General features: G+C 30.9%; 3 protein-coding genes and 6 pseudogenes across 5 annotated transcripts; 4 read left to right on the forward strand and 5 right to left on the reverse strand.

The window, feature by feature from the left end:
• Positions 1 to 1,601: 1,601 nt before the first annotated feature.
• On the reverse strand, positions 1,602 to 4,352 carry LOC149885148 (uncharacterized). The gene has a single exon (XM_090096230.1). It carries the CDS (start codon positions 3,225 to 3,227, stop codon positions 1,881 to 1,883), a length of 1,347 nt encoding a protein of 448 aa, XP_089952356.1. The 5' UTR covers positions 3,228 to 4,352; the 3' UTR covers positions 1,602 to 1,880.
• Positions 4,263 to 6,989, forward strand: LOC149885149 (uncharacterized). The gene is made up of 2 exons (XM_090096231.1): positions 4,263 to 4,920; positions 5,222 to 6,989. Exons 1-2 carry the CDS (start codon positions 4,314 to 4,316, stop codon positions 6,616 to 6,618), a joined length of 2,004 nt encoding a protein of 667 aa, XP_089952357.1. The 5' UTR covers positions 4,263 to 4,313; the 3' UTR covers positions 6,619 to 6,989.
• Positions 6,990 to 9,977: 2,988 nt separating this feature from the next.
• LOC145188538 (uncharacterized) lies at positions 9,978 to 15,674 on the forward strand (annotated as a pseudogene). The gene is made up of 6 exons (XR_016454987.1): positions 9,978 to 10,080; positions 13,544 to 13,782; positions 13,915 to 14,145; positions 14,311 to 14,543; positions 15,191 to 15,350; positions 15,466 to 15,674. The product of XR_016454987.1 is annotated as an uncharacterized LOC145188538 (transcript).
• Positions 10,525 to 12,779, forward strand: LOC149885150 (uncharacterized; annotated as a pseudogene).
• Positions 15,675 to 17,072: 1,398 nt separating the features above from the next.
• LOC149885151 (uncharacterized) lies at positions 17,073 to 17,780 on the forward strand. Its single transcript, XM_090094638.1, has one exon. It carries the CDS (start codon positions 17,073 to 17,075, stop codon positions 17,778 to 17,780), a length of 708 nt encoding a protein of 235 aa, XP_089950764.1.
• A 25,106-nt stretch (positions 17,781 to 42,886) lies between these two features.
• On the reverse strand, positions 42,887 to 43,506 carry LOC149885152 (uncharacterized; annotated as a pseudogene).
• Positions 43,507 to 45,649: 2,143 nt separating this feature from the next.
• On the reverse strand, positions 45,650 to 47,093 carry LOC149885153 (zinc finger BED domain-containing protein 4-like; annotated as a pseudogene).
• A 182-nt stretch (positions 47,094 to 47,275) lies between these two features.
• LOC145201004 (zinc finger BED domain-containing protein 6-like) lies at positions 47,276 to 48,181 on the reverse strand (annotated as a pseudogene). The gene is made up of 2 exons (XR_016455063.1): positions 47,777 to 48,181; positions 47,276 to 47,599 (listed from the first exon to the last, which is right to left on the reverse strand). The product of XR_016455063.1 is annotated as a zinc finger BED domain-containing protein 6-like (transcript).
• Positions 48,182 to 49,463: 1,282 nt separating this feature from the next.
• On the reverse strand, positions 49,464 to 50,709 carry LOC149885154 (uncharacterized; annotated as a pseudogene).
• Positions 50,710 to 65,269: the final 14,560 nt, after the last annotated feature.

Genomic DNA, 65,269 nt, shown 5'->3' on the forward strand with positions numbered 1-65,269 from the left:
TGACTATAAAACAAGCTACTCAAACTTTAAGTTAAACATCTGTTGCATCTGTTTTGAAAACCTTTGGAACTGAGGAACATAAAGGAACAGCTAGATTTTGGGAAAAAATGGACATGTTTTTTGATTGTGTTAACAGCAGATCTCTTGAGGAACATAATATTAATATAAAACTTTTCTTTCAAAAATATACAGACCAAAATGATTTACGATTTTATTTCGTTTTAAATGATTTTTTTAATTATTTTAAAGATAGGAAATGATCTATTGATCAAAGAGTAGACAATAGTTCTAGTTACCAATACTCTTATGAGTCTAAAGCTAAAATGTTCATTTCAAATCAGACTCATGAAGGTTTAATAATGACATGAAACTCAATTGTGGAAGTTAAAGGGTTTCTCTTAGCAGAGGGTATGTCTTAGCTTCTTAGTAATAGATTTTGTCAAGATCCATTAGAGAAATAATTCAGTGCTCAAAGACAAATAGGGCGACATTCAGATAAGCCTGATGCTAAACAGTTTGGATACAATGCTAATGCAATACGTATCCAAAGAAGTGTTTCGCTTAAGAATGGAAATACTAGAGGCCCTTATGTTAAAAAAAGGTCTTGGATAAATGTATCTGAAGATATTATACCAAGAAGAAGGAGAAAAAAAACATGATTTACAAACTACTTCTTTTATAACAATTATATATATTCAAAACTTTTATAAAACTACAATATATATATATATATATATATATATATATATATATATATATATATATATATATATATATATATATATATACATATACATATATATATATATATATATATATATATATATATATATATATATATATATATATATATATATATACACTACCGTGCAAAAGTCTCCGCTCATGTGTAATATTTGCAAGGAACAGTAAATGCAATACATTTTAGGATGATTTTAAATATATAAAAAGAAAAAAATGTTAATATAAAAAGTTGATGAGGCCAAATCATAATTTTGCATACTTTTTCCTTTTCTTTTTGTTTCAAATAATTTTGTTTACCTTTGTTTTGTTGAGTTCTGCTGCTAAAAACATGGCAGAAATTTTTCTATATGAATAACCTTTTTCACGTAAAATACATATAAAGTTCTTCAGTATTCTTTATTAAATTTAAAACTGCACAAAAGTTTTAACCAAAATATTTTTTGTAAGCTTAGGTTTGACAGTAGCATGATACTTTCCGGCATGGTAAGGATGTTTTCAGTTATTTTAATTGGTTGCTTTTAATAGACTTATGTTTATATTTATACTTGAAAATGGCATTAGTGTGCGCATTTAATGTCTTGAATTTAATAAAGAATTTGAGAAATGGTGAAAGTAAAGAAAGAATATTGTGAAGAACTTCGTGGCAAAATATGTATTTTACGTGAAGAAGGTTATTCATATAGAAAAATTGCTTCCAGGTTAAAAATATCCGAATCAGGTGTGAGATATGCTCTACAACGATTCACGATTAGTAGATTTGGGGTCCTAATATCAATGAAATACCCTATGGAAACCCTTTTAAAGGGTGATAGTGGATGTCATATGGAACACAAAACGAGTGATTTGAAAATCCTGGATTAAAATCCAACAGACTTATTTAGCTTTGAATGTTTTACTACGAAATACCCATACATTTTGGCTATGAGTAGCCCAAAAAGTTTGTTGAAAAAAAATTTTTTTTGCATTTTTTTTTTACAAAACACAACATATTAGCCTGTAAAATTCAAACCAATATTCTTTAACTAATTTATTTTCTAAGTGAGTTTGTTTTCAAGTTCTGTTACAACCTTGGATTTACATTAATGGATTACAGAGAAAAGGCATGTTCTGAAGAAAATTTTCTTTTCTGAAAAAAATTAAATTCTCTTGCTGTTGTAGTCAATGACACATTTTAAAAGGTGACTGGCATAATCTGGGTGCAATGGATCTCTCTTAAATCTCTCCCAGTGAGATTTGAAGTTGGAATGTAGAGCTTCTGTTGCCTGCTCACTGAAGAGGCCGAGTCCAATTTGTTTCATCTTGATGAACTGTGGCACGTGGTAAAACACTGCATGCACTTTGGGAGTCACAGAAATAGGAAGGTTGGTGTAGCTAAGTTTGAACTGTTCAATCTTGGATTCATAGTCAGGGTCCAGGCTTTTTCCAAAGCACGAAGTGACCACTGTCTTGAATAGTGTGAGTGTTTGAATGAAGCCAAGAGCTGGACTGAAACCTTCTTTTTCTGAAAGCTGTTGAAGCTTATCCAGACCTCTTAGAAGCTTCATGCAATCGTTCCCATTGAAATGCCCCCCATGGTAAGGCTGGATAGGGATATGAAGTGATGGAGGCCATTCCTTGGCCCTTGGCCACATGTTGCAAAGATTTTTAAAGATGTGGTTCACAACTCCAAGTAATAAGTGGAGCTCCATTGGTGGAATAGCCTCAAGGACAAACTTGTCATCTTGAAATTCAATCAAAGGCACATGAATGACATTTTTGAATTTCTTCGACTTTCTTGAATCTCCTCCTGCCTGGATGTATTCAGAATGCTGTCTTCTGATCTGGCCAAAAGTCCGAAGTTGTCCACAATTTTCAAGACCTGGAGATGCAGCATCACACCAACAACAAGGGTGCTTGCTACTGTGAGACTGAATGCCACAAAGAATGTTGGCCAGCTTTAGGTCGCAAGAGACAACCAAAGAACCTGTTTGGCATTTTTCTTTGACTTGAATGAGGTCGAAAATGGCCTTCACATTCTGGTAACTCTCAGGAGTGTTTTGTGACAGTGCTATCAGCATCTGCTGCTTAATACTCGTTTTTTTGGTTGATGCTGGTGCCATCAGCTTGATTGTCTTCTGTACTGGGCTGTGTGGAGGAGTCTGATCTTCTTCCAACACAATGTGAGTGAAGCTCACTTTCAGAAATGATCCACCACCATCAATCCCGAGTTTTAAAATGGAAGATTCTGATAGTTTTCGTGATGCTCTGAAAACATCACTGAGATTGCTGAGGCTCTGGCAGTGCACAACTTGACATGTTTGACCATTCTCTGCCAATCTGATGTTGCTGACCATGAACTGATCATTAAGTTTCTGGCCGGCTTGAGCAAACTTCAAAGGAAAACTTGGCTCCACCAATCTAATTGGGCTGATTTGATTTAGTGCTGAACCTAGTTTTCGCATGCCATTGTTTGAAAGTCCTGTATTTTGCTGAATTTGAACCATATTTTCTGTTGTGAGTGGTTCTTTGAATAGCTGCTGAGCCGATGACGGACCTTTAAAAACAATAAAATAACATCCATTAGGAAAAAAAAAATTTATTCTTGCAATGAGAATGATTTAAAGTAAAATTAAGTTGATGAAATAAAATAGAAGCAGGGTAATTAATTAAGAGATAAATTTTCAATAAAAGCAGTTGCAATTAGCATTTTAATTAATATAAAAGCATTCTGGTTTCTTTTTCTCATAATTAATTATTACAGGTCATAAATTAAATGTTTGTGAATCAACATTTTGAGTGCCTTTAATTTAGCATAATGATACTATGATAATTAACTAGACAATAGAAGTAATTACCTCTCCTCAATGGCAAAAGTTTTCCACAAGGCTGACTGAGTCTACACGGTTTGTAGATTTGGGGTCCTAATATCAATGAAGTACCCTATAAAAATCCTTTTAAGGGGTGATAGTGCATGCCTATGGGAGCCCAAAGGAAAGGGTTTTGAAATCCCTCATTAACATCCAAAGCATAATTTTGGTCAAGAAGTTTATAAGCTTTTGCATACCATAATGCGATCTATTTAAGTGCTTAAAATGCTACAAGACATGCTTTGTTTAAACAATATATATAATATAAAATGTAATGCATAAAAACAAAACTTTTTTATTTTAAAAGCTTTTATCCAAATATGCATCTTATTGCTGTTCCGATGTATCATGAGAAATTCTCAAGTTCGAACTTTGCCCCTCGGTTAAAAAATTACCGGCCAATAAATTTTTCGGGAAATGGCAGTAATTATTCAAAGAAGAAAGCAAAATGTAAACACAGTGAGCGCTTTTTAACACGTTGACCGCCGTGTCAGCCACCGGTGCCCGGCACCAAGGTATTCCAATGATTTACCATTGGCGCCACGTTGACCACCGGTGGCTGGCACATCAAAAAAACAATAAATCACCTCGAAAAAATTTCAAAACAAATGAAACAATTATATTTTGACACGTTATATTGAATAAAACCTAAAAACGTGAAAACAATTTTTGGACATTTTACGAAAAAAAAATTGGCGGTCAATGTGTTAAATAAATTTAAAGATGCCTACATTTGCAAAAACTCATGAAGATTGCAGAAAATCTGTTTGTGTTATATGCATGAAAAAGGGTGATCAAGAGTTGACTGAAAACTATAAGTTGAAAATTCTTCAACTGATTCAAACAGACATAGATTTCAGTGATGAAAGAGTGCCTTTGGCTACTTGTGTTTCATGCAGATCTCAAATTGGAAAACATTGTGCTGGAAAAATCAATCATGTGCCTAAACTTTTTGACTTCAAGTCAATTTCTATCAAACCTACAACCAGACTTTCGTCAGTTTGTGAGTGCCTTTTATGCCAAATTGCCAAGATCAAAGGAAAGGAGAAGCATCCGTTTGACAAAGTCAAAGAATCCGAAGAAAAAATTCCAAAGCAAACTTCTCAGAGTTCTGAAAAGCGCTGCACAAAGTGCTTGTCAATTATTGGCCGAGGACTTCCTCACAACTGCACCATTGGAACTCGCCATGAAAACCTGAGAAGAATGGCCACAGATGATCCCGTAGGTGCAGAGCAAGTGGCTGCAGCAGTCTTAGCAACCAAAAGCGCATCTCCAAATGGCACTATTAGACTCAGTCAGCCTTGTGGAAAACTTTTGCCATTGAGGAGAGGTAATTACTTCTATTGTCTAGTTAATTATCATAGTATCATTATGCTAAATTAAAGGCACTCAAAATGTTGATTCACAAACATTTAATTTATGACCTGTAATAATTAATTATGAGAAAAAGAAACCAGAATGCTTTTATATTAATTAAAATGCTAATTGCAACTGCTTTTATTGAAAATTTATCTCTTAATTAATTACCCTGCTTCTATTTTATTTCATCAACTTAATTTTACTTTAAATCATTCTCATTGCAAGAATAAATATTTTTTTTCCTAATGGATGTTATTTTATTGTTTTTAAAGGTCCGTCATCGGCTCAGCAGCTATTCAAAGAACCACTCACAACAGAAAATATGGTTCAAATTCAGCAAAATACAGGACTTTCAAACAATGGCATGCGAAAACTAGGTTCAGCACTAAATCAAATCAGCCCAATTAGATTGGTGGAGCCAAGTTTTCCTTTGAAGTTTGCTCAAGCCGGCCAGAAACTTAATGATCAGTTCATGGTCAGCAACATCAGATTGGCAGAGAATGGTCAAACATGTCAAGTTGTGCACTGCCAGAGCCTCAGCAATCTCAGTGATGTTTTCAGAGCATCACGAAAACTATCAGAATCTTCCATTTTAAAACTCGGGATTGATGGTGGTGGATCATTTCTGAAAGTGAGCTTCACTCACATTGTGTTGGAAGAAGATCAGACTCCTCCACACAGCCCAGTACAGAAGACAATCAAGCTGATGGCACCAGCATCAACCAAAAAAACGAGTATTAAGCAGCAGATGCTGATAGCACTGTCACAAAACACTCCTGAGAGTTACCAGAATGTGAAGGCCATTTTCGACCTCATTCAAGTCAAAGAAAAATGCCAAACAGGTTCTTTGGTTGTCTCTTGCGACCTAAAGCTGGCCAACATTCTTTGTGGCATTCAGTCTCACAGTAGCAAGCACCCTTGTTGTTGGTGTGATGCTGCATCTCCAGGTCTTGAAAATTGTGGACAACTTCGGACTTTTGGCCAGATCAGAAGACAGCATTCTGAATACATCCAGGCAGGAGGAGATTCAAGAAAGTCGAAGAAATTCAAAAATGTCATTCATGTGCCTTTGATTGAATTTCAAGATGACAAGTTTGTCCTTGAGGCTATTCCACCAATGGAGCTCCACTTATTACTTGGAGTTGTGAACCACATCTTTAAAAATCTTTGCAACATGTGGCCAAGGGCCAAGGAATGGCCTCCATCACTTCATATCCCTATCCAGCCTTACCATGGGGGGCATTTCAATGGGAACGATTGCATGAAGCTTCTAAGAGGTCTGGATAAGCTTCAACAGCTTTCAGAAAAAGAAGGTTTCAGTCCAGCTCTTGGCTTCATTCAAACACTCACACTATTCAAGACAGTGGTCACTTCGTGCTTTGGAAAAAGCCTGGACCCTGACTATGAATCCAAGATTGAACAGTTCAAACTTAGCTACACCAACCTTCCTATTTCTGTGACTCCCAAAGTGCATGCAGTGTTTTACCACGTGCCACAGTTCATCAAGATGAAACAAATTGGACTCGGCCTCTTCAGTGAGCAGGCAACAGAAGCTCTACATTCCAACTTCAAATCTCACTGGGAGAGATTTAAGAGAGATCCATTGCACCCAGATTATGCCAGTCACCTTTTAAAATGTGTCATTGACTACAACAGCAAGAGAATTTAATTTTTTTCAGAAAAGAAAATTTTCTTCAGAACATGCCTTTTCTCTGTAATCCATTAATGTAAATCCAAGGTTGTAACAGAACTTGAAAACAAACTCACTTAGAAAATAAATTAGTTAAAGAATATTGGTTTGAATTTTACAGGCTAATATGTTGTGTTTTGTAAAAAAAAAATGCAAAAAAAATTTTTTTTCAACAAACTTTTTGGGCTACTCATAGCCAAAATGTATGGGTATTTCGTAGTAAAACATTCAAAGCTAAATAAGTCTGTTGGATTTTAATCCAGGATTTTCAAATCACTCGTTTTGTGTTCCATATGACATCCACTATCACCCTTTAAAAGGGTTTCCATAGGGTATTTCATTGATATTAGGACCCCAAATCTACAAACCGTGGATTGCATGATATTGGTTCCAACAGTGACAGATCACGTTCTAGAAGACCAAGAGTTACATCACGGCAAGAAGATACGTTTATTGTTGTGTCCAGCAAAAGAAATAGAAAAATTCCAGCCACAATTTTAACAGCAGAACTCAACAAAACAAGGGTAAAGCCAGTATCAACTGATACTGTAAAAAGAAGACTAAGATCAGTCAACTTAATTGGACGCATTGCTGCACGTAAACCTTTGTTGAGGGCAGTAAATAAGAAGAAAAGATTGGAATGGGCAAAAATGCATAAAAATTGGGGATTAGAAGATTGGAAGAAAGTTCTATGGACAGACGAGAGTAGGTTCGAACTTTTTGGCACCCGACGTCGCGTGCATGTTAGGCGTTTACCTAATGAAAGAGTGCTTCCTCAATGTATACAAAGTACTGTAAAACATGGAGGTGGTAATATTATGCTTTGGGGATGTTTTGGCAATGGGTTAACTGGAGATTTAGTTAAAATCACATCTACCATGGATAAACATATGTACCATAATATTTTGGTTAAGCACGCGATTCCATCTGGTATTCGTATAATTGGGAAAGGATTCATCATGCAGCAGGACAACGATCCAAAACATGGATCTGGATTATGCAAAAATTATTTGAAACTAAAAGAAAGGGGAAAAGTTTGCAAAATTATGACTTGGCCTCCTCAATCACCAGATCTATCACCCATCGAAAAGTTGTGGGATGAACTGGATCGGAAGATCAGAGAAGCAGGTGAAATATCTTTTATTAATCAGCAAATGCTATGGGAACGTTTGCAAAAAGCTTGGAATGAGATAACAGCGGAAACCATGAATAAATTATTAGCCCGAATGCCAAGATTATGTGCTGCTGTTATACGCTCCAAGGGGTCTCATATTGATGAAAATAAAATTTAACATTTACAACTTTGTATATTAACATTTTCTTGATTTTATATATTTAAAATCATCCTAAAATGTATTGTATTTACTGTCTAATTCATTGTTTAATAAACAATTAAAAATAAACGCAATTTTCTTGCAAACTTTTGTTACTTTATTGAAATATTACAAATGAGCGGAGACTTGCACGGTAGTGTATATATATATATATATATATATATATATATATATATATATATATATATATATATATATATATATATATATATATTTTAAATGACGACATCTTGTATGAGAGTTGAATAAATTTAATATATGAACTTCAATAAATACGAATTCTCTCAATACTAATTTTTTATTTTATCTAAGAAATTTTCGCTAGATTATTGATACTAGCATCTTCAGCTTTAATTACAAATATTATTAAATTAAATTACAAACAAACATTAACGGTAATGTCACTTTTTAATGGCTTCTTTAAACTTCGCTTTAGTTGGGCTTCTTTAATATTTGGTAGGTATAAAAAGTATGGCGTCCAGAATTGCGTTTTTACATATTGACCGTCATCTAAATTCATACCTCCATTTTTAGGTCCGCATTTGTTGAACTGAATTTCGATTGCCTCTCGAAATTCAAACCACGATCCAAAAATCTTGGAAGGAATATTTAAAGGATTTATTCATAGAGCTTTATGAATTTGCTCTGAAAAATTTTTAAATAAAGAAATCGATTTCCTAATAAATGTGTTTGCTGAAAATGGATACGAAAAGAAGAAATTACAAGACCTTGCAAATATTGTTATAAAAAAACGACACTCAAATAATGAAATAGTTTTATCTAACAACAAAGCAACTATGCCAACTATATCACTACCGTGGATCCCAGTATTATCACCAAAACTTCGAAAAATCTTTAGGAAAGCAGGTTACAGGGCAGTCTTTAAATCCAGTGCAAATCTTAAATCTTTACTAACTTCGCGCAACAAAACAAAACTACCATCAAATAGCCATCCCGGAGTATACCTAATAGAATGCGAGTGTAAACAAAAATACATCGGTGAAACAAAAATGAAAATAGCAACAAGAACAAAACAACACCAAAAAAATGTTTTTGAAGAAAAATTAGAACAATATGCAATTGGCCATCATAAAATTAAATGTTCAGGTAATATAAAATGGGATCAAGTAAAGACGCTAAAAGTAGAACCCAAAAAATTTGAAAGAAAAGTTCGAGAGGCAATCGAAATTCAGTTCAACAAATGCGGACCTAAAAATGGAGGTATGAATTTAGATGACGGTCAATATGTAAAAACGCAATTCTGGACGCCATACTTTTTATACCTACCAAATATTAAAGAAGCCCAACTAAAGCGAAGTTTAAAGAAGCCATTAAAAAGTGACATTACCGTTAATGTTTGTTTGTAATTTAATTTAATAATATTTGTAATTAAAGCTGAAGATGCTAGTATCAATAATCTAGCGAAAATTTCTTAGATAAAATAAAAAATTAGTATTGAGAGAATTCGTATTTATTGAAGTTCATATACTAAATATATATATATATATATATATATATATATATATATATATATATATATATATATATATATATATATCCCAAGTAGCAAACAATATTGGCGCAATATTGGCGCGATATTGGGTATCTTGGCCAAGATTGGCCAAGATATACAATATTGCGCCAATATTGGCATATCAATATTAGCCAATATTAGCATACCAATATTACGCCAATATTGTTTTACTAATATTGGAATGCCAATATTGGCGCGATATTGGCATGCCAATATTGGCCAATATTGCTATGCGAATATAGGTGCAATATTGTTTGCCAATATTGGCCCATTATTGTTTCGTTAATATTACTCCAATAATGGCCAATATTGGCAGTTTACATATTGGTACGCATGCGTAACATCTGATATTCATAATGTCCTTTGGTTTTGTCCTTTAATGTCCACAGTACTCTTAATTAAACATTTACAGATTGAATCACGAGAAGAAGTGGTAAAAGTAAAGAAATCCTTTTAGTTGAAAATTTATGGATTGTATCACGAGAAGAGGTGGTTGTAATCAATTTAAAACAGATTGCATCACGAGAAGAAGTGGATAAATATTGCTATAATATAAGTATCAAAATTGAAATAGTAAGTTTACTTTTATATGAAAATTTTTTGAGTTGGTTACATCTGTAAGATATAGTTTTTGCATTTTATTTATTGTGTTAAAGATATTCAATTAAGTAATAAATACGTCATATAATTTAGTAAATTATTTACACATTACTAAGTTCTTAAATTAATAAATTTTAAATAAGGTATTATTAAATTTAGATTTAGGTTAATCTACTCTTCATTTCTAATCTAATTTCTTTATTTTCTAACTATTATAAGGTTTTCAATTTATGTATAACCAATAACAATTTTGTAATACTGCCTATATTTGTTTTTCTGGTATAATATATTGAATATATATATATATATATATATATATATATATATATATATATATATATATATATATATATATATATATATATATATAATTATTTTACTTTTTTTTTTATGCTATAGTGTCATGCAATTTTATAGGTAATGAAAAAATCAATAAGTTCAACTCGATCTGCTAAATCACATTATATCAAAAGAGTAGTTAAGCAACATTTAAGAGAAATTCACTCAGCAAGTAATGCTGATAATAGGAATGAATTACTTAACTGTGACTTTGACAGGACAAAAAACTTTAGTGATCAATCTATTAATCATAATATGTTATCTCAAAACTCTTATAACAATTATTTGGTTGAAGATACATTAAAACCCTTAAATGTTGAGTTTGGTGACATATCACCTTTTGATGAAAACCAATCCTCAAATTTGACTAACAATGCCGATGATGACTGTAATGTAACTGATGATGAGCAAGGCTATTATCCTTCTTGTTCCAGTGACGATGAAGAGGCTGAGGATGAGGTTAATTTGAAAGAACTGCTTGTTTGTTGGTCAGTCAAACACAAAGTAACACATAGTGTTCTATCAGACTTACTAAAGATCTTGTCAAAACAACATCCAGATTTGCCCAAAGATAGTAGAACCTTATTGAAAACAAAAAGCAGTTCTGACATTATTATCATGCAAGACATGTATGAGCAAAAAGCAGAGTTTGTTTGTTTTGGTTTGAAACATCAGTTAACTAATTTACCAGTGTTTAACAGCATTAAAAGCTGCAAAGTCAATTTATTGTTTAGCATTGATGGGTTGCCTTTGTATAAGAGCTCAGGAAAACAGTTTTGGCCAATGCTTTGCAGTGTTACACTTGGCGACAATATTTATAAACCGTTTGTAGTTAGCATATTTTGTGGCACAGCAAACCAAAAAGTTCAGCTGTTTTTCTGGCTAGTTTTGTTGCTGAATTCAATGTTTTGAAGGAACAAGGCTTATTTATAGGTGAAAATCACTTTACCATACATGTTAAAGGCTTTGTGTGTGATGCACCGGCACGTGCTTTTGTTAAATGTATAAAAGGACATAATGGGTTTTATGGTTGTGAGCGATGCATTCAAAAGGGAACTAGGTTAGATAATAGAACTGTATTTCCTGATATAAATGCATTGAAGAGAACAGATGCTTCATTTGCTTTATTCCAACAAGTTCAGCATCACAAACCAGATGCAGTATCCCCACTGTTAGAGCTTAATATTGGTCACATTTCTCAATTTCCACTTGAATATATGCATCTAGTTTGTCTTGGTGCCACACGAAAATTACTTCTGCATTGGATTCGTGGAAAACGTGCAGTAAAAATAAGCACGCAAATTGCAGATATAATTTCAAATGGCTTGAAAAATTTTGCAGCTAATGTTACTGTTGAATTTGCACGTAAGCCAAGATCACTAAAGGACATTGATCGATGGAAAGCCACAGAGTTTCGGTTATTTTTGTGCTACCTTGGGCCTTTAGTATTACGAAGCCATCTTACCAATAATCTGTACCAGCATTTTATGTTATTGCATGTTGCAATTAGTATTTTAGCTAATCCAAATATGCGTTGGACGCATGTTGATTATGCAGAAAAGTTGTTAAACATATTTGTCATGCAAATGCCAGAATTATATGGCAACAGTTCCAGAAGCTACACAATGCATAGCCTTTGTCACATTTGTGATGATGTAAGACAGTATGGCTCACTTGATGAGTACAGTGCATTTCCTTTTGAAAATGCTTTAGCCATTATGAAACGATTATTAAGAAGTGGTCACATGCCACTGCAGCAGTTGTGTCGACGTTTGTCAGAAAGAGTTGATAGCAACACATATGTTAGTCGCAATATGAACCTGATAGTAAGTTTGAAAAGGATACACAGCAACGGTCCTACGTTAGGATACTATGGAAAGCAATATCTAAAGGTTGAATATGCTGGTTTCTCATATTTTTCTGCAAATTCCAACAACTGTGCTTTACTTGATAATGGAAAAGTTGTCCTTATTGAAAATGTTATTGATGCTGACGATGTTATGATAATTACACGTGTTTTTGGACTAAAAGAAAATTTCTACACCTATCCTTGTGAATCTTCTTTGCTCAATGTTTTTAGAGTTAGTCAACTATCTGATCAATTTTTTGCTTTTCCTATAACTTCTATACTGAAAAAATGCCTATTATTACCTAGAGAAAACTATTTTGTTAGTTTTGCTTTACTTCATTGGGGCCACTAAACATACTTCAAATGTTAGGACGCTATTCTAATGTTATATATTTTATTATTTTATAGAAAGAGATAATAATTTATTCACTAAAGTAGATTTTGCTTTCAGGTTGAGTTTAAGTTTACAGTAGTTTTTTTTATCTTAAAAAGCAAATTTACACAATTCACTGTACATTTACTGCAATATGCAAGTCAACAAACTCTTTTTTTTATATATAAAAATGAATATGAAATTAAATAGTACCAATTAAATTTTATTTTTTTTAGTGTTGCATCTCAGCATAGTTAAGGAGAGATCCTAACGAATAGCGTTTCTTAAGCTTTCTCTAAAATTTACGTTTTTAAACTATTAATGTTATGTATTTTTTAAAAGTAGATTATAGGCTTTTCATTAAATTTATTATTTTTTGTAAATCTTTTTTCAATCCAAGAATCAAACAAAATAAAATCACTTAAATATATAACACGGAAGGGCAGCATAAAACAGTTCAAACAAGTGTTTTAAGTATTTTCAATCTGAATATGTCTCTTTTATTCAAGAGTATATAGTCTCCTTGTTTCCAGCATTAAAATATTTGATAAATCACCTCATAATTTACCTTTCCATATACCGTGAAAACATTTAAAACTCTTGCCCCATTGTAATTAGCTAAAAACTTGAAACTCGTAGAAATTAAAATCACCAAAATTTTAAAAACAAAATAAAACAACGAGTTTCATGATTAAAAAAAATGAACCAATAAGAATGCACTTAAAAAAGATAGAACCTAAACAGTTTTGTTTTTTTCTTTATTTAATTACGCTGACCACACAAGTGTGGAACCACTAAACTTAAAAAATTACTTATTTAATTCAATTAGTTTTTTATTTTTTTAATTTTTTTTTATTTACATACACATATTGTAGGGTTAAGTTAAGGATGGCAACCAAGTTTAAAAAATTTGCTGTTGCTGAATTTCTTGATGAAAAAAAAAAAGGTATGTGTGCCATGGATGTTATCTGTTCATCATGGCTGATCAGTGAAAGTTTGGTGTGTTGGCCAAATCACTTACGATCATCTCGCCTTTCAGCTGCAATTCGGGAAGCCACACTTACTCCTGAAAGTAACTGGAAACATCTGAAAATAAGAATTCTTTATTATTCTGGTAATCGTTGTTATTTACTATGTCATTTTTGCTTGTTTTAGTGTTTAGTCTTGCTTTGTCTTTTAGGTTTCATTTGTGCAAGATGCTAATGATGTGAACAGCTATATTCATCTTTACTTTATATATTTTTAGACAGTTATAAAACTGCTTTAGAACAGATGGAAACATTAGAGTTTACATCAAGTGCTGAAATGGCCGTTGAAAGTGACGATAAATTTCCCATGCCTCCAGCTAAAAAGTTAGCAGGTTGTAATGCTGTTCAATATATTGAACCATCTATATCGAACCATTATCAACCAATATCTCCCTCTCCTGACCAGAGCTTGGCTACTGTTGTGGCTGCTTTAGGCACCCGATTTGCTGGTAAAGAATTACATAGATGGGTTATTTATTTGAATGTTTAATTGAATGTACTGTTTATACCTTTTTTTCCTTTTTTTTGTGTGTTCTTAGATCTAATCTATTTTCTTTTTATTTAAGTCATAGTCAGTCATTTTTATTTATGTCATTTTACATATTTTATTGCAGCATTTGAGAAGAAAAGCTTAGATCTGCTTGTCGGCATTCAATATGATTTGAAAAAAATAAACACTCGTCTAATCAATTTAGAAAAAGGTTTAGTGTTGCCTCCTACAGTTTGCAATCAGAGCATAGCAGGACCATCCCCATCAATGCAATGGAATTATTTGCCGGTTAGAGAGGAAAAAGATCTTCTAGACCTGGATGAAAAATTAAGGAATAAAGACACCTATGAATCTTTGGTACGTATCAAAGAATTAATATCCGTTAATAGTTTTTAGAAACAGTTCCATGTGCATTTAAAATTAGTATACTTTACATTTATATATATGATACATTTATTTAATTTAGATATGGAATTAAATGCTTTATATAAAGTATACTTACTAAATTGTGTTGTGATTTTTAACTTTTATGCACAGTTAGCTCATTTAGTAGAGCAATGAGTCTACTAATCTTAGCGTCATATGAAGCCCCACTTTAGCAAATTTAAGGTCCGCTTTTGTGTGTGGCAAAGACAACCTATGCTGGTGAATGAAAAATCTATTAATATTGTATAACTGTGGGTAAGGGTATGAGAAGCTTATAAACCTGAAAGGAATTTTGTATGGTTTTTTTCCTAGTGTTATTATCACTTAATAAAACATTTGTAAAAATTTGCCATCTTGATCTGCAAAACAGGTTGACCTCATGGGTCTATTAGTAACAAATTGCTTTTCTTCTTCTATATCATATTTAAATATCACATTATATAAACAAAACATTGTCACATTGGGAAACCTGTATGAAACACACACACTTATGTAACCATGCATCTTTTTCAAAATCAATTACATTTATTTTTTATTTTTTCTTAAATAATATTTGTTTTTTTTTTTTATTATTTAAGATGAACTTCCTTGCATCGGTTGGAGGAGACGATTATAAGCAACTCACTACGGCTATCTTAAAACAGCTAATGGCCAAAGAAGTATGTTTGCTATATTCATTGTATGGCAGAAAATAAAAGAAATCTTTTTCGGCACTTACGTCATGCAAGGTGGTTATAGGTAATTTATATAATTATTTATCCTCTTATTCGTTTAATTTACAAATTTAATAATGTGTCAAATTACATTTTATTTATGATTTATTTAACATTATTAAATTTAAATTTGTTTACAGCTGCCATAAAAAAAAAGTTTGAAAATGCTAATGACAAAAACATTAAAGAAAGAATTGGTAGCTTTCTGGCCACGGCCATTGATAGAGACGGTGGAAGAAAGAATAGAACCACAACTGAGCCACGTCCACTATTGAACGATAAAAATGATTTTCGACAAGATATTGAAATTCAATGTCCACTATTTGATAGTGAGACTATAATGCAGTAGTGTGTATATATATATATATATATATATATATATATATATATATATATATATATATATATATATAAGAAAAGTGTATTTAAATAGCATTGAGTGTTTGGTTTTGTTATATTTTGGTTTTCTTTCTCTTTTTCATTTGTATCAGTTGGTTATAACCATTAATAAATTTATTATTAGATTTTAAAAAATCTTGTTTTTTAGAAGGGTTCCTCTATTGTCGCCTCCTAGACTATAACTCAAGTTACAATCTAATAGCCTTCGTTATTCCTTCGGGTTAAACAATTAATTGCTTAACACAAAAGAATAACGCAAATTGGTACTATAGTACAATATTTTAATAAAATACAATATTGTATTTTATTAAAATATACATATAATAATAAAAATCTATAACAGACAATGCAATAGTTTACATTATTGGCATAATATTGTAAACTATATTACGCCAATATTGGTCAGTATTAAATCCCGAATATTGGCGCAATATTGTGTCAATATTGTAAACTATATCGCGCCAATATTGCAATGTCAACATTTTGCCAATATTGATTTAACAATATTGGCGCAGTATTGTATCGCCAATATCGGCCAATATTGATTTAACAATATTGGCGCAGTATTGTATCGCTAATATTGGCCAATATTGGCAAAATGTTGACATTACAATATTGGCGCGATATAGTTTGCAAGATTGCGCCAATATTGTAAACAATATCACGCCAATATTGCGCCAATATTGTTTGCTACTTGGGATATATATATATATATATATATATATATATATATATATATATATATATATATATATATATATATATATATATATATATGGCGCTACTCGACTTTCGCACCCCCCTTTTTTATGATTGATTCTGATAGAGAATTTTATGCTGATTAAGAATCGTATAAAAACATAGGTCTCAAAATCAACGGAAAGTGCTCTAATCTGAAGTTGAAAGTACAGAAATATACGAAAAATCCCTAATATTCACCATCTTGAAAAGTTACTTTTTTTGTTTTAAAAGTTATCATTTTAAAGTACCAGCTACCTGGTTTTTATACTTTATAACAAAGATTTCCAATTATGGAACGTTTTGAGAATTCATTCAAGTTTAAATTGTCACGCAAATTTGCTTTAACTGGGATTATTACTTTGTTGTCTAAAATATCTTTTGAAATATTTATCAAAGAAGTTGTAAAATTCTTTTATTGATTATATACTGAAATAAGTTTGATAGTATAAAATTGTTTATATTAAAAATATTTATATTTAAAACTGTTGACTTTTTCTTCTCATACTTTTAGTTAAACCCCCCGTAAAAATTTATTTTCATCGTGCCTGTCGTATAAAAAGGAATGTTTCATAAATAGATTTCTTGTAAATTCATTTACATAAATATCATGGCCCTTCGAAGACCAACAGTAAACGATTTTGACTCTCTTTCCTTAACAGAAATAGGAGCAAAATTCAAATACAATTTAGAAGCTACAATTCGTTGGTGCAGAACTTATGGTTTACTCGCTGAAAGGATGAATTGTAGTGTATGTAACGTGCCCTGCACACAACAAGTACATAATAGATCAATCGATCAAGTCATTTGGAGATGTCCAGTTAAGCGCTGCAAAAGAACCTTCAGTATAAGAAAAGGCAGCTTCTTTGAGAAATCCCATCTACACTTGTGGCAAGTATTAGGCTTAACATACGTTTGGAGTAGAAGTGCGGGTAAGAGTCGGGGATTATCAATAAGCGATATAAGGCAAGAACTAAATATTGGAAGCGATGACACCATTGTTGATTGGAATCAATTTTGCAGAGATATTTGCGTCTCATATTTCCTCAATAACCCTGATCCAATTGGCGGTCCAGGGTGTATTGTTGAAGTAGATGAATCTGTTTTCTGTCGAAGAAAATATCAAGTTGGTAGAATAATCCCGCAGCAGTGGATATTTGGTGGATATGAACCTGCAACAAAGAAAGGCTTTTTAGTTCCTGTCCAAAATCGCGATGCTGCAACATTGATTCCAATCATACATCAATGGATACTTCCTGGTTCTATTGTCTGGAGTGACATGTGGAGAGCATATAATGATATGCAAGCTCCTGCATAATTACATGGGACCGTTAACCATACCCTCAATTTTGTAGATCCGCAGACAGGCGTGACGACAAATCACGTGGAAGCTATGTGGTGTTGAGCCAAATCTAAGTTTAAATCAATGATGGGGCCAACTAACCGCGAAATGGTTGCTGATTATTTATCCGAATTTATGTGGATGCAGAGGTTTCCCGAACATCGATTTTTTCACTTTTGAGATCAGGTTGTTACAGCATATCCTGTTTGACGGCTACCATTTATAGCTTTTGTGTGCATCGAACGTAACATACATTTATAGTTCATGCCGAGGATCTTGTATTTCCAAAACGGCTATTTTCAAAGCCACACAAATTAATTAAAAACATTTTTGCAAAGAATATTTAGGAATCCCATTTTTACTATTTGATAAAAGTTTTTTTCAATTACCTTTTTAAATAATATTTAGCTGGTTAGTATCCGGCGCTCCCCGGGATAAAAATGAAAATCTCCAAAATATACTTAAAAAGATATTATAGAAAAGTCACAATTACAACTTTTGCTACAGATAACTTTGTGAGACTTTGCTTCCTAGGGGTATCCAGTGTAGCAAATTAGGGGAATCCTAGTAAATAAAGTATCCCCTAGGGTCAAAGTTTTGAGACGAAAAGCAGCCTATGGTCTTTTCCAGGTAAAATGAGGGTTCTGTACAAAATTTGCTGTGATTCGGATCAAAACTAGATTTGTATAAAGTACACACAAACTTGTGCTTTATATATTAGGAAACAATTTTTTCTGAAAAAATAGTTTAAAGTTCTGTTATAAAATTAAAATTCACAAGAAGGAATTATATGTTTCACAAGAGTAACATGTTTTATACGTCGCCTGTCTGTCTGATTACACTCGAAAGAGCATTCGCGTCAAAAGACACTTTTTTATAGTAAAAACCAGGTTAGCAATGTTTTGCTTTAGAAAACAAAATAAACCGTTAAATTAGTTTATTCAAGATGGCGAATATTAGGGATTTTTCGTATATTTTTGTACTTTCAACTTCAGATTAGAGCACTTTCCGTTGATTTTGAGACCTATGTTTTTATACGATTCTTAATCAGCATAAAATTCTCTATCAGAATCAATCATAAAAAAAGGGGGGTGCGAAAGTCGAGTAGCGCCAAGTTATTATTTATATATCAATCATTGTTAACTGTTTATTGTAAGAGAAATAACTTTTATTTTGGCCAGAGTCATCTCGCGATACAGAAGCAGAATGTTAAATATTTGACAAAAACTGAGTCGATATTATATATAGTGGACAATGTGAGAATTTAAATGCATAAAATCAAAAGCCCGAATAAAGCTGGAATAAAGCCCGAATCACGGTTTAAATTTTCGTAAAAGGTCGTGTGAACTGACAAAACGTGCGAATAACTGGGGGCCATTGTAGAATACATTTGAGTTATGTTGCATATTAAATAAACATTTTCAACTAATTGTTTTAAATAAGAAAACACAGATTTCTCATTTTATTTCAAGTAAATACCAAATTTAATATTTCTTACTTAACATTAAATAAGTTAAATTAGTGAAGGAAATGTTTTATGAGCGAAACTAGATAAGATAAATTTGGAACAAAATAGATAAAATGCGTTATTAAAAAAAGTTATTTCAAATTAAAAACAATTGCTGAATAATACATTCATTGAGAAACAACACGAGTCTAGAAGGAATGTACAAGGGAGACAAAATAAAAAGTGAGTATAGTAGACAATATGTTCACAATAATGATTAGATTAAGTACAAATGCAAACATGAAAAAACATAAAAGTTCTATTTACTTTGACAGCTTTATAAGTTTCTGCATTGGTTCTTTTGATGATCTGGTATTATACAAAATACTATTGTTATAAACAAAATATAACATAAAATTACCCCAGATTTCTTTTTCATTCTGAGACCATAAAAATCAGAAATAGACATAAATATATCACGTAAAGACTTTCGACATACTTTATCAGTTAGTGGATGGAACATGGCATAACAAAACATGGTCGATTGACAGGCTTTGTCAAATGGTATGTTAAGACCTCCACGATTAATTTCTTTAACGTCGTCGCCACATTTTTTCATAATAAAGTTTTAATCCTTCGCTTGTTTCTGTTTTTGTAATATATCAAGAAATGTAAACTATGGATTTTTTAATATTTATATCCAGCTTTTCTTCCAGATCAGGTAATTTATGAAATACACTTGATGAATCATCATCTAATAAAAACTTGCACTTTTCACAGTTATGATCTACTTCGTTTTCTGCAACTTCATCTATATTTAAACCGACTCGCAAAATTAATTTGGTTTTAAATATTCTGACATTTTTTATAATTTGCTGAGTGTTTATAAAATAAGTCCCTCCTGACTCTAGTCGAAGCTTCACAAACATTTTCTCTACAGGGTTTGTTTTAAGTTTACCAAGTACCACCTATTGAGATCCAGAGTTAAGAAGGTACTTGAAAAGAGCAATTATACCTAAACATGTATGCCAAAGTGCTGTCCCAGTATCACGTGTGAGCTGACACTGACGTTGAGTTTGAATACCAGTCATTTTCTGCGCTGTATATGCAATTTTGTTCAAAAAGGTTATTCTTTCATCATTTTCTGTAGATATAACAGCTCTATCATCATCACCATAATGTAAATCTGCATATGGTCCTATAACATTAACAATCTTCCAAAACCTTATTATAATTTCAATATATCGGGCGCTACTGCACCTTCGCATCCCCCTCCCCCCTATTTTTTTAAAATTGATTATGATAGAGAATTTCATGCTGATTCAGAAAAATATAAAATCATAGACTTGAAAATCAACAGAAAGTGCTCTTATTCGAAGTCAAAGTTTTAAAAAATACCATTTAAAACGCTAATTTTTGCCATTTTAAAAACCATATCAGGCTAGCTAAAGTGAATGGATGGTTTTCATCGTGTAAGTACTTATTTAAATATTGCGTAATTTTCTTTTATTCCTCTTGAGCCTGCTCAGGCGTAGCTAATGACCAAAAAAAACTTATGCTAGAAGAACACTACAAAATAGACTTTTTTTTTATTTATTTACATATATATAGGTTAAACATTTTTAGAATAAATTCACTTTGCATTTTTGCATTCAAATTTTACGTACGATAACTTGCTACAATTTGAGTCCAAAAGTGAAAGAATCGATGTTCATTAAATCGTTGTACCCACATAAACTCTGATAAGTAATCCGGAATCATTTCACGATTAGTATGCCCCATCATAGCTTTTCATTTCGATTTGGCTCGACACCAGATTGCTTCCATATAATTCGTAGTAACTCCTGTGTGAGGATCAACAAAATGAAGTCTATGGTTGACGGTGTCATGTTGATATGCTAAGGGTGCTAAGTTATTGTAAGCAGCCCACATGTCACTCCACACAATTAAACCAGGACGAATCAATTGTTGTATTATAGGAAGCAATGTAGCGGCGTCACGATTTGCAACAGGAACTAAAAAACCTTTCTTTGTTTCTGGCTCATATCCTCCAAATATCCATTGTTGTGGAACTAATCGACCAACTTCGTATTTCCTCTTAGAAAATAAAGATTCATCTATTTACACAACACATATTGGTCCACCAATTTATTCTGAATTATTTATAAAATATTAAACACAAATGTCTCGACAAAATTGATTCCAGTCAACAACCGAATGATCGCTGCCTATTCTCAGTTCGTGTTTGACATCTTCTAAAGACATGCCTCGGCTTGAGCCAGCACTTCTACACCATATGTAAGTTACTGATATAACCTGCCACAATTCCAAGTGTGAGTTTTCGAAAAAACTCCCTTTTCTGATACTTGACGTTCTGCGGCAACGTTTAATGGGACATCTCCAAACTACTTTATCCACTGCTATCTGCTGACTCTGCACCATAGTATTGTGGAGTCCAAGTTGTTCATGAATCGTGCTCCAATCTGTCTAAGAGAAATAGAGTCGAATTCATCCATTGTTGATTTTAGAAGAGCCATATTGTAGAGAAGAAAATAGTATGAAATGTCGGTAAACGTTCTTTCGGCCAGGGAAATTATAAAGAAAGAACAACAATTAAAGGAACTTGCTGCATTATTGCATTGCTGCATGCTTTCATTACGGATTTACTCCTAAATTAATGTGAACAAAAATTTTGTCTTTTATTAGTACGAGTCAATGATTTAAACTCATCAAACTTAAGTAAATTAATTGATTGATAAAAGTATTTATTTATTGGTTCCAAGCTTTTTTACTTGATAACTTTACTTAACACATTATAAGCGGGTAGCGAAATAGACAAAACAGGTGTGCGTAGCGGGCAAAAGTTCGCATAAAACTACGCGTTTGAAATCTAATATGCGGTTCATAAAATAGATGAACTGATTAATACAAAAACATTTTTTAATAAAAATTAGTAAAACTGCAACAATTTTTTATAACAATATGATATAATATATTGTTTAAAAATATTTACAATTTATATAAACTAACTAATTTCTAAAAATTGTTTTTAAAACTAATTAACTTGTTTAAAACAAATATTTTTGTACTGTGTGGTACTTAAAAAAACATTCTCCTTTATGAAGAGGCACTTTGCAAAACTCGCACATAAAGCACGTTAAATTTTTTTTTTATGTGTAGCACAGACCCGGCATTGTTTTTGAGGGTGCTTTTTTAGGCCACCAATTGTAACTATTTTCACAATTTTATGTTTTTTGGCATCCAATAGTCTGTGTGGTAAATCACTTCTTGTGGGTGTAGATGCAGACGTACTTGGTACTGGATCATCCGAATTATCAATATTGCATAAATGGTATGGTTTTCTAAAGCTGGAAATATTCCATTTAATCCAAGAGTGCATAACTCCTTTATTTCTGATACAAATTTTTCTAAAATTGGTCTATATCCATAAATTGCAATATCATGAGTATAGCCCATGTCTAACAAATGAACATTACCAAACATGAGTTGAATACTGGTGAAAGATTTTTGATAGTGTAATAAAAAACATCAATGTTATGTACAGAACCTTGACTTCTAAGTGGATTTGTTACACCTAAGCTATCATAAAATAATTGGAGCATAATTAAAGTTTCAGAGGCAAGATTAAAAAGGAGATGCTCCCTAAAACGACTTCCGTCAGAAAAGTCACTTAACACCCCAGGTCTGCATTTATCATGCAAGAAAGCTTCTACATAACTGTTATTCTGAAATAAAGTAAATGTTTTTTTTACAGAAACATATTGAAATTGATTATATACAAAATCGGTTCTCCCGCAATGAGATTCTAATTGTGGCATTTAGTAAATATCTTCAGGTTGAACCATTAAAGGATGTCCTGCAAAATACGCCGAAATATGCGAAATTTGCCGGATATTATTTGTTTTATTAGTATAGTTATTTTAATTTCAATATTTCATTTAAATATATGGATAAAACTGATTTTGATTCATTTTTTTAAATTCGAGTATAAAATAAAAATTAAAAACTATCAATATAAGTACCAGCAACTTCATTCTTAAAAGATATGGCAGATTTTTTTGAGTACATGTTTCATATGCATATTTTCAAAGTTGTATTCTTCTTATACCAAATCTTATTTCTTGAAGACAAAATACTCTTTGCTTCAACTAATATTCTACTGTTTCGGGAATAATGCACTTTCGACCTAGTTTACGTTTTGGTGATCTATCCTTTCTCCTTAACCTGTCTCTGAAAGTTCTTTTTATGAGGAATGTTTTGATCTCGCGATTCTGCCGCTACTGTATTTCCTGATTTAACAGAATATAGTGCCTTTTTCAAATCCTCTCTTTTCAATTTTGCCCTAATTCATTTAGTTATTTTTTTAGGTTTAGTCATTCTAAAAAGAACAAAAATAATATTTGACAAGTTTTCTAACAATAATTTTTAAAATTAATCGAAAAATTGACATCGCATTTGTCAAGTGACAACGAAAGCATTTATAAACATCTTTAAGTTTAAAACAATAAAATAATGAGGTTGTGAAAGGATAACAATAAAAAACGTACATTTAAAAGGAATTCCTTAAACAGTCATTTTTGCATTAACTGATACAATAAGCGCAACTACTAAATATTTTTAAAGAATTTTAAAATTTACGTTTCTTCCCAGTAAATATTATAAAGTCGGACCGGCGGAGGACTGCTGTCAGCACTTATGCCGTGCCAACGTCGGCCGCCCGCTGTGTCGTGCTGTCTTACACATCGTATTTATATCGGTCCGTTTCTTAACAAGCTGAAGGCGGTCCAACAGCTGACCGAAGGCGGCAAATAGCCAACTTTTTAACAACGGTCCGTTGGCGGCAAACCAATGTAGGTACAATAGCGGTTCAATATAGGACCTTTAGTGGTTTTTAATACCATTTTTAGGGATAGATATACTTGTTTACTTTTTTAATTTTTTTTTACGTACTAATCTATTGCAAAGTTAACTGATAATTTCTTTTTTCATGTAATTGAATCCTAAGAGTGAGAATTTTTGTTTTAAGATTGTAGCAGGTCGACACAATCTTGGCAAAACACTGCCGATACTTTTGTTCCAATGCTTTGATATATAGACACAAAGAAATTCATAGATCAATGTAAATTTGTGAACAAATGAGAGTACAAAAGATACTAAGAAATGCTAAAAGATATTATTATTAAGATATTGCAAATTACATATTAAAGTCATAATGAAGTTGTTATCAATATATATAATACTAGTATACAAGAAATTGCCGGATTAGTGTTTAATTTGTATTTGCTAATCGATTTTAATTCCTCTAATATAAGCAGTTTATTTTGAAATCTGCAGTGCTTTAGCTTTAAGTCAAGTTTATCATCATTATGATCAGATGCAATCTTTAGTAGGCAAGTCATTTCGTGGTAAAAATCACTTTTTGCTGTGTATGACTGAGAAATTCCGCCACCACCTCTGGATATAACTGTTTTGCAAAAGCTGCATATTGCAGAGTTAGTGTCATTTAAATCAATCGCAAAATAGTCCCATACCTCGCTTTTCTTACGTTTTGGCATAATAATGATACCATATTTTGAAATAAAAACAGCATTTGTAATAATAAAAGATAATAATACAAACAATAATAACTATAATAAAACAAGCAAATAAGATTATTATAATAGTTCTTATATACACATTTCTTTTAATTCTTTTAATTATCTTGTTTAATTTATAGCTTACTAGTATAAACAAGATTTGACATGGATGAAACTTTTTTTTAAAAAAGTAGTAAATAAAGTAGTGCATAGGTACGTAGGAGATTTTTACACAACTTATAGCTAAAGTAATAAATGAAGCTATTTAAAAAACTAGTTTTTTGCGATAAACTCTACATTAAAAGACTTATTTTAGTTTTAAAGATGGCTCTTAAAAATAGAAAATTAGTTATGTGTAAAGAAAAAAATCAATGCAACATATACATCAGATAAATTCAATTTATAAAGTTTAGAATGTTTTCAAAAAAACGGACAGGAGACAAAAAAAAGTTTTTAAAAGGTTTCAATTACGCAATTTGAAATCGCTCCTAATACGTCTTTTTATAGTATATAACGCAAATCTGAGAACACGCATCGAAAAGTCGTTAATATTGCGTCTTGAAAATAAGTGTTATCCCATGTAAAAAAACGTATTTTAAATGTTTTTCAGAACTTACATAAGATGTCTAAAATACATTATTTTTTAGTGTAGAACGCAAATTTTAATATAGGGGAACATGGGGCAAGATGACGAACGTTTTGAAAAGCACTTATATCTTAGTCAATAAGTGTTCCAATATGTAAAACTTTATCAAGAAGTGATTAAAAATAATCATGCGCTACTGATGTATCAAAAAAACCTTATAAATATTGAAAAAATTTCTATAAGGTTTTTTTTCTTCCCCCGTATGCGGGGCAGGATGACGATTTTAAAATAAGTTAATTCCATGACACCATTACTGCCTTAAATATCACGGTATCATAAATTCTAGTTTATAAAATAAGTAATATAAATAGTGGTGTAATTCTTAAAAAAAATTAAGTTATATATTTATATAGGGCTATGCAAAAAAACCTGTTAATCAGTTCATATTAAATTCCAACACAACAAAATAAAGCAAATGTCAAACAAAATATTTTAATGTGCAATAAAACAATTTAATAATTGCTAAGCTACACAAGTGTAACATACAATACAAGTAAATTTGTGTTCAACATATTGCCCACAAGTTAAATGAAACCAGTGTTCACAGGATTTACACATACCCCAGTCATCATCAAGCAATGGATCATTAGGATCATCATAGATAATTTCACAATACCAACATGAAATTTCTTCAGTTTTGTTAACTATTTTTGAAATTTGAATTTTGGATTTTTTTTTCGCTCTATTTTTGGATTTGTCATTCTTCTTTCTATTATTAGTTACAGCTGCTGTTTTTTTAAGCTGGTCCTTCTTTTCTCTAACAGCTTTCTTTAATTTTTGCTTCATCAATTTTTCTTGTTTCTCGAGTGCAGCTAATTGAACTGCAGCTTTAAAAGGGGAACTTGTTGCCACTTCTGCTCGCTTGAATTTTCTTATACGATTGAATTTTCTTTTACGGTTCTTTTACAAACTATGGTTACGGTTTTTCCTCTTTCAGCAGAAACAACTTTGCCCACTCTTTTAATGCCTTTGACAGAAAATACTTTTGGGATTTTTGTTGGTACAGTGGGTAACCCACTTTCATTAGCATTGAAGATTCTTGAAGGTAAAAATTTATGCGTTCTCAAGAGATCTCGAAGTAAATCAAAAAATATTGCAACCTGTGGGGAGTTAAAACCTTGAATTCTACCCAAAGACGTCATTTCAGGAGTTCGTAATGAAATATTGTTGTGGCGTTTCAAAAATCCACTTTAACCAGTCAAGACCAGCAACTTTTAACTCCTTGTTAAAATTATGTTGAACATTATTAAGTTCTGCAAATTCAAATGCAAATTTTCTGAGCTGTACTGAGGTCATACCAAAAAATCTTTTGCTTAACTCAATTAAATATTCTGCCAGTAATTTTTCCATTTCCATTGAAAATATAGGACGAAACCTTCAATTGCTGATTGGAAATTGATCAAAAGATTTTTTAATTTAACGCCTCAGTTTTGCTTCTGGAGCTCCAAAATTTAAAGCAGCTTGGTTCCTGCTGCAAGCATTGGAATTGAAAGCTTGAATAGCTTGAGTCATGTTCTGCATTGTCCAATTTCCATTGGCACCTCTACTCGTAGTTCTGATATAGTTGCGAACCATTTTAATAACTGCAAATAACACAATAGTTTACAATGGAACTGCCAATTTAAATAAATGACATGCAAATGCATGTACCATATTAGAAATATATATATATATATATATATATATATATATATATATATATATATATATATATATATATATATATATATATATATATATATATATATAAGTATATTTCTAATATGGTAAATGTATTTGCATGTCATATATATATATATATATATACACACACACACACACACACACACACACACACATATATACATATGTGTGTGTGTGTCACCCCATGCTCCCCTACGTATTTTAAAGATGTTTTTTAAACCGCTAAATTTAGCGGTTTAGCAATGTTTATAAACACAGCATCTTTTTAACAAATTTAAACCATAAAAAAACGACAAATAAATTTTCAGTTTGAATTTAAAATTTCTGATAAAACAATATATACAGTAAATTATATATATTTTATAATAACTTATATATATTACATAATGAATATAAAATGAAATTAATTAATTCTTTTTTGGCGAAAGCTTTAACTCAGCGGGTGCATTTTTCAACTTGTTCCCTAAAATTTTTCGTATAGATTTTTGATCAGCATTTGACCATTCGGCCATAATTGCGCCTATAATTTTATTAATATTATTAAATGCATTAGATGTATGTATGCATTATATAAAACCGTTACTTCAGATAATTATAACTGATCTTACCGTAAATTGCATTACTGTACTCTAATTTGACGAAGGAAATCTTTGTTTTTGAAGTACCTTTACGTTCTTTTCCCTTCAAATTCATTTTTGATCGTAGCTCAACACTGAATAATCTGAAAAATAAAACGATATGGAAAAATTATATATATATATAACCAGATAATTAACTATTAAAAAATATATGTTTAAATCATATTCACAACTAAAATCGAAATGTTTTTAAATTGTTACCAGAACAATGTATAATTATTTAAAAAGTGTGTTAGTGATAAATATACTTTGGTATTAAGTTGCGTGTAAGTTGTTAAAAATTATTGCCACCAATACCTTTTAGCTTTTCCAACTGCAAGTAAATTTTTAAAAAAATACTTAAATACAAACTTCATGACCCAGAGAAAACCTAAATAAATTTCCATCTTCTAGAAAAATCTGCAAAATGATTTAAAAGCATATATATAAAAGTAGCATATTACCAAATGCTCCTCATTTTTGTGTGTGCAAACTTAAATCAGTGCGCCATTGATGTAAAATTCAAAAGTATATTTGTAGATGATAAAATCATGTAAAATACCAAAATCTTCTTTTCATCTATGTCCTTTAGTGATTCTTTTTCTTTTTGCAATGTTTCAACATCCATTATCATATTTATTTCATTTGGAGTCCTATTATTGTTATTAACTTTTAAAAATGTATTTATTCCATCTCGAATCTCAATTAATAATGAAAGGCTTTATTTTTGATATTCTAAAATAAATCTTAACGCCAAATATAATTGAAAACAATATATTTAGATATAAAATACACTCAATAAAATATAAAACATAAGACACTCTTCTAAGTGAATACTCTCTCCTGATTTAGCATCCGATCGTAGACATCGCTTAGATTAGGTATTTTCCAGATTTTCAAATTTCTGTGATTTAATACTTTTATTTATAATTCCTTGATTTGGAATATTGAACCTTTAATACATTTATATAATCAATTATTCATTTTTTAAGTTCATTATCTTATTTATTTATACTATTTCTCATTCAATTTCAATAAAAATAGAATTTCTGTGTACCTGATTTAGGAGAAAACATTCTAAACAAATCTAGTGAGGGTTTTGATTGACAAGAAGAGTTTGATTGAAGAAGTTGACTTAGTGGATCTACCTGACATGATGATGAGCTTGACTAATAAATGCCTACAAAAAACAAAATGCCTATAAAATAAGATTTTTAATTTAATATACCATTTAAAATTAAAAATTTCAACCAACATTCATTGTTTTTCAACATAAATCTCTTACAATCGTCATATATTTCTTAAAAATTTAAACAATTTCTTACTTTAAACATAAACTCTTCCTCTAATTACGGAAGGAGGATCCAGCAAATTTAAGTCAATAATTTTATTTGATACATTATCAACAAAATTATCATAGTTCAAACTTATATGCAGTATTTAAAGTATAGCAATTTGTTAAATATAGCAACAATATTTCCACTTGGTCGCTCAACATTTATAGTGATCTTTTCACTTTCACTTTCTGATGAAAATGCATAATCTTTACACAATTGCTCATTATCTTATTAGATACAAAAAAACGATGAAATTTTTAAATTTCAAAGTATTTCATATATACCTTTCATTTGCAAAATGTGTTTGAATAAAAAAAGTATTACCGCTTTCAATTATAAATTTGATCATAGTAAATTCTTTCTACATTTTTATCTCCAATTTGCCTTCGATTGCTTTCCTCTCATATTTTATTCCATCTGGCCAATAAATTATACTTTTTTCACGGTTTACCCAACTTCTGGAGATAACATCTTCAAAGATCCGTGGACCTATCTCTTTCCAGATAACACGTGCCCACAACATTATAATACTTAATCTGTATACATATATGTATATATACATATATGTATATATATATATATATATATATATATATTACAATTTTGAAAAAAAGGGTGCATTGAAATTAAAAGCTATATATTTAAATTAAATTTAAAAATTTTAAATTTTTAAAAAAAGAAGATAAATCAAACTATGTAACAGATTTTTAATTAGCATTTGTAATATATTTGATTAGCATTTGTATTTTTAATTAACATTTGAAATATTTCATTTGAAAGTCACATTAAGATGAATTCAATTAAAAAAATCAAATTCAAAATTATTAAAATTCAAAACTTTTAGATGTGTTAAAAATAATCATTAAAAACATTAAAACATATTAAACATTAAATCAAAATTTCAATAATGAAACTAGATATGAATTAAAGGGAAAAAAGCAAAGCCAAGTTTAAATGGTAAGAGAACTAGTTTATGTAAAAGCTGTGATCTATGCAACACTTTAGTTGTCATGTTAAAGCTGTTAAAATTAGAAAAACATCCAATGTTTAAATCTTTCGAGTCTAGCGGTATTTCAAGCTATGATTCCAATTGATTAAATTTGAAAGTTGAACAAACATTATATCTAGGGACAGGCAAAAAACACGGTAAAAAAGTGCGAAAAGAACATGGCTTACTTTGATAAAAATCGCAAAAAACACGGAAAAAACACGGCATCAAAATGCCACATTTTTATTCATAGTGAAATAACTTTAAGAAGCAAAAACTGTGTTTTAACTAAGATTTTATGACCGTTTGTTCAACTTTGTTTCTGAAGTCTCTAAATTGAAATTATTCACTTAGCTCTTAGCTTACTGAATTTAAAACATTACACGACAAATAAACACAGTGGGGGAGTTTCCCTTGGAGATTTCTCATTGTCTTCGTCATGTAAATGGCATTGTCTGTGACAAATGCACTGACTTTATTGAAGTTAACGTTGAACTTGTTCAAGGTTTTAATAATTGCCTGACTGACTGTCGTTGCATTAACGTTATCTAAGTAGCCCAGGTTAACTTTTACCGCCTTCATCTGCGTTTCATCAGAACTTGTTACTGGTATAAACAGTATATGTAGAACGAAACAATCTTGGGAATCGCTGGCCTCATTAGTGGCTACAACAACTTAAGATACTGCTTCAACACGGGCTTTGAAGGTTCTTCACATTCGTCTGTAAATATTTCTTTACCTTAGGATGATCAATTTAGTTTAGTGGTATGTTAGCTGCAGTAAATGCCTCCACTAATTCAAACTGAGCAGGATTTCGTGCATTACGTGACTCAGATACCGCCTTAATTGCACCTCCTATTGTAGCTTGCTTCTTCGCACGAGTGTCATTTGTTTCATTAAGGCTTTTACGTTGTTGAGTGTGCATAGGTGTTAGCAAGTGTCTATCAATCGTACCTTTTCTCGTATGATCTAGTGTAACGTTAGAGCTTGTGCAAAAGAGACGGCCATTAGGATACTGTTTTGCGCGTTCGGCAAAAGAAACATTTACGGCGTTCTTCAACATAATTAAATGTAAGATGTTTATTGATTGACACGCAACTCGTTTACGAAAAAATGGTAATTGTTAACCGTAAATGACAGATGAGTTGACGTCAAGCAATTACCACTAACAACAAGTAAGTAAGAGAATAGAGCGAGTTAAACTTTGCAAACATAATTTTTTTAACAACATACAGTTTAGATCAGGTCTTGGTATTAACATTTTCTTTTTCTTGCTCTTTTTTTTGTTGCGATCTTTTTTTTCAAGCACCTCATTTTCAATTTCATTCGGAGTAGTGAACTCAAAGTTTTCGCATAACTCTCTTTCATCTTTTGTTAAATTTTTAAAATGTATTAACACACCAAAGAGAAGATGCCAATCAAGAAACTTTTTAATTTAACTATACAAACACATACTATTTATTTTTATCTCTAACTTACTCCTTTAACTTAACAAACTTGTGCCACGATGGGTCGGGTGGAGTCAGTTCTTTATATGCTCTGAGGACATTACCTCCTGACGGCCAATATATATAATCTTCATCTACCGAGACTGACGGTATAGCACCTTCCTCTTCCAAAATTTCTTCCACCCAAACTGTTCTGCACCATGCCATTTTTATTTAGTTTTTCAAGGTCTTTTCTAAAAAATATATTTTTATGAAATAAACAAATGAAAAGAGCAAGACTATTCCTTTGAAAGTGATAAAACATAATGATATTTCTAATTTGTATGTTATGATAAAAAATATAATAACATAGAATTTAGAAATATCATTATTTGACATTTACAGTCAAGTGAAACAACTACTAGATACTTATATAAATTTATTTAAAGAGTTTTAATGTTTTGTTGTTTAAATCAAAACAACAGGAAAAATTCTCAAATATATTCATTTCTATAACTGTTAATGTGGTAGTATTCATTTTTATAACATAAAGTTATATATTAAAAAGGACCAAAAAGGAGTCATAGCCAATGATATCAGTAAAATTATTTCTGTGTAAAATCGTTTTAAGGACAAATTGCATACTTGTTTATGTAGGTCTGATAGATCCCTCCAAAGGCCGGTAAGGTGCTCCGTAATTTGTATTAATCGATTAACGATTAATTTTTAAAAATGAATTGTTATGATTTACAAAAAGCATAATGCTATTCAAAGGTTTTTATCCTTCTATCGTCAGATATGATGTTAAAAATGTAAATTATTGATAATATTATTTGAGCACGTTTGAAACTTAGTTACATACTAACCAACACCACTAAAACTTCTTCTTGTTTCTATAGGATGCGGGAAGACTTAGCATTGCATTTTAAATTTTGTCTAAAGAGCATAGCCTTTTTTTCACTGTTATATTGCAACTCTGGGGGAGGTATAAGATGTTCTACGAAAGTTTCTAAAGGTTCATCGAGTTAAACAATTCGAGGAGAAATGCAGTTTTAAAACTTCCATCCTGTGATTTTTCATTTTAGATGAAATGCTATTTAATATTTTACATCATTCAGGACAAGTGGTTTCAATAGTTTGGTAAGATTTCCATTAGTTTCTGAAAAATCTTCAACTAAAGCCAAAACCATTGGTCTTTTTACACCTGAGGTATCAAGACTTTGTGTAGTTGAATGTATAGATAGTGGATCAAAAACATTAACAATACATTTAAGAAAACCCTGTCCGCCATCAATTGAAATCATAATTGAAAAACTGCCAGGGCCGGATTAAATAATTGTGTAGCCCTGGAGCACTGAAATTTGTGGGGGCCCTCGAGAAAGATTTTCAAGCCAGCATAGCTAATGTTTACCGATACTAAAATTGTATTGTAATGTAATGTGTTATAATCTAAAGTAACTCCGCATAAGGTTTGACCATCATATAAATTGGGGGTAATGCTAAAGCAAGTTATGGACAAGTAAAAACAATCAATAGACATGAAACATACAATGATATAAACATGTATTTTGTTCAACTTTGTAAAAATTTGTAAGATTATAAGGAAATGTAAGCCTTTCTAGCTTTTTGCAAAACAAATGTTTTCACAATATCTGAGAAAGTAATCTCCAGTAGTAAATCGGATTCTATGCTCATTAGTGTCAAATAAGAAAGTTGATTTTGGCTCATGTTGGTCCTTAGTCTATTTTGAAAAGTTTCAATTTGGAAAACGATCGTTCTCCCGAACAATTAGAGACCATTAGGACCAAGTACATCCTTAATAGGATTTCTATATTTCGAAAACTTGAGATGAAGTTATTCGCATTTAAAATTTTGTAAAAGAAAAGTTCTTTGGGCACATTTGCATTAGCATCATAGTCATCCATATAAAGTTTTAGAAGGGCTGAAAATTGAGCTAGCTCATTTCCGAGACTTTCTTCAAGGTCAGGCTTGTACTTGTTAACCAAATTGTTCGCAGACATCATTATTTCGTTTGGTTTTATTTCATCAAGGCGATTCAGAAAGCCAAAATACTCACATACATTCTTGTAAGCATTTATTCTGTCTTTAAGTGAGACATTAAATTGGTCAATCACTGGGAAAAAACTTGTTGCGCGAAACTGATCACTTGGGGATTGCTGAACTTCATCTCCAGTTTCATAACCCAATGAATTGAGGGAACATTTCTATTCCGCTGACGACGTTGAGCTTGGGAATATTCAGTTGAACCAAATAATTTCTTTGCACGTTCTTCATATTGAGCAAAACATTCTCGTTTTGATTCCACGAATGCTTTCATTAAAGTAAGGTTATCTACTGCAGACTGCAATACCATTTCAGGACTCTGGAGTATCTTATTTGTGGCATTGAATCGCTCCATTATCTCATTCCAAAACAATGAATATAGCGCAATTTCGATCTTGCACATTTTTTGGTTCTTGTGAAGACCAGCAGCAGCATTGCGAACAATATCCTTTTCCTCCTTGTTTATTGAAATTTTTTCCAAAGCCACCTTAAACTTGTCATATCCAACAACAAGTGCCTTAACTGCATCATGGCTGCATGACCAACGAGTATCACTCAATCCTTTAGGTGTCAGCAGCTTTTTCTTGTTTGTCTTTTCTTAAGAGCTAGACAGTGCTTCTGTTAGGATTTGGTAACGTGAAGGTGATGCTGTGAAGAAGACGTGCACTTCAAAGAATTTCACTACTGCAGAACATGTATTTGCTGCTGCCTCACCAACTAAATTCAGCGAATGTGCACAACATGGGACATATATGCATAGGTCATTTTGTTCCTTTATCAAAGCTTGCATTCCGCAATATTTACCGCTATGTTGGCAGCATTTTCATATGATTGACCTCGACAGTCATGTAAACTGATTCCATTCGATTCCAGATATTTCAATAATACCTCTGTCATTTCACGACCAGTGTGACCTGTATTAGGGACAAAAGTTAGGAATCTCTCATTCGGTATTAACTTTTCCATATCCATGTAACGAATTATAATAGTTAACTGATCTGTATGAGCCTCATGTGGTGTAGAATCGATAGATACCGAGAAATACTTTGATTTTTTGATAGAACAGAAAATGCACTTTAAAACTTGTGAGCCCATCAAATTTATAATTTCACAAATAGTGGAGGACAGGTAGCTGGTATGGCTTCTTCCTTTATTCGCATGCATCTTAATGTGAGCAGCAAAAAAAGTGTCATATTCATTCAGCAGTTCTAAAATTCCAAGATAATTCCCATTGTGTGGTGATCCAACAGTTTCATTATCACCTCGAAAAGCTAACCCTCGTTCTGCAATGAACTTTATAGTACTTATTACACGTTGCAGTATTTGATTCCAGTACACACATATTTCAGATTCCTGCTTTGCTAGCTCATGGTAAATTCCTCCAGACTTTTTGCCATGTTGTGCCAAAGTTATGCTTCTAGATGGCTTTTAGATGATTCATGTTCACTGACACGCACTGAGGCATGTTTCCAATAGCAAAATCCAGAACTTGAAAAATTAGTAGTGATACTTTTGGACCCAGTCAATTTGCAAATAAAGCACTATATACTTTTCCTGTGTGTGAGGAAAAGCATAATCAATTACGTTGAAATGTTTCACTATTTGTTGTTTTTCGTAGGAACAAATTTGAGGTACATTTCCGAAAAAAGGTTGAGCCATCAGGTTTTTCCTGTTTCTGTGATATTGAATATTTCCTTAGGGTATCTTGATCACAGTTTTGCAACAACGAGGTAGGTCCCTTTTCTGCCCAAAATGTTATCATATCTGTTGAAGCTAATTCTGGCCAAAATCCAATATCATTCCCAAATCCAAGCATAGATTCATGTTCATGTTCAATTGTTACAGCTTTTGCCATCCTAGCTACTGTTGCTCCTTGTTGTTCATCTGCTTCAGCTATTGTTTGATTGTCACCAATGTCTTGCGATAGAAACTCCTCAACTGGTGGTAGTATAGCTGAAGTTCAAGGTGGTGACTTTGAAAAAATCTAAATCTCCATATCTTTTACTAAAAAAGGCACTAATTTTTCTTGGTTTTGCAAAAATCCTGTGCTTTTTTCTCTTTTTCTTGAGCTGACTTACGCTTTGAAGATCCACTTTCATAATTGCGAAAAGATTTGTCTTTCAGACATTATTTTTCTAAAAAAATTAAATTTTTGTGCTAAATGTTACTGCTATAACTTAATATGTAAATCATATATATATATATATATATATATATATATATATATATATATATATATATATATATATATATATATATTAGGGATATGACAATTTCATAACCCTATATGCCCTTTCTGACTCTATCCCTACACCCTATATGACTTTCAAAGCCGAAGTCTTTTTTTGAGACTCTGTATCACTGTTTAAAATGTTGATGATCAGCTAATGCTAACTGTTCCTAATGTATTTTTGAAAATAAATGCTATCCAATAGAAGTTTGACCAAAATGCTGAACTTTTTACATGGATAATAAATTATAAAAGCTATTAAATGCGTACTAATTTACTAGTTTCTTTGAGCCACATTACACATTTTACTTTATTCAAAGATTAAATCAATTTTGACCTTATATAACTTAAAAAGCAAACAAAAATTTTTGATAAAATAAGTTTAACATTTAATGTAATTAAAACCGTTTACATTTAAAAAAAGATTTTTCAAAAATTTAAACCATTTTTTTCTAAAACGACACAAATTTCAACTTAAACCACTATTTTTAATAAAATTGATTAACATTTGATACAAATGAAACTATTTACATTAAAGCAAATAGACAATGCGAAAGTTTGTTGTTATTTATTTGCTACCATTTTTATTTTTTTCCCTACAAACCGCGCGATATGAATTTGGCTAATATACTTAATATATATAAATTAAATATAATTAATCTCTAAAATACAAAGTTTAGATAAACTTTATATTAAATATAATAACTTATACATCTATTTTTATTGTTACCCTTATTTAAGGCATGCCCCGGGTTAGCGCCCTGGTTGCCCCCCACCCTTTAATCCGGCCCTGCCAACTGTACAATAAGGATTCAAACCTCTTTTATTAATCATTCCAAGAATTAAATCAAAAGCATCTTTTAAAAATGCCAAACTGCGGCTTATCTCTATAACCCTGATATGAATGATTCAATTTTGACATTATAAAAATTTGACAATGTGTTATGCGACTTCTTAATCTGAGTTGTTATGTTAGATTCTTATTTTATCTACCCTATGTTTTGTCGCATGTTTTTGCAAAATAGCTTTTTCTTTCTATTACTGAGGCTTACCGTTGTTGAGATTTCCATTATTACCGTTGTTGAGATTTCCATTGTTAAAAAGATGAATAAACTGTATAAATTTCTAGACATTCAGCCGACATAATTAGGTTTTTTACAGCTTCACTCTTACAGTATGAGTGAGAAACTCTTTTACTTGAATAAAAATTTATACTAAAACTGCTCAGATTGTCTAATGACTAAAGTCTCACAATATGCCATTAGACATTAAGGATTACTTCATACCTCTTTGGGCAACTAGTTGAAAATATTACTGGGGCAGTTACTAGGAGCCAAAGTTTCAAGAATAAGCATGCTTAATTAGATTGTCTATATTTTAACAATAATAATAATAGCTCAGCAATATAGCACTATACACAAGGAGTTTATACCTATAATTGAATATCCAGTTGAAGATGTTACTGGAGTAAGTCTAGCAAGTGTGAGAGATGTACTGAGGAATCTATTTTTCCATATCAAAAAGAAAAAAATGACTGTTTCTTAAATTTCTTATATTACATTCCCTAATGTGGAACAGTTCTGGCAAAAATACACACCGCCGACACAACAGAAGCCTAACATTGTTAAAAAAATGAATAAATTGTATGAAAAACATCTATACATCATCAGAAACATGAAAATAAGCTGACGATTTGTTTGCACACGTTTATTGTTTGCATATATGCTTTTTTTCATATGTATGTGTATGTTGTAATAAGTGCTTTATAGTTGTTTTATCAATGTGTTTTTATAACTATGTAAAGTGTTTTTGTATGCGTTATTATGTGTTATGCAATTATTTTAAAAATGTGTTTAAATATGTATATAAGGTATATATTTAACCTTACATACTTATTTAAACACATTTATTGTGTTTATAGTTGGTACATGTGTTTATATTATGTTGTTTCCGTGTTTTCAAAGTGCTGTGACTTGGTAAACGTGTAGAGCGAGATTTGTCAACTTTGCCAGCCAAGTGATGTACTTTTAACAGAGGGTTACACGATATTGTTTAGTGTCAAAGTGTTACTGCTTTAGGTCTAGCTGTTTTCCAGCCTTTGTTTTTAAAAATTGTTCTAAAAATACATAATAATGTATTTTCATAACATTTTGCGTAATGTTGTTACTTATGTTTTGTTATATATGAATGTTATCTTACTTAAGTTATATTATATTAACTTATGGTATGTGCTATTGTTGTGTGTTGTTGCTGTTATGTTTTTTTTGTTATCTTTTGAGTTAATAGACATTTGGCATATCTTCATGTTGGTGTCTATTATTAAAAAGAAGAAATAGGTAATTTTATCAAAAATCACTGCCTTTAATCATTTACTAAAAGCCAATACAAATTTTTTTGCCATATATAGAATTTGTTTTATCTTAATTTGATTTTTTGTCTTAAGTGCTGTTTACTACATGATCTTGCTATAAATATTTTGGAATCATGATGTTCCAGCATAAATTGCTAAAAGTCGCTATAATCTCCCTTCACATAATTAAGTTGCAGTTGTATTTGTTGGTGAAGATGGTGCACTACCTGCTTCGAGGGAAGATGTTATTTACCCAAGAGGTCAACCTCTTAAAACTTTATCAAGTATGTCTGCTAACTTAGATTCTATGGTTTATCCTCTATTTTTTCCAAAGGGTGATGCTGGTTGGCATGATCCATTGATTCACAACCCTGAACGTGCTACATTGGTTAGAAATTATGTTTCATTATCTCAGTATTACAATTATAAACTTTCAGTTAGACAATTTTTTTCGTCACTATTTTATGGAAAAAAACTGTTTCAGCAATATGCTATTGGTGCGTATGCTAAAATTGAAGGCCAGGGCCTTGCTTTCATCAGAAATAACCAAAACAAACTACGAAGCGAGCAGTATAATGTCTTACATGAACATGTAAACAATTAATTGCAATTGTTAGGTTGTTAAAAGATATTTGCAACAACAACTTTCCGTTCCGAGGAAAAATCAATCTTTTTGGTGATGACTTTAGGCAAATTTTCTCTGTGGTGAAAAGAGGACAACCAGTTGAAATAGTAGAATTGTGTATAAAATGTTCTTTGGAAAATATGAGAGTACAAGATGGGAAAGGTGAATTTTCCCAATGACTACTAAAACTTGGGAATGGAACAATACCTGTCAAAGAGGATGCATTGAAATACCAAATCAGTGAATTATTAGACAAAATGAATCAATTCCTAAAAGGATTTTTGGAGATGCTGATCAAAATGATTATTCTAAACACGTTATTTTAACAACAACTAATGTTGATTCATTATCAATCAATGGAGAAGTGTTTGAATGTCTGCCGGTTGAGAACAAAGTTTTTTTAAGTGCTGATAAAATTGATACTGATGACTTCAGTAAAAGAAATAAATTTCCCTTTTAAGTTTTTGAACAGCTTAACTCCTTTAGGTATTCCACCTCATTGTTTAAAATTGAAAGTTGGTTGTGTAATTATGCTACTTAGAAATATAGATCTCAAAGCTGGGTTATGCAATGGTACTGGAATGAAAGTTTGTGCTCTTCAAAATATTTATATTGATGCAGAGGTTTTGACAGGTGTTTCTGGTGGTGAAAGGGTTTTTGTTCCTCGAATTCAGTTGGCTCAATCAGGTTCTAATTTACCTTTTATTCTGAAATGTCGTCAGTTTCCTGTAAGATTGGCTTATTCAATGACAATTAATAAAAGTCAAGGTCAAACATTTGATAGAGTTGGGATATATCTCAAAAAACCATGTTTCTCTCATGGTGAACTATATGTTGCATGGTGAAGAGCATTTAATAGTTTGTTTTTTAAAATTGATAAACATCTCGCTCAAGTTATGGTAGGTGAAAGGTGATACACAAATAATGTTATATTTTCTAAAGTTCTTAGTTTATAGTCTTTAGATTTTCATTTCGAAAATTTACTGTGTGAAGGTTGTGAGCACATTTTGTATGCATAACTTTATTTATCATTATTATTTTTTTTTTTTCATATTTTTTGATAAATATCTGTCATTTAATATTGTTATAAAATGTGTTTATATGTTTTCTATAAAACCATATTTGTTTATAGTTTAAATTATGTTCTTTCCATGTTTTCAAAGTTGTGTGACTTGGCATTATATTGAGCAAGATTGATAACCTTGCCAGCCAAGCTGTGTATTTATAGCAGAGGTGTGACTTGGCAGCATTTAGTGCCAGGCGGTGTTACTGCTTCAGAATTAAGTTGTGGGGTGTAGTTTTTTTTAATTACTCTGGAAACAATAATCATGTCACTTAATGTTTAGCGTAATGTATGTGAGAGAGTATGCAATGATCTTTAAATCTAGGGTGTTTTAATGTCCTAAGTTTGAAGTAATTGAATATATCATTTAACATAAAAACCAATATACTTTTATGTATTTAAATGTTTTGTGAAAAGATAAATATATTTAACTTTAAATTGGTTATCTAATTTTCCTTTTATATTTTAAATTGGTTTGTTATTTTCGCTGGATTTTAGGATCAAGAGTGTAAATATTCTATTGTTATGTATTATTGTTGTGAGTTTTGTGTTGATATTCATATTTAGCAATAGACGCTTTCACGTTGGCGACTATTGTAAAAAATGAATGTTAGGTAGTTTCATTATTGGAACTTACTGCTATTTTTATTTACTAAAAGCCAAGACAACATTATGCTAAAAATGCAGTTGAAATCTTAATTTGATTTTACATATATATATATATATATATATATATATTAGTATTGTTAATCCTTTTAAACTTCGAAACAGATTTTATAGTTACATCTTCGATAGATGTTAATATTAACTGCCATGTCAAAATAGGCAACTTTATGGAGGTAAATCGGTTTTAAATTTTTATGTGGTGTTTTTTTCCTTTTTTTTTTTTTTTTTTTTTTTTTTTGTTGTTATGGTATCATAATTTCATTTTTTTTCCTTTAAGATTTACGATTGACGCATTTATACCTTTTATAAAAAATAACCTGATTATCTTTATTGTAAATTTTTGTCAGTTAAAATTATATAAATATATGCAAGTAGTTAAATTTTTTAAAAATTTTCTCTATTTTATGCCTAATTATATGTTGTACGTAACATAGGGAAATTTTTAAACGGGGGGTGAATATTGTAGTTTTGCGCATTTGTCAAATATCAAGTTAACTGAAATTTTATGGGGTGTTTAACTAACTAATTAGCTTAGTTTTCATTTCCTTTTGAAAGAAAAAATTCTTATATATATAAAAAAGAAAAAATTTTTTTTAATGTAAATCATTGTTTTGCTTTTTATTATTCTGGTAAAAGGTCTCCATCAAAAACTTGATAACCCTTAATAAAGATAACTCTATTCTCCTCACCACCATTAAAGCAAAAACGTGGAAGTGAGGTCCTTTATTAGCGTCAAAATATTTAAGTGAATTAATTTTCGAGTAACAAAAGGAATTTTTAGTAAATGGTTGCAATTACCGTTTACTAAAAACTATTGAAACAATGAGGCCAGATGTAAAAATGGTCATATATTTGAAATAAATTTACTTAGTTGTGCGCATTTAATGTTTTGAAGACAATTTCCTTTTTTTAAGAAACATGTATCAAGGGGATACAAAAAATTTATAATTCATGTATAATTTACGCTTTATATTAATCAAATTAATTAAAGTTCATTTTATAAAAAATATAAGAAGAATTTAGCTTTACTTTTTCGTCAATTTAAAGCATGATGAAGTGTTATTATTTTGTGTCAGTAACTAATAACGTATTGTGTTGAATTTAGTATTGTCGAGTAAAATGGTTCTGCCTTACACTGTTATAACCTATGTCAGTTGTAAATAACTCAAATAATGTTAAATTATTAGTAAGTTATTTTAGCTCGGCATTTTTTTTAATGTTATTTTTACAGATGGTTTAATCTTTTCAATTTGAAGGGGTTTTTCTAAAAGGCTATAATTTAAGATTTTGCAACTTTATTTTGTTTTCTTCAAAAGCTTCCTGCACTCATTTCCAGCCAGTTGTCCACAATGAAATGGCTGCTGTTGAATATGAAGTAACGCCAGACATTCAGGAGCATGTGTCCAAATTTTTGAAAGAGACTGTAGAAGATGATTTACGACATCAAGCAACAGATGAAGCTCCGTGGGTGGAAGAGCATCAAGAACAAAAGATGCATCTGAGGCATTGATGATGGGTTCATGAACGGAGTTTCTGAATAAATTTGCTTTCTTGATGATAGCATCAGTCGAAATGATTCTCTTCTGATTGATCCAAAAGTTCTCAGAGATCCACGCTTTGCAGGATCTTTTGATGAAATGTCACACCAAGAGCATGGGTGTTCACTGGAATGTGCTTGTAGACCACAAATGATGTTTGCCAGCTTCATATCACAGGACAAAGTAAAGGGAAGTTTTTCAATGTTCAGCAGATCAAAAACTTGCTTGACATTGGTATAGTTTTCCTGGAGATCTTCAGAAATGGCAATCAGTAACTGACGCTTAACACCAGAATCTTTGGCCAGAGAATTAGTGAGAAGTCGTTTTGGTGGCGGAGATTTTAAAACTGAAAATTTTTCCATGATTCCAAAGCTTACTTTTAGAAAACAACCACCACCATCCACTCCCAGCTTTATAATGCAGTCATCAGAGAGGTTTCTAGTTTCAAGAACTTGTTAACAAAGAGCTTTTAAGTCTTTGCAGTGAATGACAAGTTTATCCACCTGAATTGTGCCCTTGTCAGTTGCAACTTTGATCCAAGTTTTTTGCTCAACTGGTCAAACTTAGAGAGGAAGTTCTTTTCTACAATCCGACTTGAAATAACTTGATTTAGTGTTGAGACCAGCTTTTTCACACCAGAATTGGACAGCCCTGTGTTGTGTTGCATTTAAACAAGATCTTTTGCTGTCAATATTGGTTCTTTATTGAAAAGTCTTCTTGCTCTTATAGATGAACCTTTGAAATAGTTAAGAAAGATTTTACACTATTATGCATTACATAGACTTAAAACATGAAGCTAAAACTTTAAATATCTAATACAATGTTATCTGGAAGAACTGGAATAGAGTGGCCTCCTATTCCCTCTGGTCTGCGAAGAAGAACTGTTTCATGGGGTGAATCTTCCTTGTGGGCAATGACTGATGCTGCAACTCTTTCAGCTGCAACAGAGTCCTTTAACACAACTTCTGCTAAATTCTTTCGCAAAGTGGACTTTGAACGATTGTGTGGAAGACCCTTGCCAACTATTGAAAAGCATTGAGAACATCTTCTTTCAACTGAGTTCTGTTTGCTTTAGGGTTTTGGGTTGCCATGACTGGGTGTGGGGAATTGTGCTTTGCTTTGCCAACTGAGCAAATCAAACAATCACAAACTGAATCTCTTGTAACTCGACGGACTTTGATATTGGAGAAGTCAAACAGCTGTAGTTGGGTTTGAAGCTTCCCTTCCTCAAGCCTCCTAAGGTTGGAACGGCAACGCTCACAAATACCAGTTGGGACTTTTGGATCATTAAAGTCAATTGGCTGCTTCAGAATTTGTTGCATTTTTTCTTTCATGAAGCTGGTTAAAAAGCGACTAGTCTTGCCAAGACACAAGAATCAAACAGTCTTTTTGTTCTCTTCGTGGGTTTTTGCTCGATTTGGCATTTTTTGTTAATTAGATACTAAATCTATGAAAAAAATGGAGAAAATAACTAATGCTCAAGCTTTTTCTGAGAATTTTATCATAATAATTTATAAAAAAGCAAGTTCGAATTTTTTTTTTTTAACTTTTTTGGTACAAATAACTTGTATATTCTTTTTTAAATTAAAAAAAGCTCCAATTTTTTTTTCTTCCCAAAACAACTTAGTTAACACATTCTGTCAAAATTTATAAAGTGGATGAAAGTAAAAGTTATAAAAAATTAAGTTTTATTGCTCTAGAGTTAAATATTTTGTACTATTTTTAATGCGATTTTATGCAAATTTGAGAATGGATTTTCTTCCACGGACGGAGTAACCAGAATTTGGGACTTATAACCTAGTAACCACCAGTGAGAGTACAATCATACCCCCAAAAGGTTTTTCTGGGTCATGGCATCAAACAATAATTCTCTCAAGGGAATAATTTCGCAATAAGTTTTCGTGCGATTCTCCGAAGGGAATTGCTTATTCCGCAATCGCTAGTCGTCATTCTCAACTAGCCTTTGAAATGATTGTCCAGAGGGAACTGTTTTCGTAACAATCATTACATATTTCTTTATTTTTCTGTGAGGCATCTAAATTTTTAATAATTAATAAATAACTTTTACAATTATATTTACTGACCAATTATATCACTTATATTTATTTACAAAATGTATTAAAAACTTTAAAACAACGATAAATTTGAACAACTGCTTTTATTTCTAGTGAGCACAGCACTGCTCTTATAAGCACAGCACTACTTTGACAGAACGATACAAGCAACTGAAAATCCAAGTCCAAATTCTAGTTCTCCAAATCAAATCCTAGTTTTTCGAATTAGTTTTCCGAATCCTAGTTTGCCGAAGCTAATCTTAGTTTTCTAAATGCATTTCAGCGAAAAAATTTTGCATGATGCACTTCATAATGGCCGTTTCCTGAAGATTCGACTATGTGGTTAAATTTATACTGAAAATGTCCTTTTTTTTTCATTGCACCCTGAAAATTTCCTACGCCCCACGTTGGGAAACACTGCCCAGCAGACATGGTTTGGAGGACCTATAGAGGTCCAGTAGAGGCAACGCTACTGGTCCATTAGCGGCGCGGCGCTTATGGACCAGTTAAGTTTTGCGGTCATTCAATCGTCCTATAGCGACATGTGCTGTGAATGGTCAGCTAGTGAACTTATAGTGGCACGTGCCGTTAACGGTCAGCCAGTGTATTCATATTGGCAATTTTTTAAAAAGTATAGGCTATTTGTAGGGCTCTATATATATAGGACTTAATTCTTAATATCTAATGTTAAAACGACAGACAAATCTTGAAGTTTATTATTTAGTTAAGCAGTTGTTTGGCGTGTCATCAATTTGAGAAGTTAAACTTATTTACTGGTTTTGACAATTAGAAAGACTTGTTAGAAATCCGCCAGGTGTGCCTCTAATAGTATGACTTCCACTGGATATTTATCTCTATTGCAAACTAAATAGTCTCCAAATAAGAAAAACTATTTGGGCAATTTGTGTTTATGCAAAATGAGCGGCGCGATTATTAGCAGCAACATTTTAACGTCACTACACAAGAGATCTTTTTCAAATACAATTTTACTGTATTTATTTCATACTTTAATTGTAAAAATCTCCAAATTTTATTCTTCATTTGCAGATGATTATCGGGAATATCACTAATCGTTGTAATTTATTTTTTTCTTTCTTTTCGTTCTTTACGACCGCCATTACTATCGTTCGACCCATGTATATAACGAACAATTTCTTTTTGAACATCACATTCAGTACAGTTTCGCGTCGGAATATTCCTTGCTATAGCGTCTATTAATTACAAACCAAAACTATTGAATCTAACTAAATAGAATTTTAAGTTGAAGTAAATATACAAGCACATTTTAATAACACATACCACAATACTCCGCAGCCTGCAATAAATGACTTAGACATTTACTGATTCTTAAAGTAATCTAGGGTCAATACTTTGAAAGAATTGACAAAAATGTAAACATATGTAAAAATAGTTATTATTTTAATTTGAACATAAAATTTGGTATTTGTGTTAAACTTTGTTAAAAAAGATGAATCAGTTGAAATACGAAGTCTATTATTTACTTAATAATAATTTATTCCATGAAAGTAGGCATATTATAGTTTAAAAATGCAATCTGCTCTCCATGCTCTGGTAATAGCCAGTTTATTTTTGCTTCAAATATGTTCCAGCTGTGCTAAATAGGCGTTCACTTTTTACGGATGAAGGAGGCGCGCACAAAACTTTCTTTGAAAACTTCGACAAATCCAACTTGTAAGTATCTTTATCAGAGCAAGTGTTACGGTATGCACCCCACCACTTATAAGGGCATTCATTCTTTGGCAGTATTCGAAGGCTTAAGTAGAAGTTGACTTCATCGGTGCTGATACATAAATTATAAGTGACAATGTTAGGTTTATATTTTAAAAGTATTAATCTTTAAACAAATAAACATATTAAAAGAAGACTCTTATCCGTCTTTTTAACTATAAAGAATAAAGAATGGAGATACAAAAAAAACTGCTTATTGATAAATTATAAATAATTTTGGGCATAGGCAATCAAAAGTATTTCATAAAATTAAAAAAAGTAACATGAAATATAGAAATTGAAATATAATTCCGTTTAATTTATATATTTAATGTATAAACAACACGTAAATCATAAATAGATTTTTTTTTCTTACCATTTTTCTTTGACTGTTTGAGTTTTTCCCATTTCCCAACAAAATCTGAGTCGGACTCATGAAATTTAGATTCTGAAAATGAATTTAATGATCCTTCTGAGTCTGATCCACTACCTCTTGCTACACTAAAGTCAATTTCTTTTACTTGTTGTGAATGAGACTCAGAACAAAATTGGTAGAACTCTAGATAGAGAATTTCTTTAAACCTATTATGATTCGTTTCTTCAACAAACTTTAACTTGAAACGAGGATCAAGCATCATTGCAACTTTCAAAAAAACATTACCCTTGTATTTTTGAAAACGACAGTTAAAATATTTCTTAAGTTCATAAACAACAATTTTGATTTCAGTTGCCGTGTCACAAGCATACTCAAGAAGCTTTTCTATTGCATAGATAAATGGTATAACGTCTGATGTACATACAGTTTCTTTACTCATTTCTTTTGTAGCACTTTCGAAGTGTTTTAATATGCATACAAGCATTTCAGCAAGTTGCCATTGATTTTTTGTAGGATTCTTTGCATTTGTTTAAGTTCTGGTTACACAATACAATGCAATAGCTTTTTTCTGCTCAATGAACCTCTCAAGCATATAGTATGTTGAATTCCATCTTGTGGAAACATCTTGAATTATTTTGTGCTCTGGTAATTTTAATTGACTTTAAATTTCCTTTGGTTTAGTCACAGCACTGGATGAATGGTGGAAATGTCCTGCTAATACTCGAAAAACAGCAATTGCATCACTTATTGTTCCTTGTTCTCTAAAGATCTTTTTCTTAATACAAAGTTGTAAAGTATGCATCAGATATGGCAGATGTTTATCACCCAAATTTGACTCTGTAATGGCAGCCATTACATTGGCTGCATTTTCAGTTAAAACTCCATGAATCTTTTCATGGGGAATTTCCCATGTTTGTAGCGCTTCATTTATGAATTTGCTTACATTGTGCTCTGTGTGCGACTCAGGGAAGTTTGTAACTTATAAGATGACATGGTTAACTATAAATTCGTGGGTCACAGATCAAGCAGTTAAACTGTAATACGATTAAATTGTGTGCAGACAGGTCCAACCATCACTAGTTAAACTTAAAAAATCTGCTTGATCCAGCTCATATTTTACTTTGGCTTTTATGGTTTCACACATCAGCGGAATGACTTTCGTGGAGAAATGCTTTCGACTAGGTGTTGTATATTTCGGAGCTAAATTTTTTAAAGTCTGGTAAAACCTTTATCTTCAACAATGCAGTTTGGTTGCAAGTCTAAACATATCATTTCTCCAATAAGCTTGGTAATAACTTGAGCCTTTGATTTGTCAAGTTTTACCGATTCTTTTCTTTGCAAAATCTCCCGCAGAGAGACCTGAAACAAATTCAACGAATAAAAGATATTATTTAATAACTAACAATGAACAGTGAAGGATCTCAGTGATAGAAGTATGTATCATTCCCCCTCATTTTGACAAGACTTGCCCGCATCTCATTACAACGTCTTGAATTCTGAATAGTAAATGAATTTAGTTACAGTTATCTGAGTTACCTGTTTCGATGCTTTTTGAAAAGAAGGAACTGAGTTATTAGGCAAATGTGAACCTCCCTGCGTTTCATCTGTGGCTGTGCTGGTAATGATTTGCACTGATTCAACAGAGCTTGTTTTATCTGAGCATATTGTTTGAGTAGTGCAAAATTGTTTTACAGACTTTTGCTTTGGATGTGGTGAAAATTCTTGGTTAACAGTCTTTGTCTGAGGAAGCATCATGCTATGTATATTGTAATACGTTTTTTTCAGATGGTTTTGTAAATTTGTTGTAGGCATATTGTGTGCGTCTTTACTTCCTCTAGACAAAATCTTCTTTCAAAGTATGCAGATTGCTTTACCAACATCCTTATCACTCACTTTGAAATAATTCCATAAGGGATTTTTACGTCGCGATGAGGTAGCCATAATGCGCTAATGGATTACTAAAAGTTATGATAGCAGTTCTCAAAATTGAAATATGAAGTTTAATTAGTTTCTTACCTTTAATAAAATTTACTGAAACAAACAATATTCATATTCAAATTAAAAAATAATTTGAAATAGTAAATAGCCAATTAACCCTTATTTGTACGGAAAGTATATTTACTTTTACTAATGATCCAGCATACAAAATCAAAAATCAAACGCAATTGATTTAAATTTCAATTGAGTTTTTCTGCGCATTATTTTTTGACGTAATCATTGTAAAACAAACTTTCATTTGCACGAAAAAATTTTAAAAAAAAATATTTCGTGCTTTAAAATTAACTTATTTGTATATTTTTTTAAAAAATTTCAAGAATCTCTCAACTTTCGTGCGCTATGTTTTTTATGACATAAAATCCAGAGGATTTAGTAACAGCTAAGTAATTTCAAATGCTAGGTTTTCTTCCAAATTCAATTTTAAATTTTAAATTAATATTTAAAATATATATAATTTAATATCACTCGGTCTTTAGAAATTATTAAATAAATGTTAGAGTTAATTTAAATTATTTTTCAATATTTTACAACTACCTAAAGCATTAATAAATTTTATTACAAAGGTCGAGTGATCATAACTTTATTTGATTTAAATTAGCAGCAAGTTTTAGCTGAAGAAATTATTAGGGTTATTAAGTTTAATGAAATAAAGTTTACTTTAACGTAACAGTTTAAATCAGTTTTGATTTAGTGAATATAAAAATCAAAATAATAAATCAATGTGTTTCAACTAAAGTAACTTTTTTTTCTTACTGTTCTCGTTCCGTTCTTTGCCACCCTAAGCAACTTGTCGCATTTGTGTTGCGCACAACCTTGCCACAACCCAAGACCCGGAGCTGGTTTCATTTATATCATATTTGGTTTGTCAAAGTATACTGTGATATACCAAAAAAAAATTTTACGTAATTAAAGATTCCGGACTATAGCTTAGAAACTGAAAAAAATTTCGCCGAAGACAATGATTCGGCAAAAAAACTCCTGGCTTTGGCCAAAGCCGAAGCTTCGGTCCATCCCTATCAATTATATAAAATGTCTTCAATGTTTTTTATTCCTCCATAATAAAATTGAATAGACATGGTATCTTCACGTAATTACAATCAGAAAATTAAGCTATCACAGTTTATATTGATGACACAAATTACAGAGCCTAAAGAGATGACACAAACTATAGAACTTAAAGAAAACAGTGTGTAGCAAAAACTATTTTAAAATAAGAAACAGTATTTTAAGAATCTATTAAAGTAAAACTTAAAAATGCCTTCTGCAACCCTGCTACTTTACTAAAATTTAACCTAATTTCCTCTTCATCAAACTCCTCCAATGAGTCAATAGGCTTCATAATTATGTCTGCTTCAATTCTATTATTTGATACTCCTGTTACGCTAGCAAAATTACCTTCTAGTAAATTCAAGCGGTCAATAATCTTTTTTCGGTTTTCCTTGATCAGCGTAAGTTCATTTTCCAACTCTTTGAATATTGCATACTGAAATTCTAATAATCATTTAATTTTTGTAACATTTTATTTTTAAAAGCTTTACTTTTTTTAAAATATTAAATAATACATTTTATAATGGAATATGTTTTAAAATGTATATTTAAGTAACGACCAATAACTCATTCACACTGACAATAAAACATGTTTTATTTTAAATGTAATAAAAACAAGTACACAAAAGATAGCAAGTATACAGTAAGAAAGGTTGATTTATACTAACAAAACAACTTTACAAAAATGTTTTCTTTTTAAAGTTACAATTTTAAAAAAGTCTTTAATTGTCACTATGAACAGATTACTAATACTAGCAATAAATATCTCACATAAAAAAAAGAATGTATTACAACTCAATAAACAGTTTTTTTGCTGGTAACCTCAACTTACATTTATTTGACATTTCTATAAATGAGGAACCGCCATCTCCCACTTTTAAAGGCTTCTCAACCAAATTTGTGGCTTTACAAGTATGATCTTGCTTGAACGCTGATGCAATATTGAATTTTGAAGACTTCGTAGGTGTTTCCAAAATATCATTAAGTGTAAAATGTTGAAAAGATGATTTAGGTGTGGAAGTGAAATCTATCACTAGATTTACAGCTTTATTATTTGTTTTTATTTTTTTTTTATTGCTAAATAACAAAAATGTGATGTTTAAAAAAATTTACATTTATATGTTCTGGAAAACATTTATAAAAACGTCAAAAAAACTACATAAATTTTCAGCCTCATCTTCTGTTTGAAAATGTAACATCTGGTTACATGTTTCTAATGTTCCAGAATCAACAAGCTCAAATATGTACTCAACAAGCTCAAATTCCTGTCATCCTGGTTCGGTTTCAGCACACTCTGCGATATACATATCAACTACCTTGTACCCATTTGGAGGAAAATATACAACAGAACTACTAGAGTCAACCCAGTGAGCTGGAACTACTGTTTTGGTTGGTTAGTTTTTTTCAACAATCACAATAGTGCTGAAGAGTCTAAAGATAAAATATTTATTAAAACTGTATATTTATTCAAATTTTGAAAGAATTAATGTTATTTTTCAACCACAGCTCAAAAAACAATTTTAAAACAGAATAATGAATTTTTAAACAATTAATTCTACAAAAATGTAGCTCAGAACAATACTGAAACGTCAAAACAGCATCACACTCCAAGTATATCTATTTTTACTTGGGGTTAGTAATTTAACAAACATTAAGAGCTGGACAAACGGCTCCAAAAATTATAACCTAGGAACTGAGATATAAAATAAGCTATAAAAACAAACAAACAATTTTATTGTCAATATAATTAAGGTATAACAACTTGATCATCTTCATGCATCAAACAAGCACATTTTCTTTATACAATGTCTACACCATCTACTTTCTCCAATGAATGTTTTTTTTCTTTTTATGACGAATATGTTTAGTTTATTAGAATCAATAGAATCTGTGAAAAAATTATCTAGCTCAGCCTTTTTAGAGGCATTTTAAACCAGTTCACCGTTTGGTAAAGTTTCTTTTATAAAGCACACATAATTTTCTGCAAGAAACCAAGAGTTTCCAGCGCAATCAAGTTTTGTAATATGAGTTGGATTTTGTTGTAATGTACCCTTTTACTCATCAAATCGTTTTATAATCTCTTTTAATGGATTTCTTTTACCATGCACTAGACTCTTTATAATTTGTAAGTAATTTTCGAATTGAAAACAACAATAGGCATCAAGAGGCAATTAAAAATATTCAACATCATCAGGAAGATGATACAGATTATGAATACAGTAAACGGTGAAAGTATTATCATAATTCTCATGGGCATTGGTTACAAAATAGTTAATTAACTAACGTGCAGAATTTAAATAAATCTGCGTCAAGTTATTACCACTGATCTCAAAATATAACTGGATAGCGTATACGAAGAAATTTTTTGAACCCAGTTTTGGCCTCCCAAGATGGCGGCGGAATTAAGGAATGGTTACATGAAAATTAAGAAACTGATGATAATCAAGTTTTATATCTTGAGCTCAAATATTGATTAATATATAGTTTTCTAATAAAAATCTAGTTTTTTTGTTTAACATAAGATTTTTTTCATAAAAATAACGGAATATTACATATTTACATAAATTTCAAATATAAATATTTTTTTATTTAACAAAACTATTCTTACAATAAGTTGCTCTATAATAACTTTCTGTTTTTCGTTTTTTAGAATAGATATGATAAAATAAAAATTCTCAGTAAAACTAATACCCCATTCACACCAAAAATAAAACTTGTTTTAATCGTGGTTATTTAAACTTGTGACGCATTTTTCCGTTCACACTGCTTTTTAAAACCATGTTTCAAATAAATGAGTTTAAAAAACCATAACTAAATAAGACAACATCGCGAGGTTGTTTTATTTAAAAGCTTTAAATATTTGGAAGCCGAGTGGTTTTATAAATCTCCATGAAAAAAAAGTTTTAATGAAAAATTGAGAATAGTAATTATATATATATATATATATATATATATATATATATATATATATATATATATATATATATATATATATATAAGATACAGCGAAGGATGACAACTTCGTTGGTACTTAAAGTTTCTATGTAATTGCTCTTGCAAGCAGGCTATTGAGCACTCTTGAGTGAAGAAGTCTTTTACTAATCACATATATATATATATATATATATATATATATATATATATATATATATATATATATATATATATATATATATATATAGTATATAAATCAAAAGAAATTATTTGTATACGATTTTTTTAAATATTCTCCCTTTATATCTCTCTTACATCATATATGATACATTTAAGTATATATTTATGTGTATTGTAAGTATGATTTGTGTTTTAATAACAGCATTTTCTTCAAATAGCTTATATAAAATACTTTAATGAATACACAAAAAAAAGTTGTCAAAAGGTCTCGACATTGGGATGAGACCGAAACAAAAGTACTTATACTGAAATGGTCAGAAGAAAATATTCAGGAACAGTTAAAGTCATGCACGAGAAAGATGAAAATATGGGATGATGTGGCTGTATATGTCAAAGCAGCAGGATACTTAGACCGAGATGGAGATTCTTGTAAAACAAGAATACACACTCTTCTCTGTGCATATAGAAGTTATATGGACAATAAAAGAAATGCTACTGGAGCATCTGCACATAAAGTACCTTGTTTTAATGAAATCGATGGAGTTTTGAGAGGAAGACCAACTACTTTTCCAACACATTTAACAAGCTCCTCTGGTAGTTTTTCTTTGCTAACAATTACAGATAACGCTACTTTTGAGCAACCTAAATCTGATGAAATTGATTTTAAAAATGAAATAAATTTTGTTTGTGATAGCCCAGTCAATAATGCAGCTAAGACTTTACCTGAAGGATCAACAACAACTTCCAGTGGTAATTATTTTTTTAATAAAAACAAAAAAAAAAGAAGTTCAGCTGAGTTATTATTTGAAAAACTTGATGCAAACATGAAAAGTTTTATAAAAGCGCAAGGTGAGACAGATAAAGAGTTTTTTTCAACATTATTTGAAAGTGCACCTAAAAATAGTTCTTCTGATAAAAAAGATAAAAGTACAGTATTGTTAAAAGTGAGAGAAAAAGGAGATGAATTTTTTATTGAAACAGAATTGCTTGTGATGAGTATGGAAAAGTTGACTGCATTAATTCTGGATGATTTTAACTATAATTTCAGTCAAAATATAGTTATAATAAAACTTCCCAATGTACGTGTAAGGAATGATAAAGATGTTAAAAGGTTGTTGAATGGTGATGAATTAGAATTTTGGAGATTATAAAAGAGATTGGATATATATATATATATATATATATATATATATATATATATATATATATATATATATATATATATATATAGTTAATTGTCATTTTTTTGTTCTTTTTCTTGGAATGAACCTTTATTCCACACATCTTGTTTATTAGAGACTAAATACTATTTCTGTTATGTTTTTGATTCTATTTTGTGTTATTTTTGTAATTTTTTTCAATAATCTTAGAGGAAATGTGTATTTTGTCATCTCTTAAGTTGTACAATTGAGTTGTAAAAAAACATTGCAAATATTTATTGCAGTCTTAATACTTCTTAAAATAAAGAAATCCTAATTTTATGAAAAACTATGTCTTGGAATTACTAATAAAGTTTACACAACTTGAAATATATTGTTTTATTGCAGACCGAATTACTTCTGCTTCAATTTGAACAGAATCGTTTCTTCCAGTGCTCATATTAACCTCACTACCTTGCAACCACTCTTCAGAAAAGCTCTGATTACTGATTTCACAAAAGTTATGAAGAATGCAGCATGCACTTACTATTTTAACAGAATTTTCAATAGATGTGTCAATTCGTTTGGAGATGCATTGGAATCTTCCTTTAAGCCTACCAAAAGCATTCTCCACTACTACACGAGATCTACTCAGTGAAAAGTTAAAACTTTTTTCCTCTCTTGAAAGATTCCCACGGTCTGAATAAGGTTTCATTAGCCATTCTTCCAAAGTGTATGCAGAATCCCCTAAAATTAAAGGAGATATTTTTTTTCCTGCTATGTTCCTTGAGAACTGACTTGGTAGAAAACTTTTTTGCTGGCATTCTAAGTATAAAGGGGAGTTTTTAAACACACGAGAATCGTGAGACTTGCCTGTCCAGCCAACAAATATGTCTCTGAAAAGATATCTGCTGTCAACAAAACCTTGAAGAATAATCGAATGATAATCTTTACGATTAATGTAATCCTCTGGATTCTCTTTCGGTGCTTTTATTCTAATATGGCACCCATCAACTGCACCAACAACAAGTGGAAAGCTCGAAATCTCTTCAAATTGTTTCATTATTTCTTTTACCTCTGCTTCTCGAGGTAAATATATATATTTGTGTAGTAAGTTATCAACAATTGCATTTGTTACCAAGTGAATTATTTCACATACTGTTGAACGACCCAGACCAAAAAGGTTGCTTATGGTTCGAATGTCAGAAGACCCAGAAAAAAAATACAAAGTTACTGCAACTTTCTGCTCAACTGAAACACTCTTTCTATAGTTAGTGTCTTTTGTTTTTACATATATTGTTAATTCTGAACATAAGTATAGAAATGCTTCTTTTGTCATTCTGGTATTTGCAACCCAGTCAGATTCTGACCAATACTTATTCATGTTATCAAAATAAAACTGCTGAGATCTCGATTTCTTCCAAACAAACCGAGGTCTTGAGATATAGCTGAATAAAATTTGATTTATCAATTCCAAATGAAAGTAACTTCTATGGCGTCGTCTTCTGCAATACTGCAGAACATTAACTTTAGTTAGGAAAATCGATATCTCTTGATTTCGTAAACTTTCCATTTTGTTTTTGTTTTTAAAAAATATTTCAAAGTAGACGTGACCGAAGTATTGTATAAAAAAATTTTTGCTTGAGCTAGCAAATGTAAGTTTTATTCGGTTTCGTAAAAATGAACCAGATTTATTCTGGTGTGACAAGGATAATAGTTGAAAAAGGTTTCAACTGAACCCCGTTTTAAAAGCGAGTGTTATTAAAACTCGGTTTTGTTGGTGTGAATGGGGTATAAGTGCAAATTTTAATTTTAATTTGCTTAAATTTAGTTTGTTTAATAAAAGTAAAGAAAAAGTATTTGTTTGCTTGCGCAGAAGTCTCAAGTTTCAAATAGTTAGCATTTGTTATGTAATTTATGTACCTTTTAGTTCTTAACTACCAAATGCTGTGTGGTAGAAGGTTAATAACACAACAGCATGGTAGGCAGCTGATTTTATTTTTAAGATAAAATGTTTTCTAGGCATTAGTTCATCAAATAGGCATTAAAAAATTATAAATGCTGCATGAACTATTAACTGAGCGCTGTGATTACACACAACTCAGAGGTTCCTTCTAGAGTTTATATATATATATATATATATATATATATATATATATATATATATATATATATATATATATATATATATATATATATATATCATATATCATATCATATCATATCATAAAAATATTTTTGATTGGTTTTTGAATAGGATAAGTTTTATTAATTGCCTCCTAAGGTTTTTTTCAGTTATATTGGCAGTTTGTTTTTTACCCAGGTGATAAAGATATATTTTTGCATAGTTCTCTGAAATAGATTTAATCAGTGCAAATAAATGGTTATCAGTTATAGCTGAGTCAAACATATGAGAAGTTTGTTCATTAAATAGTTTTGAGTAATCAACTGATCTCAAAACAGCACCAGAAATGGCATTTTGAATTCCTATTTCATTTGGAAGGTTGCCATTTATTAAGGCAAGCAACCTATGGAAACATCTTTCAGTTTCTTTGCATATGATAGCAACACTTTTGGTTGGTTTAATTAAACCTCCTCTGTCTTAAAAAAACAGGTTTGTTTGAAATGATAAGAAAGTACTAATGCATTCCAACATTTAATGCAGATGGTTTATTGTAAATTTACGTATCATAAATTTTTTGATAAGATTCATAATCTTGATAATGTTTGTTAAAATACAAAACATATGTTGTCAAAACATTGCCTTAATGATTACAAGTTAAAAACAATTGACTCAATTATTGAGAGCTGAAATATTACAAAGAATAATATATAAGTAAAATAATGTATATTAAAAAATAACATTTTGTACTTAATATTTTTATTAACTACTATATCCATTAATTACATATATGTATTAAATAATCCTAGAAGGAACCCCTGAGTAGTGTGTACTCACAGCACTCAGCTAATAGTTCATGCATCATTAATATATCATTAAAAATTCAATAACAGAGCTACAGCTAATAAAAATGATAATAAATATAATTACTCTCGCCTGCCGAATAAACGGGGTTTAGTTTCATGAACCCAAACATTGAATACACAATTGTTTTTATGACATATAACATAAACTAGGAATGGCATAAGAATTGAACAATAAAACCCAGTTTTGAAATGTTAAAAGGAAACAAATTTCTTACCATAACTGTGCTAAATTTCCTTTTCTAAACTGTTAGCTTATGAATATTATAGTAAATTTCAAATCATGAAACTTTACTAAATTAAAACCATATTTCAACAGTAGGAAAACTAAAATAAACTAGTAGAATAGTTACAAAATGTAGAACTGATAAAAGAAACTGTTAATAAAAATCTAGTTTCAATGGAACTATCCAAATTTTGCTTCTAATATGATTTTTAAACAGAAACTTAGAAATATATAAAGTAACCATCTAGTTTAACTTCTAAAAACACCTGCGTCATGCACATTATATTGCAATTATAACACAATTGTATTACAACTCACTATTAAAAATAGTTATTAATACTATGATATAATAAATTTATGCACATAATATACTTAAAATATATAATTATGCACAATAATTATTTATAAATTGTAATAACAATAATAATAAACTGTTACACTAAATACATTAATATTAGTGACTAGATATAATAACATTATATAACACTGTTTATAAACAAAATAATGTAACTGTAATCTTAATATAATTAGCACAGAAACGTTTAACGTTTAATGTTTAACGTCGTTTCGTCATTAGTTACTAGGCTTTGAAAAAGCGCGTTTTCTAAATGCACGCGGCCATCTTAATATAATTAGTACAGAAACGTTTAACGTTTAATGTTTAACGTCGTTTCGTCATTAGTTACTAGGCTTTGAAAAGCGCGTTCTCTAAATGCACGGGGCCATTAAAGAAAAATCTCTTAAGCGAGTTAAAACTTTTTTCCTTTTGAAATTTAATTATTAGTTTAGATATATTACCTAAAGAATCATATTAAGATAAATGATAATCGTTAAGATCATATTATAATTGAAGTAAGTATATAAAATAGTTATATATACATTTTTATTAGATAAAGTATAAAGGATTTAAGTTTTTATAAGAAAAAATAGAATTGATTTTAATCTTTTAAATCATTTGTATTTTGTTTGTTTTAGCTTTTCTTTTAGCATTTTTATTTTTGTTATTTTAAGTTTTAGAAGGAAAATAAGGGTATGGATGTTATTTAAAGTTACACTAATGCTACTTCCATAAAATGGTTATTACTACTTTGAAATTTCTGTGATGCTTTTAATTTTTTTTGTTCTTTTTTAGAAAATTTAGAAAAATAAATTAAAATTTTGTCAAATGTTACAGTATGTCAAATGTTATAGTATGTAAAGGTTAAAAAGGTCAAATGTTATAGTATGTAAAGGTTAAATTTTGTTATTAGGATTACAGTTCTTATGAAAAAAAAAGAAGGTAAAGAGTATTGTTTGTAAATATATATTTTGTTTACTTTGAATCTTTTTAAATTTTATGGCGTTATTTTTAAAATTTTTGTTTGCACACATTGTTTGCTTATATGCTTTTTTGATATGTATATATATGTTGAAATAAGTGCCTTATAGTTGTTTTATCAATATGTTTTTACAACAATGTAAAGTGTTTTTTTATTGTTCGTGTATGTGTTTATATGTGTTATATAATTGTTTTAAAATTGTGTTAAAATATGTATATAAGGTATATATATAACCTTATATACTTATTTAAACACATTTATTGTGTTTATAGTTGGTACATGTGTTTATATTATGTTGTTTCCGTGTTTTCAAAGTGCTGTGACTTGGTAAACGTGTAGAGCGAGATTTGTCAACTTTGCCTGCCAAGTGATGTACTTTTAACAGAGGTTTACACGATAGTTTTTAGCGTAAAACTGTTACTGCTTTAGGTCTTGCTGTTTTCAAGCCTTTATTGTTAAAGATTATTCTAAAAATACATAATAATGTATTTTAATAACATTTTGCGTAATGTTGTTACTTATGTTTTGTCATATATGAATGTTATCTTACTTAAGTTATATTATATTAACTTATGGTATGTGCTATTCTTGTGTGTTGTTGTTGTCGTTTTTTTGTTATCTTTTGAATTAATAGACATTTGGCTTAACTTCATGTTTGTGTCTGTTATTAAAAATGTTAAATAGGTAACTTTGTTAAAAATCACTGCTTTTAATCATTTACTAAAAGCCAATACAAATTATTTTGCCATTATACAATTTGTTGTATCTCAATTTGATTTTTTGTCTTTAGCGCTGTTTACTACATGATTTTGCTATAAATATTTTGGAATCATGATGTTCCAGCATAAATTGCTATAATCGCTATCAGTCTCCCTTCACATAATGAGGTTGCAGTTGTAATTTATGGTGTACTACCTGTTTCCAGGGAAGATGTTATTTACCCAAGAGGTCATCCTCTTAAAACTCTATCAAGTATGTCTGCCAACTTAGATCCTATGGTTTATCCTCTATTTTTTCCAAGGGGTGATGCTGGTTGGCATAATCAATAGGTTCACAACCCTGAACGTGCTACATTGGTTAGAAATCATCTTACATTTTCTCAGTATTACAATATAAACTTTCAGTTGGACAATTTTTTTCTTCGCTCTTTTATGGCAAAAAACTGTTTAAGCAATATGCTATTGATGCGTATGTTAAAATCAAAGGCCAGCGCCTTGCTTTCATTAGAAATAACCAAAACAAACTGAGAAGCAACTAGTATAATGTCTTACATGAGCATGTAAAGAATTAAATGCAATTGATAGGTTGTTAAAAGATATTTGCAACAACAACTTTCCGTTCTGAGGAAAAATCATTCTTTTTGGTGGTGACTTTACGCAAATTCTGCCTGTTGTGAAAAGATGACAACCAGCTGAGATAATAGAATTGTGTATAAAATGTTCTTTGGATTGGCAATGGGTGCAGAAGTTTGCATGAACTGAAAATATGAGAGTAGAAGATGGGGAAGGTGAACTTTCCCAATGGCTACTAAAGCTTGGGAATGGAACAATACCTGTCTAAGAGGAGGATCCTTTTAAAGGATGCATTAAAATACCAAATCAGTGCATTATTAGAGAAAATAAATCGATTGTTGAAAAGATTTTTGGAGATGCTGATCAAAATGATTATTCTAAATGCGTGATTTTAACACCAACTAATGTTGATTCATTAACAATCAATGAAGAAGTGCTTGAATGTCTGCCGGGTAAGGTCAAAATTTATTTAAGTGCAGATCAAATTGATACTGATGACCTTAGTGAAAGAAATGACTTTCCTGTTGAGTGTTTGAATAGTTTAACTCCTTCAGGTATTCTACCTCATTGTTTAAAATTGGAAATTGCTTGTGTAATAATGCTACTTAGATATTTAGATCTCAAAGCTGGGTTATGCAATGGTACTCGAATAAAAGTTTGTGCTCTTCAAAATATTTATATTGATGCAGAGGTTTTGACAGGTGTTTCTGGTGGTAAACGGTTTTTTGTTCCTCAAATTCAGTTGGCTCCATCAGGTTCTAATTTACCTTTTGTTCTCAAACGTCGTCAGTTTCCTGTCAGATTGGCTTATTCAATGACAATTAATAAAAGTCAAAGTCAAACTTTTAATAGAGTTGGGGTATATCTCAAAAATATCATTTTTCTCTCATGGTCAACAATATGTTGCATGTTCAAGAATGAGAGTATTTAATAGTTTGTTTTTCAAAATAAATAAACATCTCATTCAAAGTGTGGTAGATGAAAAGTGTTATACAAATGTTATATTTTCTAATGCTCTTAATTTATAGTCTTAAGATTTTTATTTTGAAAATTTACTGTTTGTAAGTTGTGAGCACATTTTGTTTGTATAAATTTATTTATTATTTTAATATATATATATATATATTTTATAGTTTTTGATAAATATATCTGTCATTTAATATTGTTATAAAATGTGTTTATATGTGTTATATAAAACCATATTTGTTTATAGTTGTATATATGTTTAAATTATATTGTTTCCATGTTTTCAAAGTGGTGTGACTTGGGATTATGTTGAGCAAGATTGATAACCTTGCCAGCCAAGCGATCTATTTATAGCAGAGGTGTGATTTGGCAGCATTTAGTGTCAGGCAGTGTTGCTGCTTTAGAGCTAGGTTGTGTTGTGTGGTTTTTTTAATTATTCTGAAAACACACTGTCTGTTAATGTTTAGCGTTATCTGTATGAGAGAGTATGCAACCTTGATCTTTAAATCTAGGATGTTTAAATGTCCTAAGTTTGAAGTAATTGAATAACAAATATTGAATATAAAAACAAATATACTTTTATGTATTTATATGTTTAGTAAAAAAATTTAGTTAACTTTAAATTGGTTTTCTAGTTTTGACTTTCATATTTTAATTTGGTTTGTTATTTTCGCTGGATTTTAGGATCAAGAGTGGAAATATTCTATTGTTATGTATTATTGCTGTGATGTTTTGTGTTCAAATTCATTTTTAACAATAAACACCTTCATATTGGTGTCTATTGTTAAAAATGAATGATAGGTAGTTTCATTATTGAAACTTACTGCTTTTATTTATTTACATAAAGCCAAGACAACATTATGCAAAAAATGCAATTTACATCTTAATTTGATTATATATATATATATATATATATATATATATATATATATATATATATATATATATATATATATATATATATATATATATACATATATTAGTATTGTTAATCCTTTTGTACTCCGAAATAGACTTTATAGTAAGCTAGGGATTCTCGAAACGTTTCGGGAAAAATCAATCGAGAAAATTGTTACGTTACGATACGAGAGGTTTCGATCAGTTACGAGAGCGATTTCGAAAAATCAACTAATTTCTCGTAACATTTCGGTTACGTTACAGGAAATTCCCGGTTGTTACGAGAATCATTACGAGAACGGTTTCAAGTTTCTCGTAATGATTCTCGTAACAACCGAAACTCATTTTTCCCAAATTTTCATTTTCTCATTACGAGAATTATTTGTGTTTCGGGATATTTCGGGATATTTCGAGTTATTTCAAGTTCCCGAAATGATTTGCAAAAAATTTGATTAACCAGTTAATCAGTTGAAGTACGCATTTTTAGGACATTTGACGAGCGCGACAGCTGAATTTCGATACATATCGAGAAAATGAAAAAAATAATAATAAAAAATTTTCAATGGTCATAATTTGCTTTGAGGATGGTTTGCTTTTGCAATGTGACGTAGTTTAAAGAAGTGATAAAGTTAAAGAAATAGTCAAATCGCGAAATGTCAGAGATTGTTCGGGATCGAACTCACAACTCTCTAATAACGGGACATATGCCTCAGACCGCTCGACTATTGAAACAGTCTAATAAAATTTAAAAAAAAATACATTATTTAAATTACACATAGTACATTAACTTTTTAAAAAATTAACAAAAAACTGTTTCAATGGCCATCTTGGGTCATCATTGGCAATCAACATCCCATTTAGGCCAATTTGTAACACTTCTTCAAACTGCGTCACTCAATTGAGATTAAGTCCATTCAGATTTTCAATTTTTTACTTTTCTCACAAACAATCGATGACATTTCGCGATTTGGACTATTTCTTTGGAGGAGGCAGGAATTGATCTCATGACCATTTGGTTATGGGGCTCATGCCTCAGACCGCTCGACCATTGAAACAGTGCAATAAAAAGTTACAAAAATACATTATTTAAATTCAACATTGTCCACAAGAAAAAGTAAAAAAAAAGTTATAAATGTACATGCTTTTTAGTTTCTTTGCACTGTTTACTTAGTAACTTAGCCATGAGTTAAACAAAAGTTTAACTCATGGCTAAGTTACTAAAAGATTTTAAGGAAAAAAGAAATGAAACAAACACCAACTTCACCATTTTATTTAATCAAAAGTTAAATAGCAATTTATTTCATAAAAAAAGGTGAAGTAAAGTCAACAAATTAGGCAGTTGGAGTTGATGTGGCAGGTCCAGGTGTAGCTGTGGCAGGTGTAGCAAAAGGGTCATCATCTTCAGAATCATCTCCAAGGTCAACTAGCGGGACATTCCCTTCAGGCAAAGATGAGGAAGTAGATCTCCATGGTGTATCCTCTTCGGCAATGGCCTCTTCAGTGGAAGTGAGCTTGTAGGTTTTTTATCTTCACTCGATCGTAGTTTTGCTGGATGTAAAGCAGTTTTTCAACTTGCTCAGGTTGAAGCTTGGTCCTCTTGTAGGAGACAATGTTACCTCCAGAACTGAAAACTCGCTCAGAAGGAGCAGAAGAGGCAGGAACACACAGCCATTTCCTGGCAGCCTCTGAAAGCAATGGAAACTTTTTTTGGTTGTCCTTCCAAAATTTCAGCACATCAGTTCCAATCTCTGCAGGCATTTTAGTGTACATGTCCCATTCACTGACAATTGATGACTGGGTAAGAGGTCTTTCAGGCCCAACAATTGCCATCTCTTCATCTTTGATCAAGTCAAAACATGGGTCATCTTCGGGTGCCATGACATCCTTGAGCTGCTGCACATTTGTGGTCATTTCCTGGATTGAAGCAAGCCACTGTTGATGAGCATTAGAGTTGACAATCAAAGCATTATAGGCAGCTTCAAAATACCCGCCACCAAATTTTTTCAATGGTTTACCCTTGTACAAGGGGTTGAGAAGGTTAGCCACGGCATAGAATGTGTTGTTCGCGCCACCATTTGGAAAATACTTTTCCAGATTGTTCTTCAACTTTCGATAAAACATTTCAGCAGTTGGAGACAGAGTTTTTGTGTCAATCTGTTCTTGTGCCCGAACATTGATGCCATAGATGTGAGCAATGACCTTGTGGATGCAGACTTTTTTATCAGCTGAAAGACTTTCTGAGTTGTCACAGATTCTTCTCAAAATTGGAAGAATCTCATCATAAAGATTAAACTCCTCTTCAGTAGGCACTGACTGAGCAAGTTTCTGGCCAATGTCATTTCCAGGATTGTCTCTAATAGAGCTCAAAATCTTGCGCATTCGCATAATGCTGTCAAGCATCATGGAAACGGAATTCCAACGAGTTTTGACTGGGGCAATGACTTTCACGACTTTTAGAGATGACCTTTCTTGACTGCTCAGGTCACTGTCGTCCATTAAAGATTTTTACTGAAAAACCAAAAAAAACCAAGTTATTAGTACATGGTAACCAATTATAAAAACCTGAAATAAAATTTACAAGCTAATTGTAACTTAAATAAAGTTAAATTAGCAAGTTAAAACTGAATAAGGTCAAAAACATTTAGACAATTTTAAGTTTTACCTCCTTCTCAATCCTTTGCTCGGCCAAGTTTGATCGGTGACACTTGGAACTCAATGCAGTGGCTTTGATGATGGCAGCTTCGAGATTCATTGTTTGAACTGACTTTGTCTCCTTAATCGTATTTTCCACAACCAGATTGAGAAGGTGGTCTGCACACAAGAGAGAATCATCAACATACGTGCACTTTGGAATAGCTGCCTTCATGTTGGCAGCTGAATCATGAACACATACCACTGAACTGAAGCCGTCATTTCCAGGAATGTCAGAAACATACCTGCAAAAATCAAAAACATTTATGCGCATAATGTTACAAATTTTACAATTTTGTGAACATTTTCGTTATAACTCGTTATAACTCGTTATAACTCGTTATGTCCCGTTATGTAAGAAGTATAGTTTCGAGATACAATTAATTGAGCTAGAAATGTTAATTTCGAGAAATAACGATATTTCCTCGGAAGAAATAATATTTTATATTATAATACTATCATAGTTGTATTATCGTAGTTGTATATAATACTATCATAGTTGTAAAACTTACTTGTCAAGTTTGTCGGCAATTGCATCGGCAGTGTGTCTTTCAGCAAAAGGTCCAGTGCCAATGACAAACATCCTGAGCTGGAAATCTTCTCTGATGTAGTGAAGGGTGATGGCTTGATATGAGTCATTGTTTCGACTGCTCCAAAGGTCTGAAGAAAGGGCGAATCCAGGTGATTTCGGAAGTTCGGCCGACAAAACGTTGTAAACGGCATTCTTGACATTGGTGTGCAGCAATGGTAGTCTAAAATCAAAAAGAAAAACATGGTTCAAGGTTAGGTTTGAAATTTTTGTTTCAATTTCAAATAGAGGTTGTAAATGGGAATGTAAGTATACTATACTTATACAATAAATGCTTGTTTCCAACATTATACCTAAAAGGGTATTTTTGGGAAATGTAAAACACACCATCCCAAAATATTTATTTCAAAAATTTCATAATCCCAATAAAAAAAAGAAACAACCCAAAATGATTTATTTCAAAAAGAAAAATTCATACATTTAACTTACTTAAACTTTGAATACGTCTTGGCCTTCTTCACATTCATTTTATGTGCAAAATAGGCCAGAAAATCCTTGATACCATCTGCCTCGACCAAATTGAATGGGAGGTTGCATCTTGCAAGAAACTTGACAATTTCAATATCTCCTCGTAGTTGTTCCTTATCCTGTGATTTGTACTTCATGTACGCATCAATGTTCTTTGCCTTTTCTGGAGTGGTCGGTGCTGCCAACCTTCTTTTCTTTACAGTTCGGTTTAGGACCTTTGGAGTTTTGCCACCTTTCTCCTGCTCATCTTCATCATACAACTAAAAAAGTAACAAAAAAGCAATATAAGTACATTAGG

This window comes from Hydra viridissima, unplaced genomic scaffold, assembly GCF_058129835.1.
Source record: "Hydra viridissima isolate aposymbiotic clone 2 unplaced genomic scaffold, HvirCarnegie_v1 scaffold_8, whole genome shotgun sequence".
Taxonomy (NCBI): Eukaryota; Metazoa; Cnidaria; class Hydrozoa; order Anthoathecata; family Hydridae; genus Hydra; species Hydra viridissima.

Excerpts from the sequence above, each read along its gene's own strand:
- LOC149885149 (XM_090096231.1), top strand. The coding sequence starts at position 4,314 with ATGCCTACATTTGCAAAAACTCATGAAGATTGCAGAAAATCTGTTTGT. Across the intron at positions 4,921-5,221 it reads ACTTTTGCCATTGAGGAGAG|GTCCGTCATCGGCTCAGCAG; the intron begins GTAATTACTTCT and ends TTGTTTTTAAAG.
- LOC149885148 (XM_090096230.1), bottom strand. The coding sequence starts at position 3,227 with ATGGTTCAAATTCAGCAAAATACAGGACTTTCAAACAATGGCATGCGA.
- LOC149885151 (XM_090094638.1), top strand. The coding sequence starts at position 17,073 with ATGGCCCTTCGAAGACCAACAGTAAACGATTTTGACTCTCTTTCCTTA.